Source organism: Panicum virgatum, chromosome 4N (genome assembly GCF_016808335.1).
Source record: "Panicum virgatum strain AP13 chromosome 4N, P.virgatum_v5, whole genome shotgun sequence".
Taxonomy (NCBI): domain Eukaryota; kingdom Viridiplantae; phylum Streptophyta; class Magnoliopsida; order Poales; family Poaceae; genus Panicum; species Panicum virgatum.
The window spans coordinates 46,624,814-46,685,761 of NC_053148.1; the positions used below are offsets into that span (position 1 = coordinate 46,624,814).

At 48.8% G+C, this 60,948-nt stretch overlaps 4 protein-coding genes, 12 non-coding genes and 1 pseudogene across 17 annotated transcripts; 16 read left to right on the top strand and 1 right to left on the bottom strand.

The window, feature by feature from the left end:
• The first annotated feature begins 26,676 nt into the window (after positions 1–26,676).
• Positions 26,677–29,274, top strand: LOC120668476 (polyubiquitin). The gene is made up of 2 exons (XM_039948201.1): positions 26,677–26,839; positions 28,089–29,274. Exon 2 carries the CDS (start codon positions 28,089–28,091, stop codon positions 29,004–29,006), a length of 918 nt encoding a protein of 305 aa, XP_039804135.1. The 5' UTR covers positions 26,677–26,839; the 3' UTR covers positions 29,007–29,274.
• Positions 29,275–30,365: 1,091 nt separating this feature from the next.
• On the bottom strand, positions 30,366–31,163 carry LOC120668478 (polyubiquitin 11-like). Its single transcript, XM_039948204.1, has one exon. It carries the CDS (start codon positions 31,161–31,163, stop codon positions 30,366–30,368), a length of 798 nt encoding a protein of 265 aa, XP_039804138.1.
• A 6,994-nt stretch (positions 31,164–38,157) lies between these two features.
• On the top strand, positions 38,158–41,796 carry LOC120668477 (peroxidase 3-like). 2 transcript variants are annotated; one of them, XM_039948203.1, is made up of 4 exons: positions 38,158–38,733; positions 38,870–39,061; positions 39,185–39,347; positions 41,088–41,796. In XM_039948203.1, exons 1-4 carry the CDS (start codon positions 38,518–38,520, stop codon positions 41,513–41,515), a joined length of 999 nt encoding a protein of 332 aa, XP_039804137.1. In that variant the 5' UTR covers positions 38,158–38,517; the 3' UTR covers positions 41,516–41,796. The 2 variants fall into 2 exon arrangements, with proteins under 2 accessions (XP_039804137.1, XP_039804136.1); XM_039948202.1 differs by having other exon boundaries at positions 38,331–38,733; positions 38,870–39,347.
• A 1,684-nt stretch (positions 41,797–43,480) lies between these two features.
• On the top strand, positions 43,481–46,366 carry LOC120668479 (uncharacterized vacuolar membrane protein YML018C-like). The gene is made up of 4 exons (XM_039948205.1): positions 43,481–43,915; positions 44,407–44,993; positions 45,159–45,579; positions 45,779–46,366. The coding sequence occupies exons 1-4, from the start codon at positions 43,876–43,878 to the stop codon at positions 46,072–46,074; spliced, it is 1,344 nt and encodes a 447-aa protein (XP_039804139.1). The 5' UTR covers positions 43,481–43,875; the 3' UTR covers positions 46,075–46,366.
• Positions 46,367–49,762: 3,396 nt separating this feature from the next.
• Positions 49,763–49,857, top strand: LOC120671709 (annotated as a pseudogene).
• A 1,173-nt stretch (positions 49,858–51,030) lies between these two features.
• LOC120671711 lies at positions 51,031–51,132 on the top strand. Its single transcript, XR_005673803.1, has one exon. It is a non-coding gene; the product is annotated as a small nucleolar RNA Z157/R69/R10 (small nucleolar RNA).
• Positions 51,133–51,215: 83 nt separating this feature from the next.
• Positions 51,216–51,344, top strand: LOC120671731. Its single transcript, XR_005673821.1, has one exon. It is a non-coding gene; the product is annotated as a small nucleolar RNA snoR80 (small nucleolar RNA).
• Positions 51,345–51,543: 199 nt separating this feature from the next.
• Positions 51,544–51,634, top strand: LOC120671698. Its single transcript, XR_005673796.1, has one exon. It is a non-coding gene; the product is annotated as a small nucleolar RNA R38 (small nucleolar RNA).
• A 56-nt stretch (positions 51,635–51,690) lies between these two features.
• LOC120671727 lies at positions 51,691–51,775 on the top strand. Its single transcript, XR_005673817.1, has one exon. It is a non-coding gene; the product is annotated as a small nucleolar RNA snoR20a (small nucleolar RNA).
• Positions 51,776–51,867: 92 nt separating this feature from the next.
• On the top strand, positions 51,868–51,974 carry LOC120671722. Its single transcript, XR_005673813.1, has one exon. It is a non-coding gene; the product is annotated as a small nucleolar RNA Z107/R87 (small nucleolar RNA).
• Positions 51,975–52,044: 70 nt separating this feature from the next.
• Positions 52,045–52,143, top strand: LOC120671717. The gene has a single exon (XR_005673808.1). It is a non-coding gene; the product is annotated as a small nucleolar RNA R30/Z108 (small nucleolar RNA).
• Positions 52,144–52,287: 144 nt separating this feature from the next.
• On the top strand, positions 52,288–52,382 carry LOC120671716. Its single transcript, XR_005673807.1, has one exon. It is a non-coding gene; the product is annotated as a small nucleolar RNA snoR31/Z110/Z27 (small nucleolar RNA).
• Positions 52,383–52,517: 135 nt separating this feature from the next.
• Positions 52,518–52,600, top strand: LOC120671724. The gene has a single exon (XR_005673814.1). It is a non-coding gene; the product is annotated as a small nucleolar RNA snoR77Y (small nucleolar RNA).
• A 189-nt stretch (positions 52,601–52,789) lies between these two features.
• On the top strand, positions 52,790–52,979 carry LOC120671714. Its single transcript, XR_005673805.1, has one exon. It is a non-coding gene; the product is annotated as a small nucleolar RNA Z112 (small nucleolar RNA).
• Positions 52,980–53,043: 64 nt separating this feature from the next.
• Positions 53,044–53,194, top strand: LOC120671734. Its single transcript, XR_005673824.1, has one exon. It is a non-coding gene; the product is annotated as a small nucleolar RNA snoR2/U65 (small nucleolar RNA).
• A 30-nt stretch (positions 53,195–53,224) lies between these two features.
• LOC120671778 lies at positions 53,225–53,343 on the top strand. Its single transcript, XR_005673867.1, has one exon. It is a non-coding gene; the product is annotated as a small nucleolar RNA SNORD14 (small nucleolar RNA).
• A 208-nt stretch (positions 53,344–53,551) lies between these two features.
• LOC120671766 lies at positions 53,552–53,670 on the top strand. The gene has a single exon (XR_005673855.1). It is a non-coding gene; the product is annotated as a small nucleolar RNA SNORD14 (small nucleolar RNA).
• Positions 53,671–60,948: the final 7,278 nt, after the last annotated feature.

The following is a 60,948-nucleotide window of genomic DNA, read 5'->3' on the forward strand; positions in this document are numbered from 1 at the left end:
ACCAAGTCGCCCTTGTTGAGGTCTCGGCGTCGAACTCTCTGTGCTTGATACCATCGCAAGGACTGCTGATAACATGCTGAGTGAAGGAGCGCCACGTCTCGAACCTCGTCCACTTGGTCTAGCGAGTCTTCGCAGGCATGCTGGTTCTGTTGCTCTTGGTAGGCCTTGTGCCTCGGTGACCCGTATTCCAAGTCTGTGGGGAGCATGGCCTTGGCGCCATAGACGAGGAAGAACGGGGTAAAGCCCGTGGCTCTACTTGGGGTCGTCCTCAGGCTCCAGATAACCGAGGGCAGCTCTGTGAGCCACCTCCGGCCAAACTTGTTCGGCTTGTTGAAGATCCTTGCTTTGTCTTGAGGCCTTGGAGGATCATGCCATTGGCACGCTCCACTTGCCCATTCGTCTGTGGGTGTGCCACAGCCGACCAGTCCATGCGTATGTGGTAGCTGTCGCAGAATGCCAAGAATTTCTTGCCCGTGAACTGGGTGCCATTGTCGGTGATGATCAAATTCGGGACCCCAAACCTGGAGACAATGTCAGTGAAGAACAGAACAGCTTGCTCAAACTTGATCTTGCTGATGGGTCGAGCCTCGATCCACTTGGAGAACTTGTCGATTGCCACCAACAAGTGGGTGTAGCCCCCGAGCGCCTTCTGCAGCGGCAACGAGGTCCAGTCCCTACACGGCGAACGGCCACGTGATGGGGATGGTCTGCAGAGCGTGAGCCGGGAGGTGTGTCTTCCGGGCATAGAACTGGCAGCCCTCGCAGGTCCGCACAACGTCAGTGACGTCGACGACTGCTGTTGGCGCTCCTTAAGTACCCATTTTACTATATGATTAGGAGTTATTTTGGTAAATTCTTCGGGATGATTCATGTACTAACCCGCCACTTGGCACCCGAACTTGACCGTTTTCGATTTTGTCCTGGATTTTGGAGCACGTTGCATTCTGACAGGAAATTGGACATTTTCGGAGATGTTTTGACGCATAGTTACAACTGGGCAAAGATGAGGAATAAGAAGAAGAGGCCACATGCGAAAGATGGGACCGAAAGTGGCCAGAAAGGGCCCAGGCCGGCCGGCCTGGAGCCCATTTCGGAGCCCAATCGGCCTCAATTTTCTTCAGCGCGAAGTATGCATCAACCCTAATCTATGTTTTACCAAAACCACCGACCATAACTGCCTATAAATACCCCGAAGCCGCCGTCAAAGGGAGAGGCATCTAGAGATCGCAGAGAGTCATCCAGAGAGCATCCAGAGATGGTTTCTAGAGATCCTTTCGAGTTAGACACAAGAGAAAGGCGACACCGGAGGCCTCATCGTCCCTCGGCGCCGCTGCAAGTGGAGGACAGCAAGGGATCCATCCCTTGCCGGAGATTTCGTCGAATCGACTACGCTTCACTTAACTTCATGGGGTAAAGTCCTCGTTTGTTCATGGGGTTGTAAAGAGATCTTGAGTTGTAATTGCCGAATCCTTTATGAGATTGATCTATCACGATTCTTGTTGATGATGCTTTGATGCCTAATAGTTCGCGACTTGGCTTTGGGTTTGCTTTGCTCTTGCATGGTTTACTTAGATTACATCAACTATCGTGTTCTTGTTGATTCGTTACCGATTATCCTCGTGTAGTGACAGTATGCAGGAGGGAAAGGTTTTGATCTTGGAACACACCCTTGGTAGATTAGATATGTTCTTCGTTGCTTGGCGATTACATCTCTAGTGATCCTAGACCCTATGGACAAATCCTCTTCACATCTTGTGCACACATCTATTATTGCTCACTAGTCTAGATTAGATTAGATTGGTTAGATTAGATCTATTTCACACTCAAACACTCAATATAGATGTTTTACCAACATTATTAGTGCTTAGTTAAGCATAGTAATACACTTGTTCCGTGGATTGATAAACCTTGGGGGAATACTCTAAGGGAAAAGCTACACGATCCGTGCGCTTGCGGTACGTAAATTGGCGCTCTAAGGAGCGTCAACAACTGTAGTGGGCCAGTAAAAGCCCTGTCGAAACGCGTTGCCCACGGGGGTACGCGGTGTGGCGTGGTGACCGCAGATGCCAGCGTGGATGTCACGAATCAGCTCCTTGCCCTCGGGAACGGGGATGCATCGTTGTAGAACGCCCGAGGGACTGCGCTTGTACAGCTCGTCGTCGATCAGAACGAAGGACTTGGCCCACCTAGCGATGCGTTATGCCTGAGCATGATCCGATGGTAGGACCCCTCGAATCATCCAGTCAAGGTACTGGGTGCGCCAATCTCGCGGAGACGGGGCCTCGTCGATCTCCATTGCTTCAGCCTCGTCCACAGAGGAGGTCTCGAAGTCAGTGTCCATGGCCTCGGGCTCCTCCGTCGAGGGGTCCTCGGCCGATGGCCCCGTGGTCGCAGCTCTCGAGGGTCCGGGCGCCGCCCCGACGGCTTCTGCAGGGTTCTTGAAGTCGACAGACGGCTTAGCGAGGTCGCGGGTGAAGATGTTCGGGGGAACGATGGTCCGCCCGGACACGATCTTGGCTAGCTGGTCCGCTTCCTCATTGTACTTGCCCGCGATGTGGTTGAGCTCGAGCCTGTCGAACTTGTCCTCGAGGCGACGCACTGCGTTGCAGTACGCCTCCATCTTCTCGTCGTGGCAGCTTGCCTCCTTCATCACCTGATCGGTGATGAGCTGGGAGTCCCCCCGGACGTCGAGACGCCTGATGCCGAGCTCGATGGCGATTCGGAGGCCGCTAAGGAGGGCCTCGTACTCCGCCATGTTTTTGGACGCCGGGAAGTGCAAATGCACCACGTAGCGCATGTGCTCTCTGAGGGGTGAGACGAAGAGCAGGCCCGTGCCTATGCCGGTCTTCATCACCGACCCGTCGAAGTACATGAGCCAACATTCCGCTTGAATCTGGGGTGGGGGCAGCTAAGTGTCGGTCCACTCGGCTATGAAGTCTGCCAAGATCTGGGATTTGACCGCCTTGCGAGGTGCATAGGTGAGGGTTTCTCCCATCAGCTCCACTGACCACTTGGCTATCCTACCCGTGACCTCTCGGTTGTGGACTATTTCCCCGAGGGGCAAGGATGAGACCACGGTGACGGGGTGGGCCTCGAAGTAGTGGCACAGTTTGCACCGAGCCAAGATCACTGCATAGAGCAGCTTTTGGATCTGTGGATATCGCGTCTTGGTTTCAGATAGCACTTCACTGATGAAGTACATCGGCCTCTGGACAGGCAAAGCATGTCCCTCCTCTTGCAGTTCCACAACAATGGTCGCGCTGACGACCTGAGTCGTGGCTGCCACGTATAGGTAGAGGGGCTCGCCGTCCACCGGTGGCGTTAGGATTGATGCGCTTGTAAGCGACGCCTTGAGTTTGTCGAGGGCCTCCTGGGCCTCGGGGGTCCACGAGAAGCGTTCGGACTTCCTCAGGAGTCAATACAGGGGCAAGCCTTTCTCGCCGAGGCGCGAGATGAATCGGCTAAGGGACGCCAGGCATCCCATGAACCTCTGTACCCCCTTTAGGTCTCGGATCGGTCCCATTCGAGTGATGGCCGAGACTTTCTCAGGGTTGGGTTCAATGCCCCGCTGGGAGACAATGAAGCCCAAGAGCATGCCTCGAGGGACTCCGATTTGCTGCTGAGCGTGACGCTGATCTTCAGCGTCTTGCCATCGGGGGTCTTCGGGTTGAGGGGAACGTCCTTGGTGCCCTCGGCAGGCTCGAAGGTGCCCGCGTGCCGCTGCTTGGAGTCCATGGTCTCCTCGGCCATTCCTTGCAGCTGCGCGACGAGGGCCTCTTCGAGCGCCAGAGCCTCGGCGTGCTCGACGCCCTCGTATGCATGCTCGAACGAGGAGCCGACGGTGATGACACCCTTTGGGCCTGGCATCTTCAGGTTGAGGTAGGTGTAGTTGGGGATGACCATAAACTTAGCATAGCAGGGACGGCCAAGGATGGCGTGGTAGGCTCCCCGGAACCCCACCACCTCGAAGGTGAGCACTTCCTTGCGGAAGTTGGCTGCCGTGCCGAAGCAGACGGGTAGGTCGATCTGGCCGTGGGGTTGGACTCGCTTCCCCGGTGCCACACTGTGGAACGACGACTTGCTGGGGTGGAGCTTGTCCAGTACGATCCCCATGAGCTCCAAGGTGTGGGCGTACATGATGTTGAGGCTGCTGCCTCCGTCCATGAGTACCTTGGAGAAGCGGGTGTTGCCGATGATGGGGTCGACAATGAGTGGATACCGTCCCGGGTGCGGGACGTAGTCGGGGTGGTCCTCGCGGCTGAAGGAAATGGTGTCCTCCGACAAGTCGAGGTAGGATGGCGTGGCCTTGGTGACGGAGAAGACTTCCCGGTGCTCACGCTTGCTCTGCCAAGAGGTCATGTTCGTCGTCGGCCCTCCAAAGATGAAGAAGGCGTTCTCCACCGGGGGGAACTCGTCGTCTCCACCTTTGTCGCCAGCATCCTTCTTCTTGTCCTCATCGCGATGCGCGATGCGATTGTAGTACTTGCTGTTGACGCTCCTTAGTGCCCCCGATTTATATACCGCAAGTGCACGGTTTCGTGTAGCTTTTCCCTTAGAGTATTCCCCCAAGGTTTATCAGTCCACGGAACCAAAGAAACAAGAAACAATCTACTAGCATAGAAATTCCTTTGTGTGAGATGGTGAAAATGAATCTAATCTATTAAAGTTACGACAAACACCGAAGGTAGCAAGAGAAAGTTAGAGATAACCAATCTAGATCACCTAGATCATGCATATGTTGTAGTTCCAGCTAGATAAAGTGAAGTAGGATAGATGTGAATCTCAATGAAAAGCCTCTTTAAACCCAAAATCTCCAATCCGATCCCTCGATACCCAACCTACTAAGTGGCAACGGCCTGTCACGATGCCACCCCTTTCAACGAGATACCCTGAAGCAAGTCGAACCCCCTTTGGTAGTTCCGCCATGAACCTCTAGCCACCATGACTACAAGATCATGCTAAGCGATCTATGTCGATAATAGATCTAGGATGAAGAGAACCCAAAGAAAAGAACGAAATCGAAAGAGGAGAACATGGTCGCTAAACATTCGGAAACACAAATAACTTCACCATGAATGATAGTACATCACAAGATCACAACCGGGGCCCTACCTTGATCTTGATGATCCTAGCTCCAGAACTCCGACGTGGTCTTCCTTGCAAGGTTCCCACGTCGGCTAGGGCGAACCCTAGACAACTAGCACGACCCTCGGCTCTCCGAGAGGTGTCCCTCTATCTTCTCTGCTCCTTGGCGTCGTCTCCCGAATTGATCTCTCCGTGAACCTTGGGGAGGGGTCTTTAAATAGCCTCAGGGAACCCTCGGTAAAAGGGGAGGTCGAACCGACCTAAAAAAGGCCTGGGCCGGCCGGCCTGGGACTTTCCTTCGCCGGCTTGTGCTCAACTTTCTCCCCAAGTCTCCTGGAGTCTTCTAGAGTTTATGTCTTTCACGATTGCACCCCTTTAGACGTCGTTATCTTCGAGATTTCTTCGAGGAGAAGGATAGGATGGAAAATCCTTCCTTAAATATCTCTTTGCTTTGCTTAGCCCCGAAGTATCTCGATCTTATCTTTTGGGCTTTGTCTTTTGGGCTTCATTGGAGGGTGGATGTGCATGAATGGGCCTCTAATCATCATGGCCTTCGATCCTTTGTTCGGGCTTTGGCCGTTGTCTTTCTTCGTGTCATCGCGTGATCGTGGGCCTCGCCATTTCATGCTCCAAAATTGGTCAAAAACCTGCAAAAACGAAGTACCTCCAAAATATATGTGCAAACGCGAAAACGACCAATAATTGGGCCGAGGTTAGGATGGTTAGTGATTCTGATATTAAATTCATGCCATTATCAAAGTTAAACAGGGGATAAAATGGATACTTAAGGAGCGCCAACATTCCCCCATGCTTAAACCTTGCTCGTCCTCGAGTAAGTCTTTGATAAAAAATCAGCGCTGCCTTTCAGTGTCCAATCCCTGCACTTGATCATACACGAGAAAACACAATGCTCCCAAAAAATATTTTGCAATTAATAATTCAAGTTGTAACCAGGTTTTTCAACGTGGAAGGTAGATACAAGTTAAATGCTTCCCCATAATTATTAAGTACATGCTCTCAAAATTAAACAAGTCTCAGAATTAAGAAAGTAAGTTCCATAAGTAATGCTAAACCAAGATCAATAATTCAAACCTCATTGTAATTTGCTCATGGAAACTCTCAGCTCATCTTGTCTCTCAATCTTGCTAGAACTCTCTCCTTTCTTTCTCTCATATGTATGTGTGAGGCTTTATCTGGAGCTCTGGAAAGGTTAGTCCTAACAATAGATATTATAATCAAGATATTATCAAACCAAGAAATACTTCTTATGGCTTTACCGAGACTCGTCAAAAAGACATTGGAAAATAATTTCTTTGCGGAGAGGGAGAGAATGGAACACACACTTTAGATGGTGGACATGTGCAAATGGCAACGGTTGATCCCAAGGCACGACTAAAGTCCTTGTTATCAGATTGCACATGGTTGGAATAATTGAGTATAGAATAATCTTCAAAGTACCTGGAGTTTAATGAAGCTAAAGGAACCGATGAGCTTTTCATCATCATTCATTTTTTTTCTTTTCTCTCTTCCTCTTTTTTTTTCTTTCTTTCTCTTTTTTTTTTCTTTCTTTTTGCTCCTCAGAAACATTGGCAACACAATGCACTTACTCCACCTCCCCCATGCTTGAACGTTTGCTTGTCCTCAAGCAATGAAGTGATGATAACTTGATGGAGTGAGTGCACAAAACCTTTATCAATTCTCTGGACTCAACTTTGGAATTTAATGGAGCATCTCCTCGTGAAAGATTGCAGCCAATAGAGGAGGAAACGGGGCAGGCCGGCCGGCCTAGGGGTGTTGAGCCGGCCGGCCTACTGCCTGTAGGCCTCCACTTCTTCGGATTTTTCTTCTGCGAACTCTTTGATGCTTCCCAAGCTTATGTTTTACTGAATTTTGCTCTTGATTCCACTGTTTTGCCGTCGAAATAAATATATATACTCAATATATAGGTTGTGGTCAAGGAGGTATTTCACAAAAAGATGTTTTTGGTTAGGGGTGGATATCCAGCGAGGTTTGTGATGTTCCCGGTATATAAACTCACAATGCATGGATAGAATGGCTAGCAAAAGAGAGGTACGCAAAAATACGGAATGGTCAGCTTCTTAATCTCGTACCAAAGAAGATAAATCCTGAATTAATTCACTTGAAAATAATTCTTGCTCTATGGTTTGTTATGATATATCATTTAGGCTTGTAGAAGGGTAGAGCAATTGCAAAAGGTATCATTGACAAGGTTAGCTCAAAATTAAATCCAAATTAAATTTTTCTTGACAAGCTTAAGTAAGAGAGCAAGAGTAAAAGATATGGGTCTTAATTTATCATAACATCCACAATTGAATTAGCCGGCATTTAATTAATTTTCAGATCATGTTAGAGAGAGTATTAGTTTAATCATGCATAAACCAAGCACAAGAAAGTAGACAAAGCGGCAACGATCATCATATTTTAACATGCCACAAACTTTCTATCATCATTACTACCCATAACATTAAAGCGTAGGTGATGCATTAATTTATCATGGTGATGAAGACAAAAGAAAACAAATTGCACACATGCTGAAATAAATAAAACAGAAAAATTGCTACGCACACACAAGCTTGCACACATGCTGAAAATAAATGAAAAGAAATAGAAAATCCAAACCACACGTGCGAGCATTTTATTCATGGTCATGCCATCGATCAATCTCCTTGATTGGCTCTTGCGTTGTATCCTTGATCATAATACTGCTGAAATGCTCCTCCATTAAATTGTTCCGGTGGCGCCAGGCCTAGAAGTCCCATTTGATATGCAATTCCTGCAGTTCCATCTTCTAGTTGGGTTGTATGCCTTCGGATGGCATCTATATCTTCCATGTTTCTTCTCGCATAAGCACCCATAATTCTCATTCCTTGTTCTGGTTGAGGGAGGTCAAAATATTATGCTCCAAATGACAGGTCGGGCATCTCTCATTGGTATGATGAGGGTGGGTAGCCGTAGTTGCTAAATGGTGGGGGTGCCGCCGCAGCGTGCCCCCATGCTTGTTCTTGGCCTCCTTCCCATTGACTCGTCCATCCTTGCGGGTATCCCTGTCCACTTGATGCATCTTGAAATTCATTCCTCCAATAAGCAGAACTTGGCGGTGGAAGGTTTACTTCCAAGTCTTCTTGTTGTGCCGATGCCGATGTCCCTTCAATTAACCTTTCTCTTTTTGATTTCCTCACCTTTTTTCCAATATTTTCAACTCATCAATCAGTCCTCCCTCTTGCAAATAATTTCAGACTTTGATCGGGGAGGGAAATATCCATCTCAGAAATAGTAAATCCCTTCTTTTCATCCCCTCCGATATAATGTCCTTGCCTCAAATGATCAATCCCAATATCTCTTCCCGGGACATTAAATTTTTGGATCACTCGTAACCTCAGATTCATGGCTTGGGCTATCATTGTGAGATAACATCTCGAACCAACTTCTCCCATGCCGGCTGATGCTTCACAAAGCCACCTTTCAACCATGATGTTGGTGGGATCAATTACTTGCTTCTTCACCAATGCAGCATACATCCAATTTAATTCTTGGTCGGTGACCTTCGATTCTCTCATCCTCCCGAGAATTCTCTTGCTCAACCAAGAGTGGAATATTTGGAGGGTCACATTACTTATATTTTTCCTTTGGCGGTTGACATCTTTTGCTATCTTTCTCCAAAATTCATCAAGCTCTCCATCTTCAACTTGCACCATTTTATATGCATTACTTTTAAATCCGAGCAAGCTTCCTATTTCACCATAGGTGATTACTTTCTCTTCATTCTTGAGCCTAAATTTCAAACATGGAACTTCTTCATCATCCACCACTTCCGTTGATTTTTCTAATGTCATGAACATCTCAAGAGCCACTTCTTCTTGCATATCAACCGTGACACCGTCGGAAAATAACTTCCAACCGGTGTTCTCCAATAGCTCATAGATGTCATGATGAAATCCCAGCTTCACCAATGCTTCATCATCAAAATCATAATTTGCTCGTAGTCTTCCCTTCATGAACTTGAGCCTTTCTTCTTCTTCCTTCAACAAGATAATAAACCCATATTCTGAATTCTTGGGCTTGTATGGCGGTGGTGCGGATGACCTTGTCGAACGCCGTGGAGGAGGTGGCATCCCTTCGGGGAATCTCATGGAGGAGCTTCTCGGGTCTCTCATCCCACCAAGGAGCAGCATGTCGCTCCTCGGTGCGGGGTTGTCTTCCTCCATGCTCCGCGGAGACTCGGAGACCGAGTGCCTCCGCGAAGAACTTGCCGATGCGTCGGATGTTGATGAACGCGTCCTTCTCCTCCCGGCGATGAACTTCATGAGGCCACTCATGGTGACTCCTTGCTGCACACACTCAAAAACAAACACACCGGGGGTTTCTTGCCGGTGGGAGAACAATATATCGAAGAGTGGAACAAACTAGGAATTGTGGTGAATTTTCTGATATTTTTGGAGTAGATTTTGGTGGACGAATTTTTCAGGGCTCTAACTGATGTTTCTGGGCAAAGAACTTGAAGAACATAAGCAAGGAAATGAGTGAGGAGTATACCTGCCAAAGGGGAGCACCAGAGGGCTTAAATAGGGGCTAGGCCGGCCGGCCTAGGGCCTTGGGGCCGGCCTAGGGCATTTCTGGCTCCTCTCCACTTCAATTTTCTCTGGTGGCTTCCTGGTGCAATTATTTGTTTCTATCCAGTACATCTTGTATGCTTTGCACCGCCCAAATCATGTGAACCACTCCTTCTTTGCCTTTGATGTCCACTTGCAACATTATTTCTCCACTTTGTGTCATTCACCTTGTTCTATGCTTAATCATTCATCACATGGTGCCATCTTTGCTGAAAATCACTTGTCCTTCCCATGCATGGCTGCTCCCTCCTTTGAATTATTTGCATGTGGTGGTAGGTAGAGAGCACTACTCTTTCCCATGAACTCACTTTGATCAATGGATGTTAATCAAGCACATAAACCCTTTCCAAATCATGCTTAGATGTTTAATCCTCCTCTAACTTCGAAATTTCAGAATTGACTCAAAGCATGCAATGAGTTTAAATGAATAATTAGAGGGGAATTGAAACATCTTTACATTTGTAAGTCGAAAATATTTCCCGACTATATTAATTTTGGTTGCATCGGAACCGTTCACTTTCATGAATTGATAGTGAACAATCTCGAATTCAACCGTGGGTATTGGGTTTAGGTTGCCAAAATGAGAGAGAGATTTTTGAAAAAGAGAATAATAAAGTTAGGAAAATTCTAATCCTATGGTGATGAAACTGAAAATTCTCTCTATGTTTGCACGAACCTACGCATCAAGAATTCAAATGATATAAACATAGCGTGGCTCTACTCGTGTGTTTTATCTCAACTTGGTCCGGCCATCATGGACAGGACGGTCGCCAAAAATAGGTATGGAATTTTGGATGTGGCTTTCTCAAGAAGAGGCAAATAAATCATAGGATGGCTCATGTCATTGGTTTAAAATAAGAAACAACATCGAAATGACTGAGCGAATAAAATTTTGCGGGTTGTCCTCTCGGTAGCTTATTCTTGACTCGACGAACGGGTTGAACTCCCGGCAGCTTTATTCTTGACTCGACGAACGGGTTGAACTCCCAGCAGCTTTATTCTTGACTCGACGAACGGGTTGCCTCCCGCAAAGCGCTTCGCTTATAGTCTATAGCTAGACTTTCTTCTTCTTCACTTCGGACCAATGCTCGGTGATGGCGCTGTAGTCTTGGGTACCCACTTCCGCACAATCCTTGGTGCGGGTTTGTCTTCTACGTTAGTCGTCTTTTTGGTCTTCACAGGCGGGCTTTTAGCTTTCTTCTTGACGGGTGCAACGATCTTCTTTGTCGCGATGGACGCGACGACTTCTATCTCCTTCTTCGCTTCCTTCTTGTTCGGCTCCTCTTCTTTCTTTGGCTTCTCCTCTGTGACATGGCGGTGAGGCGGAACATATTTGACGTTGATCATGTTGCATACCTCGAGGTGTGGATGAAACTTGAATTCACTTGTGGTGCCATTGATGTCGAACTTTATCTCCCCCTTGCCAACGTCGATGTTCGCCCTTGCGGTCTTGAGGAAAGGCCTCCCAAGTATGAGAGGCGCTTTGCTCCCTTCTCCCATATCGAGAATCACAAAGTCAACGGGGACTAAGTGTTCTCCAATCTTCATGGGCACGTCTTTGGAGATTCCCAAAGGATAGCGAACGGAATTGTCTGCTAACTCTAGGCACATGGCAGTGGGCTCCGGCTCCGGTAAGCGTAGCTTCTCGAACACATTCTTTGGCATGACGCTCACACTTGCACCGAGATCACAAAGTGCTCTTTCGAACATAAGAGACCCAATGGAACACGGGATGGTAGGACATCCGGGGTCCCTCTTCTTTTCAGGAGCTTCATTAGCGATTGCCGCACTACATTCCTCGGTTAGCTTGACAGTGCTTGGCGGTATCTCGCGCTTGTTTCACATTATGTCTTTGAAGTAGCGAGAATACATCGGAACTTGTAGAGCGTCCAAGAGCGGCATATTGATGCTCAACCTGCGTACCATGTCAACAAATTTGTTGAACTGCTCATCTTCATGTTTACCTTTGCGGTATCGTGGCCTTGGCAGTAGAATCTTGGTGTCTATATCATCTAGCTCAAACTCTGGCTCTTCGGTGACTATCTCTGGCATAGGAGTAGGTGTCTTCTCCTTGATGATGGTCTCCACTTCAACTCTTGGCTTAGGCTTCCTTGCTCCCGCTGCATGTTCGGGTTCTTCGGTCTCCTTTCCCGAGCGAGTTTGAATTGCCTTTGCCATCTCCGGACTTTGAGGTTGCCCGGGCAATTTTCCTTCGTTGCTAGGTAGGTGTCCGGCGAGCTGGGCTACTTGTGTTTCTAGAATCTTCATCATGTTGAGTACTTGAAGGTTAGAACTCCCGACCTCCGTCACCTTTGCCATCATTGTTCTCCAAAATCTTGTCCATAGCCTTGAACTTGGTGACGGTGTCCTTGTTGATCTTGCCTTGCTCCTCCATGAACTCCTTCAATTGTATACGAAGAGGCACCGAGTTTTGAATGGAAGAGCTTGCATTAAATTGGGGTCTACCTTGCCCGTAACGGAAGTTGGTTGGCGGAATCCATTCTCCCTTCTTCATGTAGTCGAGCATCTTGGCTTCCTCCGGGCAATTCTTTTGTACATGGCCGTACTCTCCACATTCTTCACATGTAGACCTTACTTCGGCCGCCTTCAAATCAATAGCTTGGGCTTCTCTCTTTTCCACTTCCATCTTCTCCAACTTTCTCATGAGCGAGTCGATCTTCCCTTCTAGCACTTCTTCGCATTCCACTTGTAATACACTCTTCGCGGCGCCCACGGCTTGGAGTGGTTGTAGGCACCCCGATAATGCCCATGCGTCATTGTCCGCCACCTTCTTGAATAGCTTGAAAACTTGAGTAGCCGTGAGCTCAATAATAGAACCTTCGGCCGATGCATCAATGATCCCCCTTGATGCAGTAGTGAGGCCTTGATAGAACTTCTAGACCACATCCTCCCTTGAGAACCTGCGATGAGGTACGGCGCGGATGTAGTCGTTGAAGCGCTCATAGGCTTCCGCAATAGTCTCCGTCGGGGCTTGCGCGAATGTTGCAATCTTGTTGCGCAGAATCTGGGTCTTGCCCGACGAGTAGAACTCCGTCATGAACTCTTTCATCAAGGACTCCCAATTTTGCACCGTGTGCGGTGGTAGAGAATGAAACCATTGCAGCGCTCTCCCAAGTAGAGAGAACGGAAAGAGCCTCGCTCTTATTTGATCTTGAGTCATCCCTTGCATGTCGAAGGTGCGGCATAGTTGGAGGAACGCTTGAAGATGTAGATTAGCGTCTTCTTTTCCAGTGAAGGGCGAGCTTTGCACCATCCTTATGATTGAAGTCTTGATCTCGAACGGAACTCCGATGTTGTCGAGATTTTGGATCGGCAAGTCCCGAACGTCCGGAGTGCATAGCTCTCCGATCGTACGCTCCGGCTCCAATAGCACCATCCCTTGGTGAAGTGACGCCTCCTTTGGACTTGTTGGTGGAGTTGCTTGAGGTGAAGACGATGAACCGTCGGCTTCAACTTTTGGATCTACTAGTTCCGGCTTCTTTGATCGTGCTTCTCGTCTCCTTTGCCTGTAATTTTTTTCTGGATCATCCACAAAATTTTCGGGTTTGTTGGAGAGGCTCCCGTCCATGTCCTGTTAGGGGTTAGTGAAAAAGAAAAATATATACGAGATCTAAAAGATGAATGTACAAGATCTAAAACATAAAAGAAAAATAAAGCAAAAATAAAGAAAACTCTAGATTGATTTTCGTGGAATAGATCCGTTTTTTTAGTTAGCTCAGAAAAATAAGAGATCTAAAAAGAAGTCAAAAAGAAAAATCAAGAAAAATAAATATTTACGAATGCAAGTAAGATTAGATCTTAAATCAATGATTCCCCGGCAACGGCGCCAGAAAAGCTTGTTGACGCTCCTTAGCGCCCCCGATTTATATACCACAAGTGCACGGTTTCATGTAGCTTTTCCCTTAGAGTATTCCCCCAAGGTTTATCAATCCACGGAACCAAATAAACAAGAAACAATCTACTAGCATAGAAATTCCTTTGTGTGAGATGGTGAAAACGAATCTAATCTATTAAAGTTACGACAAACACCGAAGGTAGCAAGAGAAAGTTAGAGATAACCAATCTAGATCACCTAGATCATGTATATGTTGTAGTTCCAGCTAGATAAACTGAAGTAAGATAGATGTGAATCTCAATGAAAAGCCTCTTTAAACCCAAAATCTCCAATCCGATCCCTCGATACCCAACCAACTAAGTGGCAACGGCCTGTCACGACGCCACCCCTTTCAACGAGATACCCTGAAGCCAGTCGAACCCCCTTTGGTAGTTCCGCCATGAACCTCTAGCCACCATGACTACAAGATCATGCTAAGTGATCTATCTCGATAATAGATCTAGGATGAAGCGAACCCAAAGAAAAGAACGAAATCGAAAGAGGAGAACATGGTCGCTACACATTCGGAAACACAAATAACTTCACAATGAATGATAGTACATCACAAGATCACAACCGTGGCCCTACCTTGATCTTGATGATCCTAGCTCCAGAACTCCGACGTGGTCTTTCTTGCAAGGTTCCCACGTCGGCTAGGGCGAACCCTAGACAACTAGCACGACCCTCGGCTCTCCGAGAGGTGTCCCTCTATCTTCTCTGCTCCTTGGCGTCGTCTCCCGAATTGATCTCTCCGTGAACCTTGGGGAGGGGTCTTTAAATAGCCTCAGGGAACCTTCGGTCAAAGGGGAGGTCGAACCGACCTAAAAAAGGCCTGGGCCGGCCGGCCTGGGACTTTCCTTCGCTGACTTATGCTCAACTTTCTCCCCAAGTCTCCTGGAGTCTTCTAGAGTTTATGTCTTTCACGATTGCACCCCTTTAGACGTCGTTATCTTCGATATTTCTTCGAGGAGAAGGATAGGTTGGAAAATCCTTCCTTAAATATCTCTTTGCTTTGCTTAGCCCCGAAGTATCTCGATCTTATCTTTTGGGCTTTGTCTTTTGGGCTTCATTGGAGGGTGGATGTGCATGAATGGGCCTCTAATCATCATGGCCTTCGATCCTTTATTCGGGCTTTGGCCTTTGTCTTTCTTCGTGTCATCGCGTGATCGTGGGCCTCGCCATTTCATGCTCCAAAATTGGTCAAAAACCTGCAAAAACGAAGTACCTCCAAAAATATATGTGCAAACGCGAAAACGACCAATAATTGGGCCGAGGTTAGGATGGTTAGTGATTCTGATATTAAATTCATGCCATTATCAAAGTTAAACAGGGGATAAAATGGATACTTAAGGAGCGCCAACACTTGCGCAGCATCTCGCACTGCTCAAGGGTGTGGCTGACCGAGCCCTTGTGGTAAGGGCACGGTTTCTTGAGCATATCGTCGAACAGGCCGCCACCGCCTCGAGGGGGGCCTCGAGGTCCTTTGTGGTCCGGGGCAGTGACGAGTCCTCCACTTGTCCTGGTCCGCACTAGTTCGGTTGGGCCGGCTTCTTTCCTTTCTTCCCCCGCTTTTGCTTCTTGGCGGAGGTGTTGGTCTTGGCACTGCTGCCCTCTGCGGGCGCATCTTCCTTGCGCTTGTTCGCCCTGCAGTCGAAGATGGCACCAACTGTCTCCTCGCCGGCAGCGTAGTTGGTGGCAGCATCGAACAACTCATTGGTACTGGCGGGACGACTTCGCGCAAGCTCGTGCACCAGGTTCCTTCACATCGTGCCTTCGAGGAAGGCGTTGATGACCTCGACGTGGGCGACGCTGGGGAGCTCGGTGCATTGCTTGGAGAAGCACCGCACGTAGTCGCGCAGGGGCTCATTGGGCTTCTACCAACATCCTTTGAGGTCCCAGGAGTTCCCAGGGCGCACGTAAGTGCCCTGAAAGCTGCCCACGAAGATCTTGACGAGGTCGGCCCAATCGTGGATTTGATCCGCGGGCAGATGCCCGAGCCACGTTCGTGTGGCGTCGGCAAGGTGAAGAGGAAGGTTGCGGATGATGACCGCGTCGTCCGTCGCACCGCCCAGCTAGCATGCTAGGCGGTAGTCATTAAGCCAGACCACGGGATCGGTCTCTCCCGAGTACTTGACGAGGGTGGTGGGCTGTCGAAAGCGTGGGGGAAAGGGAGCGGTACGAATCTCCCGGCTGAACACACGGGTGCCCGGAGGCTCCGGTGACTCGCCCTGTCGTGCTCGGGGTCGAAGCGACCACCCCGTCGAGGGGTGTACTTTCTGCCATTGATGATGTTGGGGGCGTCGCCGTCGCCGGCGTGTCCGCGCGTGTCGTGGAGTCGCTACCTTGCGGGAGCCCTTCCGATGTGGTCATGCACCGAGGGTGCCTTTGCACTGTCCGCTGTGGCTGCCTTTCCCTTCCCTCCTGGTGGAGTGTGCACCGAAGCCTCGCGGTCTTGCTGTGCAGTCCCATCGGCCTTTGCCGGTGCCGCTAAACGCATTCGAGACGCGGAGCTCTCAACCTGCTGCACCGCAACCTGCTCGATGAGCACCTGTGCCTCGCGGCGCAGGTTGCGACCCAAAGTCGTCGATGGCTCGGGCATTGCTTGGAGTAGGTAGGCCGCAGCGACGATTTTCTCGCCGGCTGTTTTCAGCTCCGGTGGTTTGTCGACGTTGTCGTCGGCTAGGATCCGCTCCCGGGCGACACGCCCCACTGCCTGGGCATGTGCGCCACGCGCGGTGTGCTGCTGCTCGAGCGCGGTGCGCAGCTCCTGTGTCTGCCGACACTGCTCGTCGAGCTTGACGAAGAAGAAGGGTTCACGGCAGGCACCACCACTTAGTTTGCTTGCGGGTCTGCCCCGCCTTTCCCGTCTTCACTTGGGGCATCGTCGATGCGCCCGTCCGCGAGCTCGACCATGAAGCACTCCCGAGTGGGATCGTAATCCCCCTCGCTGGAGTCCTCGGAGCAGGTGAGGCAGTACGCCGCCGCGAGCTGGAACGAGTGGAAAGCATCGAGGTCACGGACCTCGGAGTAGTCCTTGACCTCCTCGGCCGTGAAGTTGTCCATGAAGAAGTTGATGTCGTCGGCGATCGAGCCCGCCGTCTCGGGGTAGGAGTCGTCAGGAGATGATGCGATGAGATTGTGGATCGAGAAGAGGTGATGACCCGGCAGATCCTCGTACTCGGTGAAGTTGGTGCTGGATGAAGAGGCATAGATGGCAGTGTTGCGCATCCCGAAGGGAAAGGGCGACGGCACAGTCGCGCCCTCCCTGGGAGGCACAGGGACTGCAATCGATGGTGGTGCCGACGCAGATGGCGCCGGAGCACGTGATGACGAAGAGGTGGCTCCATCGACCGCGACGCTGAGCTGCGACATGCCAACCTCAACCCACGTGGGGGAGCTGAGGCGTGGCGCCCTGCGCCGCTCCATGCGCGCTTGTCGCGAGCGCTGGCCCGAGCGCCTGTTGCGCCGGGCTGGTGAAGTCGGAGTGTCGGGGTTGCGTCTAGGTGAGAGGAGCTCCATGAGGTAACCGTTGCCGGTTGCCCTGAACTCAAGACTCCCGAACCAAATCTCATATCCCGCTGGGACCAGATCCGAGGCGCCCATGGGAAATGGGTTGGATCTGCTCGCCATCCCTGAAGATCAAATGGGAACAAAAGAGAAATGTCACGCAGCGGCCCCTACCTGGCGCGCCAACTGTCGGTGTCCTGACCCGATGGTCCGGCACCAACTAGTGATGATGATGTGTGTCCCTCGTCCCAGATGGTTGATGCAAGAGGCAACACAGTAACGCACGGCTTTACCCTGGTTCCGGCGGTGGGGCCGTACGTCCAGCAAAGAGGTGTGCGAGTGCACTGTACTATCTTGCACCGGGGGTGCCTGTAGTAGGGGGTACAAGCGAGGCGAGAGAGGGAGGGAAGCTCCCAAGTCTCTGCTAAAAGAGGAGTTGATTGAGGCGAGTGCCAATATCGGGGCTCAAGAGCGCGTGTGCTCTGTGAGTGGTGCTGAGTGTAGTGTAGAACAGCCCAGATCGATAAGATAGAGCCCGCCTCCCCCTTTTATAGACACAAGGAGGGGCGGTGTACATACACGGAAGGAGATCGTGGAAGTCGTCGTCTTTTTCATGAATCGCGGGGGTGCAGTGGTCGAGCACTGTAAAAAGTACACTGTGGGGTATGGCGTCTGGCGTGGCAGTCGTCCTGGGCGTCGTCCTTGGCCTTGCGAGATCGCGCCGGCGTCCTGACAGCTCTAGTGGGCGGCATGGTGGTTCCTGTGGAGAGTACCATTCCCCGCGTTCGACGTGGCGGCGCTCCGAGAGTCCCGCAGGCGGGGGTCCTGCCCTGGTCAAGGTCAGGGCCGCTTTCGAGGGCCGTGCTCATGCCGTTCGAGGGTTCCGCGGTGTAACACCCTGGGTGTCTGCACAGTAATTAAAAAGGTGTCTGCACAGTAATTGTGTATGTTTTCTATGCATCATGTGCTTGAATTGCTTAAAAAGGATCTTTTTGTAATTACAAAAGGCTATATGTGTAATTATGATTTTATGCAAGGTCCTTTCTTTAGTTATTTCTGAATATAGCTTTTGTGGAGGGTGTTTTTGCAAAATTTCAGTGCATTTATTGCATGGCAGCAAAGTTTGCTTTTAAGTCTATGTTTGAAGTGAATTTGCTTTGAAAAAGACAAAATTCCTAGAATTCAAAATCCCTTCAATGTTTTTAATTTTAGCTCTTGAATCTTTGGTCAAATAAATTTTTGCACCACATCAAAGTTGTAGATCTTGAAAAGTTTAACAACTTTCATGTTGAGCACTTTTTCATTTGAGCCCTAGTTTAAAAGTTATCGCTGGTTTACAGAGTGGTCCCTAGAATTTTTAGAAATTGCAAAACGACCCTTATCCCCATCTCCCACCTCCCTGCTCTGTTCTCGCCGCCGCCCACCGACAGCGCCGCCCATCGGCGCCGGGGAGAGCCTTCCCGGCCATTACTCCGCCTCGCGCTGGCACCCACGCGTCGCACCGCTCCTCCTCCCCCGCCTGTTGCCTCGCGCTGGAGTTTCCCCGGCCGTGCCACGCACCCCCGCAGCTTCCAGAGCCGCCCCGACGGCCGCCACCGCGACGCCGCCGTGAATAGCCCCGGGCAGAGCCCGCTGCCCTCTCCTCACGCGCGCCCGAGCAATAAAGGAACCCCAGAAACCCATTCCCCTCGCTCTCTTGCCCTTTCCTCACTCCCACGCCTCGGAACGCCGCCGCCGCACCACCCTGAACCCCGGCGAGCTCACCTCCAGAAAACCCAGGGGGTTATTTGAATAGACCTAGACTCAGATGAATAGTGCCTTAGGGACTGCTTTGTAATGTTTTTCAGTGAACTTTGAAATTCAATATCAATTCGTAGAGAATTCGTAAAATAGCAAATCTTGATGTTTTGGAATCCTCTTGAAGAGCTCTATGCAGTAGAACCATAATATGTTAGGCTTTAGTTGCAAGTTTTTGCTGTAGAATTTGATTTGTGTTACTAGTGCATAAATATTGGTTGTTTTTATCTTTTTCTTAAATACTGTATAAAGCCATGTCTTGCAGTGAAACTTTTATGGTAGTTTAATCATGTGACACTAGCTTTGCTATAAAAATTTCATGATCAGTTCTCTTGTGTAGCTATTTCTTTGATTTAATCCTTGTTTCGTAGACTTTAATTATGGTAAATAGTTTCTGTTCATATTAAATCATGAAAATATTTCTGCATGTTCTTTTTGAGTAGCTTAGCTTGTCCAGGAAGTTTGAGCATCAGTTCATGACTAGAACAGGAGCTAAAAATGAATCTTGTTAATCTACTTTCTGTTTTGTTTATTTTCTCAGAGTTAATTCTGTGTAGATAAAATCATGAAAATTCACAGTTGCTAGATCATTTCTGTGTCAACCTTTTGTTAAATTTTGAGCTTCTGAATTGCTCTAGTTTGACCTGTATAATTCAAGCTTGTGCTAGGTGTTGTCTGAATGAATGAATTGTTGTGATTAAATGGTTACATGTCTTGGCATGATTTTTACAGGGTAGCTTAATCTATTCATGTTCTGCTTAGGGTAATTTTTGCTAAATTTATTACTGTTTGTATTTTGAGTTATTTATTTATTAGCAAACATGGAATTAATTGCTATAGGAATCAACCACCACTCATTTTATGAAGTTAGTCAACTTCTTTTGTGCTGTTGATCATGATGCCTTGTGTAGTTAAATTTGGTATTTAACTACTCTATAAACGATTGCCCATGTGTGTATTTATAATGTTGTTCTTGCATTACATATAGAGACGACTGCCTTATCGGACGGGACGTACGAGCTGATCCCGGAGTCTGACGGAGGTGATATTGAAGCTCAAGTAAACACTGCTGAACTAACTGAAGCCCCGGACCAAAGTTCGGAAGAGCCTAGGGCTGAAATAGTTAGCAACTATCGAGAAGGCAAGCCCCGGACATAACCTATATTTCAAATTATTATCACTTATTGTTTTATTTACTTGTGCATTTACAGTTCTTAGGATTTGAATTGAAACCCTAGATGCATGATCCTAGGAACCTAAGTACTGAACACTAGACCTGAGTTCGACTACTTGCTAAGCTTATAGGACTGGTAAAAGTCGAGTGATTGTCTGTCACTCGCGAGCTTTATAGGAATTGTTTGTTTACTTTCTGTTATCAATGTAAGGACGACAGACGGGGTTGTGTTCGATAACATGACCTTATGTGAGACCCCGTCTGTGTTGATGAACTTGTTAAGGTCGCGGGGTGTGGTAGCGGTGGTTAAGTTTTTGAAAGTACTAGCCACATGCCGTAAATATGGTACGCAGCAAGCCTAGTAGCCGATTGGACCGGGGAGTAGATATACCTCCCACTCTCTCTTAGAAATAGGTTTTATTTTATGTTGCGCAACACTACGACTTCTAGGGACAAGGTTCGGCCATGGAGCCCTGTAGTCGGGGAGAGTGGCACTATCCACAAGCCGGAAAGAAAGGTCAACGGTTGTTTGGAAACGACTCGATGGTGTTCCAGACGTGTGTGCTAGGTTTATCCTTGCAAGGTTGAATTTCGATTCAGAATCTTCCGCCTCTCACGATGAAATGAGACTGCTTGATCCCTTTTCCACACAGAGTAATAAGAGCAACAATATTATTTATCAATCTTCATGTTTGGTTAGTTTTCTACCATGATTGAATAGTAGTTGCTTACATAGAATGGTTAATCAACTAGAATCTTGAAAGCTAAAACTTGAAAGTAAGGACATACTCTTTATTGCTTTTCAGCAAAAGGAAAACTAGAGCCTCACAAAACCTTGCATAGTCTAGCTAAAGTGGGCTATTTATACCCGTTGGCGGTTAAGTCTTGCTGAGTATTAGAATACTCAGCCTTGCTGTTGAACTTTCTTTCAGGTATGAGTTTTGAGGATCAGATCGCTAGCTTGACCTACCCTTGCTCGTTGCCTCCTGGCTGGTCCGTAGAGTGGGAGACGTATGCGACCGGCAATGACTATGACGAGTGATACCATGCTTGGGCTAGCCTGGTGTCCTTTTGCGACGTGTTGTAGCCGTCGTGTTTTATCTTCCGCTGTTTTAAACTCTGAACTTAAATTGTGGTTTGTATAACTGTTTTACTTAAGTTGGCTTTGTAATAATGGTTTTAACTGGTTTGTAATCATTATTTTGCCTATGTTGAAAAATGGTGGTTGTAATATCTCTGGACTCGCCTTCGTGCGGGGTATGCTTGTTCGATCCGAGAACCGGTGGTTGTATCGGGACGTTACCCGACAGACCAAGAATTGTTCCGTTTGAAGTGCGTTTGAGCTAATGTTGCCTTTATGGTGATGGCCTGCGCACTTGAGCCGGGATAATTTAGGCAGTTCTGCCACACGCGGAGGGGAAAGCACGAGGGAAGTACGGGGATTTGGCAGCACAGTGGTTGGAGCAGTGCCGAGCACGTCTCGCACAACATCGCAGGTTCCCACAGTGGCGCCACAGTGTCCGGAATGGCGGAGCAGTGACCGGGATTGGCGGACGGGACTCCGGTCACAGCCACTGTGGGGAATGGAGGCCTGACGTCATCTGACTCGGGTGCTGCGGAGGAGTGGTTGTCATTTAATGCCTCCGTACGGCTGGCGGGTGAGCGGAAGGGTCGTTTGTCCTTTCCGTCGAGGGGTGGCCTCGAGCGAGGCGGAGATGCGGTGCGCCTTCGAGGGTCTCGGCGGGAGGCCCTCGAGCGAGGCGGAGATTGCCCCGCGGGTTCGAGGGGGGTGCGGATGGGCCGCACTGTGTACTTGGGCCGTGGATTGGGCTTCTTTGAGTCCTTTCCTTTCTTCTGGATTGGAAGGAGGCTGTAGGTCTTCATGGGCCCGATCGCCCAACATATATTTTGTGTTTTAGGGGTGATTTAGTCCCCGGATTAGGGTTCCCCTAATCATGGTACCCGACAGGTAGTTTGGACCATACGAAAATACGGAGACCTGCGAGTGGACCCAAGAGCATCAAATATGTAGAAAATGGCACAACGAATTGTAATGGCATATCTCCAAATAGGTGAATTGTAATGGCAAGTCGGTGAACTTGAGAAATTGTAATGGCATGGATCCAATTAATCTAAAAATAAGTCACTTTATAAAGTTTAGGACAGATTAAAAAAGTGGTAAAATGACCTTGCCCCTATTTATTAGCCATATTTGATACTAATTGATTCTTACATACGCATACAAAGAAGATGACATATTTTTACATATAAAATTTGAATTTTAGAATGACTTATTTTTTGGAACGTGGGGAGTAGCTTACTATCTGTAGTAAACATTGTGGGAGTCGAATAGAACAACTACCCAGGCATAAGCCTATTGCCTGCAGCAACGGATTAAAATACAATATGCCTATTGTCACTAGAGTTTTACTGGTTGGGCTTGTAGCCGTTGCTGCTCCTCTTTGTCTCAGCAGCTCCCACCTTGTTTACCGCTCCGTAACCATTGTTTTCTGCTCCAAAACATAACCATTGTGGAGTTTCAATTAACTATTTACTGCTTGGTTGGATCCCACTCTTGCTTACCACTTCAACGATATACATTGCTCATGCCCTTTATATACTCACCACAAAGAAGAAGCTTAGATCTTTGTCGCTATTCTTGGAGGGCTAGGGTAGTTGCTTTATTATCTTCAAATTCCGGATTGATTCAGGCTTGATGAAGGTTTAACTATAGCAGGTTTCAACTAGGAAAAAAAAGAAAAACTCAACCCCAAAGATATTATGATTAAGATAGAAGACAACCTTTTACGCAGATCAAAAAGAATCCCCAAACCCTCACTCCACCCATACACAGCGGCACCGTAACCCACGTGAGATTGAAGCGAGTGGGTGAGGGAATTTTTTTTCAACGCGCAGATAAACTGCGTCACTTTTGGAATTTTTTTCAACACGCAGATAAATTACGCCATCTTTGGAAACTTTTTCCAACACGCAGATAAACTGCACCACCTTTGGAATTTTTTTTCGACATGCAGATAAACTGCGCCACCTTTGACCAACAAATTTACCCCGTGGGGGGGGGGGTCGAACTCTGACCCATAGGATGCCAAATGCACAGCTAGACCAATTGGGCTAGCGTTAGACCATAATGTATGGTGGCCTTGTTGAATCAATCACGAGCCTCAACGAGGAAATCAGGCTTGATGAAGGTTCAACTATAGCAGGTTTAACTCGAGATCGGGAATGTGGCCTTTTATGGTTTCTTGTCTCAAAATCAGTAAGCAAAGCCAAATCGACTGAATAAACACCGCATCCAGCAACTTCAGGCCGCTGTAAATTCTGTTCTTGGGCTGGTGAAATCCTGAAAGCCTGCCTTCCTCGCAGCATTAGGCCCACCCAAATTTCAAGCACGCCATGGGCATCACCGCTGCACCCGTGGCTTGGGCTGGGCCTCTGGGCAATCCTGGTGGGATTTTGGAACAGAGTGATTTCTTCGAACAATTACTTTCGTGAGAAACTGTTGGGAAGTGACAAACTCATCTGTCGCTTCCTTTGCACGAGCTGCAGACTGTTGGGAAGTGAGAAACTCTTGTGCTCGAAGATCCTTCGATTACGCTCCTTCCATATGTTCCACATGGGACACGGCGGTATAGATGACAAGGCCATTGAACCAGCGCCTCCGGTCTTTGGTAATTGAGCGAGCTGCGGCCTCCCACCAATCCGCAATGCTGTTATGATGTGGCAGTTGCTGGAGGTTACTGAGACTCGATTGGATAAAAGGGCAGGTGAGGCACAAGTGTTTAGTGTTTAGTTTCCAAAAAATTTCATATCCTACGGTAACTTCGAATGTTTGACCACTAATTAGGAGTATTAAATGTGGATAACTGACAAAATCCATTTCATAACACCAGGATGAAAAATCACGAGCCGAATCTAATGAACTTAATTATGCAATGATTAAATAGTGTCGTGCTACATTAAATAATATCTAATGATAGATTAATTAGGCTTAATAGATTCGCCTCGCAATTTCCAGTCCATCTGTGTAATTAGTTTTAAAATTTTATCTATATTTAATATTTATAATTAGTGCTGTAAAAGAGGTCAAAAAAATTTGCCAACTAAACGTGCTCGTAATGTGTAAGCTAGTCTCACATATATAGGACGTAGGCTCTGATTGCTAAATTATCTTAGGTCAAAATCTTATTTTGTACTTAGATCCATGCAAATAGTACTTTGCATTGTTCTCAGCACGTGCTCGCCAAACTGTGGTCTCCATCGAGTTACATGCTTAAGGCCATTTGTTTGGGTATGCGGATGAGATTTCGCCTGCTTAAAATGGTGCATCGTCATCGTGCAATTCTCAGGCCTGCAGAACTCCGGGTGCTAAAAAAAGGTTGCGTCCTTCTGCAGCTGGCCTAACCTAAAATCAGTTCTTGCTGCTGGGTGGTTGGGTACATTATCTGACAACTAGGATCCACATCAAAAAAAAAAAGACTACTACGATCATCATGGAGTCCTTCGCAACGGCAGCTGGGCAAACACCTTCAGAGTCCACGCACACACTAATAAAAGGGGTCCATTTGCCTGCTTGGTTCCGGCTGAAATTTTTACGAACCGGTCATCCGTAACCACGATAATCGATATGGACCAAGAGAGACAAAAATAATCTCGGAACATCGTTATCAAGTCCAAATGGAACGCAACCAGAGACATGTTGTTTGGCTTCATCCTTCATACACAACCCACCTGGCCACCTCCATGTCCATGATTTTTTTTCCCAATCGACCTTGGACAACCACCAAGGAATTCCTTGTCAGTTGTTAGCATGGATGACAGTTCAAGCTGGGCAGCTGGCGTGTCCGTTCAGACATCATCGTCCTGCCAGAACTCCATCCACGCGAGCCCGCTGAACCAAGGGAGCCTTTGCGTTTGCCCTTTGGCCAAGGCATCGTTCAGCTCATTCCCTCAACAGATCAACTGAACCCAGCGCGCGAAGTTAGCACCGGAGCGCAAAGCGAGCCGTGCCCGTGTCTTCCTCCCAGCAGGGGAACTCCTCCAGCGCAAGCAAGACGACGACCGGAGGAGAGATTCTTTGCTTTGCTTGTGGCTGCGAAGGAGGAGGAGAAACCACGCCGCGGATAAGAAGGAAACCGCCTTTGCAAAACCAGAACATCTTTTCTGATGAAGAAATCCGCGTTGCCTCCTGTGAGAAGAATGCGACCCTTTTTTATACTCTATTCTATCTTTATTATTATTGTCAATTTGTCATGTCACTGAGAAATGACCCTGATACGAACGTTAAGATCCAATCATACACCTTTTATTTATTTATACATAAGTACGTAAATAAGATGAAAATAAAAAAATGTCATGGACGAAAGCAACGTCCACAAGGACGGCAAAGATGGAGGACCGCAGGAGCACAACGGATGGATGGATGTTCTTTTTTTGTTATCAAACAACGGATGGATGTTTCCCGAGCAGGTGCAGCGTCTCCTCCGTTTACTCGCCGTGCACATCACGGCGTCCAAACGGGCGTTTGCCGGCGAGGACACGGTAGATTTTGCCGACATGGTAGATTTTATAAGATATTCCGGTCGAGTTTGGAGTACTAGCTCCATCATGTATACCCACCAATGATTGAGTGGGGACCATATCATAATCGTTGGTCAGCTTTCCTTCCATTACTTTTTAATTCAGTAATAATAATCCCTAAAGCCTAATCAAGTAAATTCAACTTCCGAATTCAATAGGGATCATCAGGGCACGACCTGATTGTAAAGACATACAATAGCTTTCAAACAACATTTTCACTTATGGTAAAATCTTAATTAAGGTCTTAATATTATAATTATTATTTTTTTCACTGCCGTGAGGGAATGGAGATTTCAGAAAGGGACTTTTTGGTATCATCATTGTATATGATCCACGGTTTTTAGTTAGGGCGACTTTAATTTCTTATTTTTGATAATTCTTGTTTCTATTGTCTTGACGATTCTAATGCCATGTCCTTTTGTCTTGACAGCTCTAGTGCCATGTCTATTTGTCATGTTATCATTTGTTCTTTTTATTTCAAGGAAAATTATTACATCAAAAAATTGATTTTCGAAGTTCACGGTCATCTTCACCATCACTCTCTACCGCATTGGTGGCGAGAAGCATATCTAGTGGTTTCATTCTGGTAAGCCTCGCTCAAATGAAATTTGTAATAAAATACTATATTTCTTTATCAAGGTTATAAGATATCGAGAGAAATGGTCTGCTTCATAAATTTGACTTACATAGAGCCTTTAAAAAGGAATACCATGTAATCTAAACTCCATAACATAAAGAGCTTTGCGCTTTTAAAAATATGCTAACCTATATAAATCGCTTTTGCTAGAGACAGGTCATGTATGATTGAAGCGTCACCATAACGCCGTTAATCTCCGTCCAGCCATTAACGGCCACCTATCACCGGAAACAAACGGCGTCACCATCCTCGATATCTCCGCGGCGGCCGCTGGCTTTTTTCGGAGAAATTGCGCGGTGGGGACGGAGTCCACGAGAGCCTCTCGCCGCTGGGCCCCACAATCAATGGCGTGACCTCACGGGACGCCTCCCTCCCTCTGCCCTCCCCCCGTGTATAAATAGCACCCCTCCCTCGCCTCTTCCGCATCCAGTATTCCAGTCCTCAATCCGTCGAGAAATTCTCGCGAGCGATCGAAATCTAAGCGAAGCGAAGAGGCCTCCCCAGATCCTCTCAAGGTATGCGAGAGCATCGATCCCCTTCCGATCTATATCGCGTGTCCTCCCTGTTCTTGTTCTTCGTCGATCTAGTTTAGGGTTTGATTTGGTTCTGAATCGAACCCTTTTCCTGCTTGCGTTCGATTTGTACTCGATCCTCGGGTAGAGGTGTGGATCTGCGGGGCGTGATGAGGTAGTTTGGTGTAGATTTGTTCTGGGCGTTCGATTTGCCACTAGGGTTCGGCTGCTGTTGGCATTCCTGATCGAGCGGCCGGATAGGATTGTTTTTCCCTTTTTATATGTTGGATGCGTGATGGTTCCTGTGTGTTGGGTTAGATTGCTGGTACGATTCATCTAGGTGGTGATTTGCAGAGGAACAACTTTGCTGTTGAATATTGGTAGGTCTATCTAGATTTATTACTTTTGATTATCGCCTGATAAGGATCACCGATTCGTGTAGAATAAATTATTTCATTGTTGGGTCATGTAGATATAGCTGCACAATTTCTTACTTGGCTCCTTACTGTGTGAATTGTAGAATAAACTGTGTTACTCTATGAGTTTTTCTGGATTGCTGGATCCAGTTAGGCCAGTGCTGTCAATTTGTTATGGCTGTTAATGTAATAATTTTCTGGATTGTTGGCCTGCTTCTCTTCATGTTTAATCACGTGATGGTTCATGATGCCTGTTGGGTTAGATTGTTTGTTCAATTCATCTAGGCAGTGCTGTGCAGAGTACAACTCGATTGTTGTTTAATCTTGGTAGCTTCATCTAGATTTGTACAAATTTTGGTCACCTGATGATGATCACCGATTGTTGTGGAATTATTTCTTAACTGGTTCGTTGTTAGTCACCACCTTACTTGTAGAATAACCTGTGGTACTGCTTTTCTGTTCTGTTTTAGGCCACATCATATGATTGTCAAAAATTTACATGGTAGTTTAATGATAAAATTAGTTCAGCTTACTTCAGTTTGATTTGCTTCATATTTTGTTTTCTGTTCTATTAATGATACTTCATGAAATGTTTGTTTTTTCTCTGTTCAGATTTGACATGTTTCAGTATCATAATAATAATATTCTGTATCCTTTATAGTTTGTTGGCATGATTTGCTTTGAATTTAGTTAGCCTATTCTGTTAATATAGGATGATAAGCTGTGAGGCGTTCATTCTCTTCAGTCCAGAGTTATCATTTTCAGTGTTTTAATGTTGTTTATCAAGCTGGATGTATATGGTGGTTTAACTCTTTTCTGTTTCTTAATGTTTGCAGATGCAGATCTTTGTGAAGACCCTCACCGGCAAGACCATCACCTTGGAGGTGGAGTCATCTGACACCATTGACAATGTGAAGGCCAAGATCCAGGACAAGGAGGGCATCCCCCCGGACCAGCAGCGTCTGATCTTCGCTGGCAAGCAGCTGGAGGATGGCCGCACCCTGGCGGACTACAACATCCAGAAAGAGTCCACCCTCCACCTGGTGCTCCGCCTGCGTGGTGGTATGCAGATCTTTGTGAAGACCCTCACCGGCAAAACTATCACCTTGGAGGTGGAGTCTTCTGACACCATCGACAATGTGAAGGCGAAAATCCAGGACAAGGAGGGCATCCCCCCAGACCAGCAGCGTCTGATCTTCGCTGGCAAGCAGCTGGAGGATGGCCGCACCCTGGCGGACTACAACATCCAGAAGGAGTCCACCCTCCACTTGGTGCTCCGTCTGCGTGGTGGTATGCAGATCTTTGTGAAGACCCTCACCGGCAAGACCATCACCTTGGAGGTGGAGTCATCTGACACCATTGACAATGTTAAGGCCAAGATCCAGGACAAGGAGGGCATCCCCCCGGACCAGCAGCGTCTGATCTTCGCTGGCAAGCAGCTGGAGGATGGCCGCACCCTGGCGGACTACAACATCCAGAAGGAGTCCACCCTCCACCTGGTGCTCCGCCTGCGTGGTGGTATGCAGATCTTTGTGAAGACCCTCACCGGCAAGACCATCACCTTGGAGGTGGAGTCTTCTGACACCATCGACAACGTGAAGGCGAAGATCCAGGACAAGGAGGGCATCCCGCCGGACCAGCAGCGTCTGATCTTCGCCGGCAAGCAGCTGGAGGATGGCCGCACCCTGGCAGACTACAACATCCAGAAGGAGTCCACCCTCCACCTGGTGCTCCGTCTCCGTGGTGGACAGTAAGTCCATGGAGCTGCTGTTGTCCCTGGGTTCACAAGTCTGGTGCCTTGCCTTGTCTCTCCAATGGTGATTGCCTGCGTGTCCTTGTCATGCCTGTCTGATGTGAGTTTTATGTCATCTGGTTGTGTTTTGTGAACACTTAACTGCTGCTGTGCAGCAGTTTGGTTGAACTATGTAATGAATAAGTGAGCCCTGAAGTTACTATGGTAATCTTGCAAATCTGGAGTTATTATATGGTTTATTCATGATTGTGAAGTGGGAGCATTAATCTCTTCCTGGTGCTTTGCTTTTGCAGTTCTGCTTGTCTCGTGATGTTGAGTAGGTTTTGCAAGTTCGCAAGTTCTGCTTGTGCCCTTTATCACAACTTCATTTTGGGTCATTTTTCATTTGCTTATGCTGGAGCTCTGGTCTTAGATTCATCATATATTTCAGATTAATGTAGTGTTTGTAGGAACTATCATTTCAGATTTTCCCAGTATCATTTGTGCTGACTGGTGGTTGTCAAGGCAGGTTAAGATTGACCATCTCCATTTGATCTTTGCTATCGCAGATTATTTGGAAGATTTTTTGTTTCTGAACAAGTAGATTGGTTGCATCTATGAATTCATTCATTGAAGCTATGGTGCCCAAAATGTTATGTGCACCAAATTTTCTAGCCATTTTGCAGATGTAGCAACATGTTTTCAGATTATATAGTACTGCAACAAAATTTAATTGTTGGCGCAATAGTACATTACTATCACACTATCGCAGGATGGAGTATTCCACACATGGATAACATGTACGCAGAACCATGACAGAGGATGATCCCCTAACTCAAACATGTGCCGAAGTTGTCGACAGAAAGTCCAAACTCCAATATGATGACATGAACATTATCAGCAAGAGATGGGATTGTTGTTTGCCAAAAATTTCAATTTTCCATACAGTCGGAGTCGGTTGCATAGAACTGTATACAATTGCATGCCTACAACGCAGTTCATTACACTCTTCTCCGAGACAACAACATACCATCGTTCCATCACCGTCAGGCAGCCATCCACTGAATACTGGCCAAAACGAAACTGAATGACAAAACTTCTGAAACGCTGAAATTCCCAATGCATTATTGTTGAACACCATTTAACAGATATGGTGCAGGGCACGGTTACATGCTTTATGTGCATTATTACATTCTTTTCTGAGATAAAAAAAATACTATTATACTGCATTGTTCCATCACTCTGTCAGCAATGCACTGAAGACGAGCCAAAACGGAACTGAAGACAGGCCACCCTGAAGCCCTGAAACCACAATGCAGGATTGCAGACCAAGCAAAACCCTAAACCCTTTGTTAAACGTCCACGATCTGATCGCATCCCGTCAGGCGCCGCCGGTGACGGTGCCGTTGAAGATCTCGATCGTGTCGCCGTTCTTGACCTCATGCCACCGCAGGGTGCGGTCCTCATCCATGACGTTCTGCTTGTACACGAAGAAGTATCCGCCGCCGTCGCGCACGGGAAGACGCAGCCTCTCCACCTCCTTGCGCAGGTCCCGGACCACGTCCGTAGCGCCCACCTCCAGCGCCACCGCCCTCGCGCCGAACTTCACCTTCACGGCGATCCGCTGCTGGTTGTTCCTGGCCCCATTGCCGCCGCCCGCCGCCGCCGCTGCGGGGGGCTGGCGCACGACGGCGCAAACCTCCATCGTACCGTCCGCCGGAGGGTCGTAGTCCGCCAGCGCCTTGGCGTCCTCCATCTCCGCCTTGCCGAGGAAGAGCGCCGTCCTCGCCGCGGGCAGCGCGCCGTCGGTGCGGTCCTGGAGGAGCTCCTTGAGGCGCGCCACGGTGTCGGACGCGCGGAGGTCGAGCGCGACGCCGCGGCCGATCGCGGGGGCCGAGACGGCGACGCGGACGGCCGCGGGTGCGGAGGCTTCCGAGGTCGGCGGCGGCACCGCGTCGTCGGGGAGGAGGAGGAGGAGGCAGGAGCCCTCGAGGACGCCGTAGTGCGCGGCGTCGCGCGCGTCGTCGTCGAGCTCCCGCCCGGCGAGGAAGAGGCGCTGGGAGGCCACGGGGACGCCCTCGCGCGCGCGGACCGCCTCCTTCACCTCCCGCACCGTCGCGAAGTACCACACCTCGAGGGTGAACTTCCGGCCCCGCGGCGTCTCGAACTCCACGTCCATTCCCCCCGGCGGCGGCGGCGGCGTCGTCGTCGCAACGCGCCCTGTGGCGATCGTCGCGACCCGTATCGTGGCGCGATTCCCCACGCGACGACACGGCCAGAGCGCTGCCGCAATGCACAAGAGGAAGGGTCTTGACGCGCCCCCCTGCGGCCGCGAGCGATGGGATGGCGGTGAGCTGTGCACGCGGGTCAACCGGCCGGGCGGCGGCGGGGTGCGGCCGCGCGGCGCGCACGGGCGTGGCGCTCCGCGCGCGCGGGGCTTGGACTGGATCGCAGGCGTAATCTCTGCTTCAGCGCGGCCAACGGGCCGCACGCCACCGGCCGACGCGCCGAGTTGGGCTGGGCTGACATTCTTCCTTGGGCCGCTCAGGGTAGCTTTGCTTGAGCTGGGCTCATTTTAAACGGGCCGCCGGAGGGAAGCTGCGACGGGCTGGCTTTTGTCAGCCCGTAGCTATACATGGCCAAACCGGCCACCCGGACACAGCACCGCGAGTCACGGCACGCCGGGGCACGGCGGCGGCATCCCGGCCCAGGTACGACCCTACGAGGGTGCCGGCGTGCTGTGCCGTGGCAGCACGATAGGCCGGAGGGGCGGCGGCGGTCTGCGCTGGGAGGCGAGGACGACGCGTGCACGTGGATGCGTAGCGCGTTGCTGTCGCGGCCGATGAGCGCGGCGAGGTAGGAGGTCCAGAAGCGGCCGAGGCCACGACGGCCTCGAGCAGGATGTTCCCGGCGGCGAGGAACGCCACCAAGTCCCCGAGCTCGAGACGGAGGTAGGAGAAGGAGCCCCCTGCCGAGGGGATCTCGGTTGTGAGCTCGGCGTAGTAGGAGGAGAGTAGCGTGGAGAAGCCGGCGGCAGCCAGGGGAGCGTGCTGCGACAGCGCCGGCGCGAGAGAGAGGAGCTGCGCAAGAGAAAGGAGAGAGTGGAGATTAGGATTTCTAATTTTATATGGTTTTTGGGCTGCTAAATGGGCTGCTCTCGTGCCGGCCCATTAAGCGGGCCGTGCGTGTGCTCGGGCCGTGTGTCGCAGATGCGGCCCAGGCACGGCACTAGCGCGAATGGCCACGGACCAAACTATTCTCGGATCGTGTTTTTCCGGACCGTGCAAGTACCGGCCCAACGCACCTCACCCATATGGCCAACTATACCTGTAGCCGAGGCCGCCGCGGAGACATGCGTACGCGGTACGCCGCCGTGCCTTGAATACGCACCAACCCCCCCCCCCCCCCCCCGCCCCCCCCTTCCACGCCATGCTTTGCAGTTTGCAACCAACAGCGAGGTCCGGCCGGCAGGTTCGTCGTCGTTAGGGCTGTCACAGCCCACGGGCTGATGGGCCGCACGGGTTACTGTCAAGGGCGGAGACAAGGGGGGCGGGTAGGGGCCATGGCCCCTCTAACGTTGGTGCAATTATACATAAAATCTCCTAATCTCATTGCTAATATTGTTCATTAATAAAATGTGGCCCTTTTTATTGTCGGCATTAATAAATTGGCCCTCTCTATATTTCAATGCTAGCTCCGCCTGGTACTGTAGCAATGCTACTGTAGTGTCGCGGCCTAGAACCTTTAATTCCAAACTAGAAATGGTGAGGGAGTTGAACCAGCTTAAATAGCCGGTCTCTGGGAAGCTAATAACTCCGGTTCGAACTTTTTGAGCGAAACGAGGACGAAAGCGCAAGAGAGTTATTTAGCAGGTGTGTTTTACCCAACGTGCAGAATAGATCTTAGTCGTTATTCCGGGACGGGTCGTTAAATGAGTATCAGAGCCAAACTCTCGTGGTTTCACGCCACATACGGGCAGAAGTGCGCGTACATGAGCACGTGCGCGCGTGGGGACACGGATGCCACCGGCATGTGGACAGATACACATGGGCTGCTGGCAGTGAACCCACGGACGTGGCATGGGATCGTTAGCACTAGACGTATGGGACGTGGCCAAGAGAGGAGATCCTGCTCCTTTGTCCCGTATGGGTAAGCTGATTCGACGGGGACGTCGAATCCTAACGGGGGAGAGTGTCAAAGCTCACGGGCTGTGATGGGCCGCGCGGGGGGGGGGGGTACTGTAGCAATGCTACTGTAGCACCACGGCACATAACCTTTAGTTCCAAATTGGAAACGGTGAGGGAGTTGAATCAGCTTAAATAGCCGGTCTCTGGGAAGCTAGTAACTCCGGTTCGAACTTTTTGCGCGAAGCGAGGACGAAAGCACAAAAAAATTATTTAACAGGTATGTTTTACTCAACGTGTAAAATAGATCTTAGCTATTATTCCGGACCCGGTGTTACAGGGGCCAGGTCCGGCAGTGTGCTCGGCGACGGCGGACAGCAACGTCGCAACCGATCGACTGATGAAAGTCTCAAAGCTTGCATTGATCAGTGCGTGTCTTCGTTCTCAACGTTCCTCTTCTGGTCAGAGGTATGATGCCGTATGCACAGCTCGAATACCCTGCGGCAAACAGTGCCAACTCATGGGCGTCACATGTACAACCAATCCACCACTTACCCCCCATGTGATGACAGATTATTAACAATGGATGTGGCGGCGGCAGGTACTGGAGCCGCGCTATTCTTTGAGAAAGAGATTATTATTAACTTGCTTCATATGGATAGAGATTATCGTCTGGGAAGACAATAATGGCTAGAGCTCAAGAACACCTGTCGTGGTCAGGTGGTCTAATGGCTGGCAGGCACTGCAACTGCAAGGCTTGGCTGTCATCATCGACAGCTTTCAATGGAATGAATCATCGTTTGCTTTTTATTATCCCTTTTTGTTCGCTTCTTCTTCGTAAGCCCCTTGCAGTCTCTCGGTGAAGCTGCTAGTTGTTACTGGATGGAATGGGTCTCTTCCCTGGTTACAACTTTTTATCTTTTGGATGGAGAAAACATCTTCACCAATCATTTAACCTAGCTTCACAAGGAATCTCTGAACTCGTAAAAAAAAACAGGGAGAATCTTTGAATGAATCGGAAGGCTAAATTTGAATGAAAAAAATGTTTTTATCCGCAGCTACTAGAGGATCGATTAACAAACTGCTGAATGCTGATTTGCTGAAGTCTGAACATGGCTCTATTACCACCTATCATTACGGTTGGGCCCACACACAGCCTGAAAGCGAGGGGTGTTGACATCCTACCTCTGACAGTGATGCAAAGGTCTAGGTCATTTCCAAGGGCATGATTTGCCCATGAAAAGGGCATGTGTCTCAGACGCTAACCCTTCCTAGCTGGTCATCTTTGCAGGGACAGTTACTCTGAAGCTGTGCTATCGATTAGAGATATTGCAAATTGTTTGCCCTTGCGTGATGAAAAGAGCCGAGCGATGTGCCTGTCCCTGAGCTCTCGTGAGCGTGAGCTTGTTTGCCCTTGCAAGTGATCCTCATGTAGTACCAGTCAAGAAAGGTAGGGATGACATTGACACAGTGTTTGGCTCACTGGCTGATTGCATCTACAATATTCTGCAAATGTTTAAGAGGTCTCACAGCCTGCAAGGTCGTGATGAGCTAGCTTGTCGATCAATTAGCTGTCACTAAGAGGGGATGCATCGAGGTGAGCTCAGTTAGGTAACTGGTTCTAGTCGTGTGCTCATCTCATAACCCCATTTACTTTTGTTATTTAAAATGATGTGGCTGACAGAGCAAAACTATACTTGTGCTTAACCTCTCTGAATAGACGGCACAACGACCTTACGGTATGCAGTCAGTTGTATGTATTGGATGGAGTTGAGAAAACATGAGTGGGGCGTGATATTGCAAATTGGCTGCATTAAAAAACCCAACTCGCTTTGTACTCCCAAATTCAAATATTTGAAGATTTTTTTTTGCGGGAAAGATCAGAGTTGTTCGTGGATGATCACAACTTGTTTATCTGGTGTCCGGCAAGCTAGCATTTCCGTGTGGTCCAAGTGATGGAAGAGTCAGATGCTTCTGAAAAAAAAAAGATTGCCATTTTATTGACCACAAAGTACACATAGAAACATACGGCAGTTGCAACAGTGTCCTTAAAACAAGGGACATGGCAAAATGGTATCTCACTTACGAACGTAAGAACAAAAAGAGTAGGTCGATTAGCGCACATTTTTTAGGGCGTCGTTGGTGTATTATACCCATGCACCTCAATAATTCTCTCGTTCAGGGCCTCTGTATGCTAACATCTTGAGCTGGAATCTGGTAGCATGGAGACATCTTGAGCAATAACACATGCCAGTTAATTCGCTAGTCTTGATTATGGCTCCATGACAGAGTGTCATGGACTCAAAACTGTATGATCAGCCATTGCCTAGAAAGATGCTGCACTAGCTAGTATGAGCGATGAGCATATGCTTGCACACTGTTCCCATCATGGTCCATGTGGAGTACTAATCATCTGATTCTGTTCTTGAGAGCAATCAGGGTTTTGTAGACTGGTCCTGTACTAACATGTCCAGCTGCTGAGAGGCATTGCAAAATGAACTTGCAACTTGTAGCTAGGCTGTTCATCAGGGAAACAATAGCCTACACTTCCTAGGGTGGCATTGCTTGCACCCCACAACATTCACACCATCTGATGGTACTGGTCACAAGTTATTCCAAAAGATCTTCATACGGGCAAAGTTGAAAGAAGTAAATCTGCAGGCTGTACTAGCTAGGGACTGCTAGCACTCTAGCAGGGAGGCAGAAGATATGAGGAAGAGGAATGCGTGCGAGGCGAGACCTCTGCAGCTTTTGATGGGCTTCGCTCTGACCTTTTCCCTCTGCGACTAAAGCCCTCGGTTCACCTACCTTGTCTCACATCAGCCATGGAGCCCCTGAAAACTGCAATGTGATGCCGAATTTCGGGCGCAAATTAAAAGAGAAAATGTCAGATATGGTCGGCGCTTGTCCGCTCGCATTTATTCAATTTGTCGCCAAGAATAGGGATGAAAATGTCGCAGCAGAATACGATGCTGTGATGTTGCTGAACCTGCTGCTCTCTGTGAATTACGTTTGGGGGGGGGGGGGGTGACCGGTTTGTCGAAATTTTTTTTGTCATTTTGAATTTGTGCCCACCCCTTCCTCGTAGTATGTTTTTTCATTTCTATGTATTGTGATGTCTTATTTCCCATGTTTGATTGTTTGGTCAAGGATGCTAGACTAGCTGGTCGAAACACTCCGACATCACTACAGGGTTCGGACCCCTGCATGGAGCGAATTTTCACCTGTGGGTAAAAAAATTCTCCTTGCTGGCGCAACCAGAGTTCGGGGGATTTTCTCGATGGAAAGCCGGTTGTTTTTTCTTAATGAAAAACTTAAAAACAGTTGGGGTCGGCCTACCCTACCGAGTCGAGTTTTATGTTTGATTGTTTGGAGATAATCTAGATTAATTTGTGTAAAATTTGAGCAATTTTTTTTTAAAATTAGATAAACACGTTTATGGGTGACCTCCGGTTTTTTTTCCCTTATTACCGGTGAGGTTAACCCTGATCAGGACTGGTAGGCACCAGCGGCATCAACCTAGGCCGTCGGTGAGCGCGACGAGAGAGAGCCAAGGACGAGGAACCGAGTGTTGCCAGGGACCCACCCAAGAGCTAGAAACACGGGGGTTCGGTGAGAGGTGGCACGCGCTAACCACCCTGCGTCTTTTGGAGCCGATCGGGATTGTTCGTTCATTCAGTAGTCCGGGAGCATGGGCAAGAACAGTGTCATCTGTAACAGAAAGGAAAGTTAAAGGAGCTGAAGCTAGCTTCATGGACACTGGACAGGAACAGCAGCACGCAGCACGCAGCACGGGCCCTTGGAAGGAGTTACGTACGTGTGCCTCTCCGATCCTCTCTTCTCCTGCAACCGATCCGATTCCTGGCAGCATGCATGCCCTACACTGCTAGTCTGCTACCAGGCTACCGTCACCGGAAATCATCGTCTCGTCCTTTGCGAACCCAAGCTGCTCAAGCTGAAATGGTGGTCACTGATCACTGATGCATGCGTGCCATACCAAATCACAGTTGCTGCTGACAAGTAACCTGACGTTTCCTCCGTGATCTGACGAAGAATGTGCCGTAGCATCAGCCGGTACGACGATGCAGTACGCGCAGCACGATGCGGCAGGCTGAAGGTATGACGAGAGGGTAACAGAAGGTACGGTTCAAATGAGACGTGCAGCGGGATGTTCAGTGAGTCCAGTGTATGCAGAGAAAGGAGCAGGAGCTCGAAAACATCAAGGAAAGATGACCCCGTTTGCTTTTTTCTAGAAAATCCTAAAAAACACTTTGACAGCTATTTGAGATAAATAAAAGCAGTTTACAAAACCAACTCTAGAATCCCTGCGCTAGGAACCCTGAAGAATCTAATAAAACCTTTGATCGCGTGATTAGAGGATGGTTACTATAGCATCACTGTAACCAATCATCAATTAATTACCGTCATAGATTCATCACGGAAAATTACGTCCATCCGTGTAGAAATTTTGTAAATAGACTTCATTTAATTCAACGGTCTATGCATACAAGATTCCCTCCTATAAGAGTTTTAGAAGAGGGAAACCAAACAAGCGTGCCACCCTGACCAATCAGCACAGTAACTCGCCTAGGTTGTCTTTGTCTCAAGCGGGAGCTAGCAGTAAACTAGGGGGTTGGCCCGGCTCGGGCGTGTTCTCCTTCCTTGCACCATGGTGCTTGTGTCTTGGCGTGAGCTGTGTCTCCGCGTTGTGTGTAATTTAAATTCTTTTTCTTCTTAATATGAAGATGCGTAGCTCTCCTACGTTTCCGAAAAAAAATTAAATCAGAACAGTGAGATACGGAGGGCACAAGACATTTTGGACACGGGTCTACTGAACTTCTGAATTTTTCAGACGACGAGGACCAAGTTGGCGTATAGTACGCAGTCGGTAGGGACGGCAGTTGCAGAAGCCCAAAAACTATCGGCGGGCAGCGGTGCTCTGACGCGCACGCCACCTACGCTTGACGGCTGACACTTGGAGCGCGCCGCCCCGGCGACCGACCGACGTCGCTGACGCCGACGTGCCCCCAGTCCTCCATTTGCGCAGCAGCGGCAGCGCGCACCGGACCAGCCGCGACCGAGCGAGCGAGCACGTCGTCTGCGTCCAGCCGGGGCTCGCTTGCCTCTACCGACCCGCACGCCGGTGGTTGGGCCCAGCGCTGTCCGGCGACCGCGTCGTCGTCCTCCTCGCTACCGGCTCGCTACCGGCAGCGGCAACCAAACCCCACTTGCCACTTGTGCCTGCCAGTGCCAGCCGCGGCGCATGCCTCGCTGTTACGTGTGCATATATAGCCCGGGACCCGGCTCGGAATCGTGTACCAGCAGCTCGAGGCGCGAGTCAGAGACCAGCAGGCAGCTGCCACAGCCACTAGAGCCTCGAGAGCAGAGGAGCGCGGCGCTTGGAGCGGGATGGCGAGAATGGCGCTGGCGGCGGCGCTGGTGGTGGTGGCGGTGGCCGGCGTCCTCGCCGGCGGCGCGCGGGCGCAGCTGGTTGAGGGGTTCTACGCGCAAAGCTGCCCGCAGGCGGAGAAGATCATCAAGGAGTACGTGGCAGAGCACGTCCCCCGCGTGCCCACCATCGCCGCCACCCTCCTCCGCACCCACTTCCACGACTGCTTCGTCAGGGTGCGTAGCCGTAGCGTGCTTTCCGCCGCCGGCGAGCTCTGCCTCTGCTTCTTCTTCTTCCTTCCTTCCCTTCCTGCCTGGCGTGTCAGGTGATCATGGCGGCCACCGGCCAATGCGCCTCGATCCATCCCTGCAGGGCTGCGACGCGTCGCTGCTGCTCAACGCGACGGGCGGGAAGGAGGCGGAGAAGGACGCGGCGCCCAACAAGACGCTGCGCGGCTTCGGCTTCATCGACCGCATCAAGGAGATCCTCGAGAAGGAGTGCCCCGGCGTCGTCTCCTGCGCCGACGTCCTCGCGCTCGCCGCCCGCGACTCCGTCGTCGTCACTGTGAGCACCCGCCCCACCCATCCACCGTCCACCGAAGCATGCACTCGCCGCCGCCCGACGTGGACATGGCCACGCCGCCGCGCGCCAGCTCGCTCGATCGCTGACACGCTGAGGGTGCTGCAGGGCGGGCCGTCCTGGAGCGTGCCGACGGGGCGGCGCGACGGCACGGTGTCCCTCAAGCAGGAGGCGCTGGACAATATCCCCGCGCCCACCATGAACTTCACCGAGCTCCTCCAGAACTTCCAGAACAAGAGCCTCAACCTCGCCGACCTCGTCTGGCTCTCAGGTAACTGAAAACCTCTGCCCCTCCTCGCTCATGCCTCCATTGCCACCGCCATTCAGAGCTCAGTTACACTGATTTTTTTCACCTGACAACTTCAACAACTTGGTAAAAAAAAACAATCAAACAAACAAGAAGATCATTTAACAGTGACAGGGCTGATTAGAATGTACTATGTAGATTACTTTGTAGCGATCCTTTTGAACGTTTTGATCCCAACGGCACCGACACAGAGTGATGCTACGTTTGCCGAGTGAATCATCATTTGTTTGGAGAATACGTTTGCTCAGGCTGGCAGAAGCTGTGAGATTGTACTAGGTGACTACACTAGAAACAGTAGAGGTAGCTTGGGCGAATTGATAATGTGTTGAGCCGGCAGCTAGCACACGCAGAGACGCTCCTAACCACCCATTCTCGGCACTTCAGCAGGAACCAGCACTTCTTTAGCCTGTCATGTGTACGGCTGATCAAACAGTAGGAGCCTAGAACATTTTAGCAGCAGTTCGTTCCGTGTCATGGCCGGATTGGACAGACACCTGAACATGCACAGACATCATGCCTTGATTACCTACTACTAGTCTACTATACCACTAGATGACTGAATGGCATCATCATTTGCCAGCCAGATCTATCTACCCACAACAGACCAAAGGTTCTGTCAGTCTAATTTAAACATTGTTAAAAAGCCAAAGCCCAGCATGCACAAACCATTGTTAAGGGACTTAACTTTTGTCTTTCTAGAATGAATCTAGCCAACAGAAAAGGAGGCTTTTAAAGTGAACAACGACCAGTCTGTTCATCTCCCGTCTTCGTCGGGAAGAGACATGGTAGTTAACATCTAAATGATGCATGGTTTTGTCCTGTCTATGTAGCTGGAGTTTGGTAGTAGCCGGAAAATGACTCAGTATCACAGTGATGGGTATGGAACGCATACAGACAACTCCCCAGATTAAAAGCACTATGATTAGCATGCTATACTGAATTACAAGAATAAATTTGACTAAAAACTACTAGGATAACTGAAAGAGATGAAACTGAGTAACTGACCGCCTAAACCCCAGGCTTACCTTACATGATTACATATAATAGCTAGCATTCTTCAGAGCATGCATGTCATCTTGCTAAACAGGATGGATGGCATGTGTTAGAAGTTGGAATCTGCATGTGTTAGAAGTTGGAATCTGAATATATGCACACTCCTCATCGTGTGATGAGGACATCTGGCCATCTAGGACTACAGTGTCGCTTTGACTGGTCTGTGCCCCTGACGGGCATATTAGATTAGATTTTTTCATACGTGCTAACGTTCATGATATCAACGGGCAACCTGTCCTGATGCCGACATGCACGCTGCTTCTAACTACCACAAAAACAGTCTGTGGCAAACAATAATTACCCCCAATTCTTTTAGTGTGAAAACTTCCAACATGATTGTTCTAAAGGTTTCCTAGGACAGAAACTTCTGAATGTGAAGTAGGTGTAGGTTGATGCTGCATTCATAGCATCATGTGCATACTTGGCATTCCTAGCTAAGTTGACAACCGCAGAGTAGTTCTGAACATATTATATTTGTATCAGTGCGTTGAATGATTTCCTCCAAATTCTTAGTCATCTTGTAACTGCCACTGATTTACTACTGTTACGTGCTAAGAATAATCCATGCTTGCTGTCTGAATATTGTGGCTGGCTTCAACTCGATCACCTGCTGGCTGCTGCTGATCGATCACCTATGCTGATGCTACGCAGGGGCTCACACCATCGGCATCGGGCACTGCAACACCTTCAGCGAGCGCCTCTACAACTTCACCGGCCGCGGCGGCCCCAGCGACGCCGACCCGTCGCTGGACCCGGCGTACGCGGACAACCTGCGGCGGACCAAGTGCAAGACGCTGACGGACAACACCACCATCGTCGAGATGGACCCGGGCAGCTTCCGGACCTTCGACCTGAGCTACTACCGGGGCGTGCTCAAGCACCGGGGCCTGTTCCAGTCGGACGCGGCGCTGCTCAACGACGCCACGGCCAAGGCCGACATCCTCTTCGTGGTGAACTCGCCGCCCGAGGTGTTCTTCCAGGTGTTCGCGGCGTCCATGGTGAAGCTGGGCGCCGTCGAGGTCAAGACAGGCTCCGAGGGCGAGATCAGGAAGCACTGCGCCGTCGTCAACAAGCACTAGGCGCCATTGGGGGACCCGGACAAACGGTTCCATTTCTTCAGAGATCCTTGGGACACTGGTGGTGGATACCTGGATTGTGGTGTCTCTACGTTCGTTTTTTTTCTTGGTTGTTGTATTCTTTTGTTACCTTTGTGCTGATCATTGGGGTGATCTTTTTTTGGTTTCTCTGTAACTATGTGATTTACGCATTTTGTTCTTATTATTCCTGCAACTGTAAGTTAATTCAGTGATCGATGATTGATATACATGAAGGTGAAATAAAAAGGTGGGTCATTCTGTCATTTCTACCGTGTCTTTTGGCATTTTTGCCACGATTTTTGGGACAGGGGCACAGGGCTGACTGACGCTGCTCTTGACAAGCAGCGGTCTTTGCTCTTGCATGCGTAATGCCGTTGCTCGAGGAGAAGAACAATACGAGTTGCAAATGCGTGGAGCTGACGACGGACAAATACGAGCAGAGCGTGTAGCCGACCTTTGGCAAAATCTGAAACTGCACAACATTTTCCAAATTTAAGGATCTCGTTGCATGTTCATATCCAAACTGACAAGTTGATGGGCCAAAAATTACTCTTTTAGAGTTTGTAGACCTAAATGACATCTCTTACAAGTTGGTGAAACTCTAGTGCATTTTACTTTTTTTTAGTACTAATAGGGTGTGCTAAACTTTAATCAAGATTAGCATTCAATATAAATGACACCTCTTATAAGTTGGTGGACTTCTTGAAAATTTTAACAAGAATATAAATGCTAATAGACGTTAAAATTTAGCACTCAATTTATCCCATCAAAATCGAAATCTCTGGTACACATCTTGGCGACATTGAGGGTCTGTTTGGTTGGCGCCCGCAACAGCCCCTGCATCGACTCCATCGGGCAGCTTCTACACTGGAGCTGAGGAACCGCACCAAAAATACTGAGAGGTGAAGCGGCTCCATTCGAAGGTTGTGAGAGCCGCTCCTACAGCTTTACCTACAAGAAGGTAGAGCAGATAGAGTAAAATATTAGATCCGTCTGCTTTAGCTCCTTAGCCGGGAGCGCTTCAAAGAGGGGCCAAGCTCTAGTGTGTACTTGCCGTACTTTTTATGTTTTAATTCTTTTTACAAAATATTTTCATATTTAGACCTTTAGAGAAATAAATTGTGTTTTTGGATCTAGAGGGTTGGAGCCATAGATCATGACGCCGAGGTAACACGTCTCGACGTCATGAGTCATGACACTAAAATATTTGCCACTACGCTGAGGTGGCGCCGATGTGGCAACTACCATCTCGGTGCCATGACTTATGACGCCGACCTTCTGAGTTCAAAAGCGCAATTTATTTATTTAGAAATCTAAATATAAATTTTTTTGGCAAAATAGACATATTAGTCCCTCAACTTTGCTTTGAGGCTCAAGTTGGTTTCTCAACTTTTAGATTGGTCAATCTAGTCCCTCAACTTTTATTTTTGAGTCAAACTCATCCTTGTGCTCATGTGGCTCTTCCTACTAATGAGTAATGAGACTGATGTGAAAAGTCAATTTTACTCTTAGCTCATTCTTCTCATTCTCAATTTCCATTATTATATTGTTGTAATTTACCAATGATATGACATAATAGGTTCGCTAATGTTTCACCTAGATTGTTGTCTCTCATATTTATTAAGGTGCCCTTTCATATTCAATTTAATGTAAATCATATAAGAACAGCATGCACATGTTTTATCAACTTTCTGCAACAGTGCTCAACTTGCAAATTGTGGAGAGGAAATAGCCAAGGTAAAGAGGACTCGTCGTATTAGTCTCATGGTATTATGAAGCATTATATTAATATAAGAATAAATTTGACATAAAAATAAAATTTGAGGGATTAAATTGATCTTTTTAAAAGTTGAGGGATGAACTTGACCAATTGAAGGACTAAGAGGCTGTTCGATTGGTAGAATGAACAGTGCCCGGTTGGTAGAATAAATAGTATTATGTGAGACGGACGCCCACGGCCACCCGCACGGCCCACCTCCCTCCCAACCCGCGTGCGACTGCGAGTTCCCCGAACTCGCCGGCCACCCGCCACCGCCGCTCCCGACCGCACCAACGCCAGGCTGCTGTGCTTCCGCCGCCGCCGAGCCTCCCCCGCGAACTGCAGCGTCCCCGTGGAAGCGGGCGCGGGGTCGTCTCTCCTTCACGCGCGCCCCGTCGGCCAGCGGCTAGCTGAGGCCCCGGCGGCGACACGCCGGCCAGGGGGGCGTTGGCTGGCGCGTGCGCCCCCCGTCGCTGCCACGCGGATGTCGCGGTGCGTGGCTCGCTGAGGAGGGGCGGGCGGGAGGAACCGGGAGATCCGGGGTTTGGCCGACGACGTGGCGGTATCCATTGAGATCGGATCCATGGGCTCGTCCGCCCAGCACGACCCGGCCTCCGCGCCAGGTGACTCGCCTCTCGTCGTATCCTTTCTTACAAATTCCGTGTTCCTCTTATTCCCAGCGAGTTCGTCCAACGAATTTTCTGATTCCGATGCTAGAAAGAGGGGGGGGGGGGGGGGGGGGGGGGGGTTGCGTGCCTCGTTCGTCCGCTCATTCGTAATCGCTGTTGGATGATAGTTGTGCTTGGGGTTCTAAAGACCGTGGGTTGGGTTTCCTAGTTAGGAACCGTTCCTTGGTTTGCAATGGGTGAATTGGGCACACCACTTGCCGCAAAACAAGCAAACTGTTACCGCCGTCAGAAAAGAAAAGGAAAAGCAAACTGTTACTGGTATTGAGACATAAGCGGGAATATGCAAAACTTATAGAGTACAGTAGTTTGTTTGTGCTTAACTGTCCGAACGGAAAATATATATGTTCCTTCTTCCTCCAAGTGTCCGTTTTCTCTATATGACAGAAATCCCAAGCTCTTACCAAACTATTACTTATGGTTAGCAGGAAGTTTGGAGGGTGTTGATGGCAGCAGAAGCAGCATCAGCAGGTGGACAAAAATGACGAGCACAGATACATGGAGATGGTACCTCGGGTTGATTTACATTGTTGCTGTTGCGAGCATATGGATTGCTGCTAGCTACATTGTGCAGTCTGTTGTTGATGGTGGTGTTTCGCCATTCTTGATCACCTACATATGTAACTCGCTATTTGTTGTCTACATTCCCATAATTGAGGTTGCCCGGTACTTTGAGGATTCTGTCAGCAACTTTTGGACAAAGTTGAAATGTAAGAATGCTGAAAGCCTGCAGCAGCCTGCTGATCTGGAGAGTGTGAATCTTCTCCAAAGTGGTGGACATGAGATCAATGCAGCCTCGGATCAGTCACAAACAAGGTCGCCTGAAGACACTTCAATTCCAGATGCAAGCTTCCCTTCCCAGACAGAACTTAGTGTTGCAGATTGCAGCAAAGGATTGGATGCAAAAGGACGCTGGACGCGTGCTCGTGTAGCCAAAGTCAGCATGGTAGTCTGCCCTTTTTGGTTCATTGCCCAGCTAACATTCAACCTGTCTCTAAGATACACCACTGTTACCGTAAGTGTTTCTAGGAATAATTGTGTGCTACTTCCATGTTGACATATAATTTTGAGTTTAGGTGTGTAAGTTGGTGCCCCTAAGGGTACCCACCAAGTCACACCCTTACTTTTGTCCTGTCATTAGTCAGGTCTATAATATACTCTTGTTTCTCTGAATTTGCAGTCAAACACGATCCTGAGCACCACGTCAAGCCTCTTCACTTTCTTGGTTGCATTAGTATTTCTTGGAGAAACATTCACATGGTTGAAGCTAGTCAGTGTGCTTCTCTGCATGGGAGGGACAATAATTGTTAGCCTGGCTGATTCAAGTAGCACAGTTAATGCTATTGCCACAAACCCTCTTCTCGGAGATTTCCTTTCTATTTTTTCTGCTGGTTGTTATGCTATATATATCACTTTGATACGGAAAAAATTGCCTGATGAGAAGGAGGGTGAAGGCCAAGTGAGTATGGCTCAGTTCCTGGGGTTCCTTGGACTGTTTAATATGTTGTTTTTCCTCCCTGTTGCGTTGGTGTTGAATTTTGCCAAGCTGGAGCCGTTCCACAGGCTGACATGGGAGCAAGTTGGTCTTATTATCGGAAAAGGTAGGTTTGCTCTTTATTCATGAAGCTTCTTTTTCTTTTTTACTGTCACATGCATCAGGTGCTCATTCTTAACATGAGTGATAATAGTACACCATGTTTGTATGCTGTTGCAACAATATATGGGAATAGCTAAAGGAAAGTGATATGTAGAGTGAGAAATGCATTGCTGTTAACTTATGATCTGTGACATTCTTTGCAGGTTTGTTAGACAATGTTTTGAGCGACTACCTGTGGGCGAAAGCGGTCCTTCTCACAACAACTACAGTCGCTACGGCTGGCCTCACAATTCAAGTCCCAATTGCTGCCATTGTGGACACACTCACTGGTCATGCTCCGCATCTACTGAGCTATGTCGGAGCTGCTGCTGTACTGGTCGGTTTTGCTGGGATCAACATCCCAGCTGGAGAGTCTCCACAGCCTGCTCAACAAGAGCAGGAAACTCCAATTGTTACCATGGTTGATGACCCGCTTCATGTTCCCAGCAGGCAGCAGTAGGAATGCTACTGATGCTATCTCATAGTCGCAGCATGGTTTATTGTTTAGCGTTCATGCGACACACACCGTGTAATTATCAAGCAATGTATTTGATTTTCCCTTTGATCCGTGACACCAGAACAGAAGAGATGGGCATGGATTGAAGTTAGGAGAACCCTGTATTTGTCTATAAGAGTCTTGTAATTCTTTAGATCTACACAACTGAGTCTCATATGGGGACATAAAACCCACGTGTAAGATCCTCTGTACATGGTGAAATAATGTTATTTGTTTACGTCAGTGGAACTGAAAATTCTCAGGTTTTTATTTTACAGCATTTTTTTATTACTCGCAACATAACATACTTCCACGGTTACAAAAGTTCCAAAAAGGGTGATCACTTACCTTTGTTCCAGGTCGAATTACCTCAAATTTGACAAAAATGGACTAGTACATAATTTATGGAACAACGTGCAGTTATTTTTTTACACAAACCTTGGGATTCGAATTTACGAAAAGGACCCCGCTAACGCCCGACTGGTCGCACTGAGTGAAGCGCGCGACCCCTCCCTTCTCTCGGTACACAACCCTTCACCTTGCACGTCCATTCCAAGCCTTAATTGATTGCATTCCAAGCCTTAATTGATTGCACATCTATTCCAAGCATTAATTGATTGCTCTCTTTTCTAGCCATATCCAGCATATTGGTAGAGCTTTTTTAACATGCAATGTGTTCATAAAAAATATTTTATCTCTTTCATATGATCTCCATTTTGAATACCGATTGCACCGTTGTGTTTTACGTGATGAGACGAATAAAGCTAGATCTCACTTGAATATATTTTAAAGACATTTTACACTAGCATCAACTTATGTGTAGTTTGAGTTTGATATTATTGAAGAATTTGCTAGAATACACTTATATAAGTTGCTGGTGTATATATAACTATTAATATATTTTGGATATAAATTAATCAAATATGTCTACCTTATAAGTTGCTACTATAGTTGTATCAGTTACTATAGTACTTTCTCAAATTGTTAATAGACAAAAGTTTATATAATGCAAGATGCCACATTATGCATATATATATATATATATATATATATATATAAGTTGCTATTTGTTATACACTTATGTAAGGATCACCGGGGTGTCCGACCCTAGAGGGGGAGGGGGTGAATAGGGTCGCTAATCGCTTTTTAACCTAGGGCTCAATCTAGTTGCATAAGATAAACCTAACACGTCCTACACATGCTAGTTATGACTAAGGTTTATCTATGCTCCTCTCTACTTACCCCTAAAAGACTTGCAATCTAGCCAAACCTAACCAAACTAACTAGGAAAGTAAAGGAATGCAAGATAGAGTAAATGCGGAAACGTAATACGATAAGTAAAGAGATAAGTGCGAGAGAGATGCAAACTCCCGAGTAGACACGGTCATGTAACGTGGTTCGGCACAAACGCCTACGTCCACGGGACACCGAGGCTCTTCCGATCACCGTCTTGCACTACGCCACTAAGGCGATGCCGGCAAGCAAAGGCAAGTGCCCCTAAGACACCAAGTCTCGTGCACCGCCACCGTCTCTCTCGGTCACCGGCCGAAGTCCACTACGGAGCTTCTCCACCAAGGAGGGGGTCTCCTCTTCCCCCGCACAAAGTGTCGTTGCCACTCCACACCAAGTCGGAGGGTCACACGACGGATAATAAGGATTGCTTGCCGCAGCAAGACTTCTCTCAAGGGAGCTCTCGCAAGAACTAATCCCTATTACAAGCACTAAGCACTCTCACAAGTGTGCTTAAGCCTATATGATGTACAATGAAGCTCTATGGTGGTTGGAGGTGTTCTTCAAATGTCTTATGCTTCCTTAGTCTCCAGCACTCTCAAATGAGCCGTGGGGTGGCATATATATAGCCCACATACCCCAAACTAGCCGTTGGAAAAAAGCTGACAAAAAGTGCTATTACCGGTTAAACCGATGCTCCCATTTTTGTCATCACCGGTTTAACCGGTGAGTGCAATTTCCAACTAGCCAACGGCTACTTCCATCGACCGACGTAATTAACCGATGCAGCGTCGGTTTAACCGGTGAGTGTAGTTGCTGAAAAACTAACTCTCTGGACAACTGCACCGACGTTCACCAATATCTATCGTCGGTTTAACCGGTGTATAGAATTTTCTCTGTCTTCATCTGTCAATGCACCGACGTATGCAATTTCTTTAACGTCGGTTCAACCGGTGTAAAACCCTAGCCTGGTGTACTCCAAGTCAATGCACCGATGAGTGCAATAGTGCAATTTGCTCATCATCGGTTTAACCGGTGATAACAAATTATCTGCGTCTTGATCTTTTTGACTTGGATTTCTTCACGGTCTCTTCGATTCTTGTCCTTCGGGTCTAGGTACGCCTATCTTCTCTTTGTCATCACTTGAACCTAAAAGTCTGGGAATGTTCATCTTAACAATCATATTAGTCCAAGTGTAGTGTGTGTCATCAATCGCCAAAACATTATATTGAAATATGGCATGAGAGGCCATTTTCGCTACAACTTAAGTTGCAACAAAAGAGAAGATTTTCATACGCATGAGTTGCTACACATATAAGACAAAAATTGCCACAAAAAATATTTATAAGTTGTCATAAAATAAAGTTGTCACAAAAACATAATCTATTATAAACATAAGTTGTCACAAACAAAATTTACCATATACATAAATTGTCACAAACATAAGATGTCATACACATAAGTAGTAAAAAAAAAGTAAGTTTTCGTACCCATAAGTTTATATACAAACTTTTATGGAAAAAAAAGTGGTAACACATTTAAACAAAAGTTGCAAAGAAATAGAATCTATTATACATATGAGTAGCTACACATATAAAATATAAGTTACAACAAACAAAATCTATCATACACTCATACAAATAAGTTGATAAGAAAGAAAAATTATTATGCACATAAGTTGTTACTACAGTAGTCCGATGTACACATAAGTTGCTACAAATCATTACATAAGTTACAACTAGTTCCCAAACATTAACAAAACATATGCAAGTTGGGATCTAGAACATTACTGTGTAATCGGTTCTCGAAACGGAGATAATATAAAGAAGATAAAGTATTTTTATGAACAAGCATCATTCAATAAAAGACATGTAAAGGGAGTAAGAGGAGGGATGATGCGAGGGAGGCAGCATCTGCATGCATGGCAGGCTGCCCGATTGCTATTGCTGGGCTGATGTGTTTGGACGAGAGGAGTAACACGTGGGCCGCTCTCCAATAGTGGGCCGTCGGGGAGGAAGTCGAGGACACGATGCTGGGCTTTTTAGTCGCGCGGTTATGCACGAGCGCGACGCTAGTTAGAATTTTCCTTACGAAAAGTTTGTTTTTTAGTCAACACATAGCCGAGGTCCAGTCCACCAAGTAAAGCCCAAATCCCAGCATTCTCTCCTTCAGTGCATAAAGGTCCAGAAAGCCCATGGTTTCTAGGTTTTCTTCCTTTCTCCGGCGGCTATAAACAATCGCTGGCCCAACCTCTCTATCTCATTCTTACCCTAGGTTGCCAGCACGTGCCGCCGCCTTCTCCTCCTCGTCGTAGTTGCTGCTGCTCCGCATCCGATCCGCGACATGCTCAATTTCCTCATCGATTCAAGCTGTATTGTAGGTTAATTTTTACCTTTTTTGTGGCCGCAGCGGTTGATTTGATATTGGAGCGGCGATGAGCAACTTTTGTGGACTAGAGTTTCCGATATTACCTCGTTAGTATTTGACGACCAAACCCTTGGCTGTCTGAGCTCCTAGATCTCTTTTGTCAACCGTTTTGCTGTTTTGTTTGGGTCGTTTTACTCCCTGTTGCAATGGTTGATGCGAGGTTTCCAGTTGTGATGAGGGTGCGACTCCCAGCTAAGGCTGGACAAAAAACTCGTGGCTCGCTCGGCTCGGCTCGGCTCGTTGAAAAATATTAACGAGCCAAGCCAAAGTTTTAGCTCGGTATTTTATTGAGCCAGCTCGAGCCGGCTCGTGAGCCGCTTGCGAGCCGAAACGAGCCAGGCTAAAGCCTAAACTAGTAGTCAGCCTAGCCCAAATACTATACCCGGCCCAGCAGCCCAACAAACGCTAACTCACATCTCCGACAGCCCTCTTCCTTTCCTCCTGAACTCCCGATTCCCAGAATCCCCTAGTCCCCTGTAGCCCGCCGCCACAGCACCGTCGCCGTCCCGGTCCTCAGCAGTCAACACCTCCAGTCCCACTTACCGGCCGCCCAGCAGGCAGGTTCGCTGCGGGGCGTCGGCCCTGCGCATGCGCGACGCGCGCGGCCGCATCGCCACCCTTGCCTCTATGCCCGGCGCTTGCTACACCTCGCCGGCCATGCACAGGCGCGCCGCAGTGCTTGCCCCTGCACGGCTGCACACCTCGCGGCCGCGGGCCTCACCCTGATCTGCTTGACGCTACAGCTCTGAGCCCCTCTCCCTGCGGCCGCGCTGGGGAGTTGACGCCGACACAGCGCTGGGCGAGCATGGCAGATGGCGAGGTCAGGGGCGAACGCTCGGCGCCGTTGTCAGGGAGAAGGATGAGGAGCTCATGGTTTTCCTCCAGATGCGCCGCCACGAGAAGGAGCGTGGAGCCGCCGTGGATAGCTGCTACTCTCCGGTGGTGCCGCGGGGGCACGGGATGTAGCAATTTCGAGCTGGCTCACAAGCTAAAAAGCCAGCTCGAGCTGCCAAACGAGCCGAGCCGAGCCGAGCCTAACTTCTAGCTCGCTCTAATATCAAGCCGAGCCGAGCCAGCTCGTTACCATAACGAGCCAGCTCGAGCTGAGCCGAGCCGAGCCGAGCTGGCTTGATATCCAGCCTTACTCCCAGCTGGGGAGCGCACCCGCCCGGGTTCGAGCCCGGGCGCCTGCACGCTGGGGCGCGGCCCCTCTGTGGCGCGTTCCCAGGCCGCCTCTGGTGGCACCGGCTGGCCCCTCTGTGGTCTTGCCTAGTGAAAAAAAACTGTGTTTTGGACTAGAGTTTCTGATACTGCTACATCGTGGTAGTAGTTGAAGACCAAACCCTTGGCTGTCTGAACTCAAATCTCGCAAATCAGCTGTAGCGTTGTCACCTTTAGAGTTTAGATCAGGTATGTCTTTCTAATTCTTTTAGTTAGATGCGTCCATTACCAATTCTGGAGGATTATTTCGTTTCTCTCGGTATAATGGCTCGGACGCGACATGCAATCCTTGTGGTTATATCCTGATTGGTGGCGTTTTTGGTGCCATTCCGATCCTGGAAAGGCCACGTAAATTCAATCACATGTGAATTTGATTTTTATTTCTTAAGTTTGTGGGATCCATAGGATGTCAAATTTTGAAAGGAACAATATCTTATCTGTTAGTTTGTGGCGTACCATGACAAGTCTTTCCTATTGAATAGGAAGATCTGATGGATCACTGAAACTTGTTTTTTTTTCTTCTTCTTTTTTATTTGGTTTCCGGAGTCCGATTTGAGGTGTGGATGATGACAACACAAGTAAAATACAGTTATCCCTGTCTTATTCCTTCAAAAGGGTGCTTAGAATACTTAAATCTGACACGTTGTGTTTGCCCTTTCATCCGGTCTTTATATTAGTACAAAGTTCTTTTGTTGAATCTTGGCCTTTGATGACCTGATGGTTGCAGAACAGGTAAATATTTGCCTGATACTGTTGATATTTTTCATGAACTAGGACGGTCTGAGGTTGTATGTACAGATCATGCATGTACTTTGCTGCACATTTGTTTGTTGGTACCTTTATTGTTGTTTTTGTGGTTGGATGAACAAATTTTAATGAGATGGCTGTGACTCCGAAATATTCAAGCTCAACAGACCAAATCACATATCTATCTCTGAAAATCGAGATTGATCTGTATGCCGATTATCCCGCTGAACCGAGCCATCTGAAATCTCTTTAATTTGTCTTCAGTTTATTTGCCAGTTTAGATTCATGTTGTTTGTATTGGATGGAAGAGTTTGTTGCAATGAGGACAAACAAACTCCCTCTTCTGAAGACATTGAGGACGCTTGCTGGCAGAATCGAACCAATAAACCTATTGCCACCACTGAGTAACTAGATATCACATCCAGTGTATTATTGTTTTGAAGTAACTTGTTTGATTTGAGGCAGGCTTCTGCTGTGTGAGTGAAGCAGCCATTGTTTGCATCTGACCCCATTATATGTTTTAGTTTATTGAAAAGTTTCTACCTGTTCCTGTGTATCAGAGGATGAAATCTCGAAACAATCTTAGGACACCTTCTGACACAGCAATTGTGCTGTGAATGAGAAGTCAATTCTTTTCTGATGATACTAAATGACTTAATTTGTTATTGCTGTTTGAAATCTCTTCTTTTCCCAGTTATCTTTTTAACCTGTTTAAGCAATTTTATAAGATTCCATTTATCATTCCTACAATTACATATCAGTTGACATGAATATGGCAACAGAGGCCTATGAAGATTAGCTATACATATGGAATTACCGTCAGATTTACTTGTGACGACAAATGCCTGGCTTCCTGAGGCTTAACCATTACTTAGATTAGATCATAGTGTTTTAGTTATATGTTTCTGTAATGCTAGGTCATATGTTTTCCTTGTTTCTGTAATGCTAGGTCATCTTGTTTCCAGTTTTAGTTATGCTGTATTTATCATGGTGTTGCATTTTATTTAATACCCATAATTATTTTTTATTATACATGTACAGCTCTGCTATCCTAGTCCCAGTGAAGATCTCAAGGCCTACCGATAGGAAGTGCCGTTTGACACTGTTACCAGCAGCTGCTTCTCCCATCTGCAGGTGACCATCCTTAGACCATAACCTTTGTGGTTTGGTCTTGGGGTGTAGTTCCCAACTGCTGATGTTTGATTCAGATGTGGTGTGTGATTTAAATCGGGTCTCTGAGGGATTGTATGAAAGTTGAAACTATCTTTTATGTTATTGTAGCTTTTTGCATTGTTTGCCAGTCTCATGGGCCTGATGCCACGTCAATGGTAGCTATGAGCATTAACCGTAGATGCTATGATTAGGCCTAAAAAGAATTGTTTCAATATTTAACATGTTGATAGGAACCTGGGGACTGCCTCTCTATCTGTCCACAGAGCTGGTTTCTGTGATTGCATTTATACTTTTACACTACCCTTTTGTTTTTATGTGGTGATGATGACACAGCTAAGGCTTGTTTCTCAACATTCGCAGTATCCGCCTAAGAGCTTTCGCCCTGCCAGGCTTGAGAGCTTGTGCTGTTAGTTTCTTCCTTGGATGTCTGAGCCTTTATTTCCCACCTTGAATTTTGTTGTTTAGAGCATGCTTCAAATTGTCTTACATCTGTTCTTGTCTGCTATTTGTGCATTGCAAACGATGATAAAATCAAGGCTTGTTTCTCTACATTCGCAGTTGCCACCTAAGAGCTTTCGCCCTGCCAGGCTTGAGAGCATGCTTCAAATTGTCTTACATCTGTCCTTGTTTGCTATTTGTGCACTGCAAATGATGATAAAATCAAGGCTTGTTTCTCTACATTCGCAGTTGCCACCTAAGAGCTTTCGCCCTGCCAGGCTTGAGAGCTAGTGCTGCTAAATCCTTCCTTGGATGTCTGATGCAATCATGCAAATTCAATATTTTCTCCTGTGGTATTTTCCTATCTTGTTTCACTTGTGTCTTCTAGTGTTGTCTTTATGTATTAGTAATCTTTGCCCTATGAGGCAATGATGGTAGAATCTAGGCTTGTTTTTCTACATTACAGTTGCAGTCGCCCTGCCAGGCTTGTTTCTTTCTGCTCCTCCTTTTGTTTGCATTTTTGGTGACTGTCAATCATCATTTATGTTGGTGTATATGTGAGTCCGAGAGGCCCATGTATAGGATCTATATATACCCACACTTTTAGGGTTTGGAGGAATACATCCATTATTCTCTCCTACATGGTATCATTAGCCTAGGGTTAGGGATCTCTCTCTCCTCCCTCCTCCCCTCCCAGCCGTCGCCGCCGCCGGCAGCCATGGCCGGCCGCCGGTGCCTCCTCCTTCCTCAACCTTCCCTCCCCTTCCCTCCTCCTCCTCTCCTGCGCCGCGCGCCGCCTCTGCCTGGGCCGCTGCCGGCACCTGGCCGCAGATCCGGCCCGCCGTCGCCCTTGCCCTGCTCGAGCCCGCGCCCGACGGCGCCGCCGCCACCGCCGCTGGCGCGGCCGCCGGGGCTGCGGGCGCAGGGGCTGGCAGGAGCGCAGGGCCCTGGCTGCCACCGCCTCTCCAGGCGCCGCCCCCGCCCCTGCTGCAGCTCGATCCGGCAAGGGCCGCGCGCGCCAGGGGTGCAGGGGCCTCGGGGGCCTCTGGCGCCGCCGCCAAGGCCCTGCAGGAGCCGCCGCCGCCCCTGCAGGTGCTGCCGCCGCCCCTGCAGGTGCTGCCGCCGCCCCTGCAGGCGCCGCTGCTGCCCCTGCAGCACGACCCGGCCACCGCCGCAGGCGCTGGGGGCGCGGGGCCTGCCTCCGGACGCCGATCCCGTCGTCGCTGCTGCTGCCGCTGCGGCCGCTGCGGTCGTTGCGGGCAAGCGGGCCGTCACCGCCGCCACCGATCCAGCGTGGTCTGGCCTCGGGATGGCCCCCGCAGATGCGTTGCTCGCCGCCACCGCACTCCGTGTGCAGCAGGCCGACGCCGCTCTCGCTGCGGCCCTTCTTGCCGCCAAGTCGGAGGCTTCGGCGGCCCAGGAGCGGGTCTGCGTGGCTGCCCTCGCCTGGGAGCGCTAGCGCACCACGGTCGACGCCCTCGCTCTCCGGGTCGCCGAGGCGGAGCACTTCCTCCGCATCTCCTCCGGCCAGCCCGGCGCCTTTTCCTCCCGCCAGGCCCCTCCCGCTGGATCTGGAGCCCAGCACGACCCGACCTACTCCATGGTCACCCAGCTCCACCTCCAGGCCGCCGGCGTCCAGAACATCAGAGCTCTAGTCACCGTCCTCCTCGACCCGACGTCCTCCTCCTACGGACGCTGGCGGGACCAGGTTGTGCTCACCCTCCGCCGCTAAGCCCTCGACGACCACGTTCTCCTCAACACGCCGATCGAGGCACGGGATGCGGTGTGACTACGTCTCGACAGTGTCGCCGTGTCCTGGATCTTCGGGACCATCTCTCTGGATCTTCAGGACCTCGTTAGGACCCACGGCGGCACCGCTCGACTGGCCTGGGTGGCGCTCGAGGGGCAGTTCCTCGGCAACGCCACCTTCCGCACCTTCGAGTAGGGAGACCTCTCGTTGGTGAGTTCTGCCGGAGGATGAAGGGCATGGCCGATGCTCTTCACGACCTCGGGTGTCCCGTCTCCGATCGGGTTTTGGTGCTCAATGTCCTGCGGGGCCTGAGCAGCACCTACGACCACCTGAAGAGCTGGATCGCCCGCCAGAGGCCCTTCCCCTTCTCCCTGCAGGTCCGGGACGACCTCGCCCTCGAGGAGATCACCAGGGGTCTCGCGCCCGGATCGTCTTCGCCCACCCCCGCCGCGCTCGTTGCTGCTCCACCGGCCTCCTCCACCGCTCCTGCCACCTCCCTCCTTGGTGCTGCTCCCGCCGGGCAGACCGGAGGTGGGGGGCATGGACGTCGCCGGCGGGGGGGGGGGGGGGGGATGGGGGGACGGGGTGGTGGTGGCACTGGTGGCCCTGCTTCTGGGGGTACCGGTACCGGCGGGGATGCGGTGTGGCTGCTCCACTCTTCGCGCCTTCCTGGACCCCGCCCGCTCAGCCCAGCCAGCAGCCGACCTAGCCTGGGGGTGGGACCAGGCCGCTCTGGTGCAGTCCTTCAGCACCATGGGACTGACGCCGCCGGTCAGCACCGAGTGGATCGCCGACTCGGGTGCCTCGTTTCACACTACTCCTGATGTCAGTATCCTCTCTTCTGTCCGACCCCCACACTCCTCTTATCCTTCTTCCATCATGGTTGGTGATGGGTCTTGCCTTCCTGTCACCGCCGTGGGTTCTGCTCTTCATCTTTCTAATGTTCTTGTTGCTCCTCAGATGGTTCACAACCTTCTTTCCATTCGCCAGTTTACTACTGACAACTCATGTTCTATCGAATTTGACTCTTCTGATCTTACTGTGAAGGATTCGGCTTCCCGGCGTCCGCTCCTCCGATGTGACTGCTCGGGGCCCCTTTACACTCTTTGGCTTCCTGCTTTCGCTGCTCCGCCTTCGGCTTCTGCTTCGTCTGCTGCTTTTGCCGTGACGTCTTCTTCCACCACCTGGCACCGCCGGCTTGGACACCCCGACCGCGACGTTTTGGCTCATCTTAGTCATAGTACAGATGTTCCATGTACTAGGGCTCCTGCTGAGCACCTCTGTCATGCGTGCCAGTTAGGTCGTCATGTTCGACTTTCTTTTTCTTCTTCTTCTTCGCATGCTGCGCATGCTTTTGATCTTATTCACTGTGACCTATTGACATCTCCTGTACTCAGCATGTCTGTCTATAAATATTATCTGGTCGTGGTGGATGATTTCTCTCATTATTCTTGGACTTTCCCTTTGCGTGCCAAGTCTGAGACTTTTCCCACCCTCCTCCACTTCTTTGCCTGGGTGTCCACTCAGTTCGGCCTCACCGTTAAGGCCGTCCAGTGCGACAACGGGCGTGAGTTCGATAACTCCACCTCCCGTTCCTTCTTCCTCTCTCGGGGTGTTCAGCTGTGTATGTCTTGTCCGTATACCTCTGCTCAGAACGGCAAGGCTAAGCGGATGATTCGCACGACGAACGACGTCGTGCACACCCTTCTGATCCAGGCCTCTCTGCCCCCGCGCTTCTGGGCTGAGAGCCTCCACACCGCCACCTACTTGCTCAACCGTCTTCCGTCCACTGCTTCTCCTGCTCCCACTCCACACCACGCTCTCTTCGGTACCCCTCCTCTCTACGACCACCTTCGGGTCTTTGGGTGTGCGTGTTACCCTAACACCTCCACCACCGCTTCTCACAAGCTGGTGCCCCGCTCGACTCGTTGTGTGTTCTTTGGGTAGTACTCCCCTGACCACAAGGGGTGCCGATGCTTTGACCTCACCTCTCGCCGCGTTCTGATCTCCCGACACGTCATCTTTAACGAGTCAGATTTCCCCTACTCCACATCCACACCTTCTCCTGACCCCGAGTTGGAGTCTCTGTTTTCGACTGACCCGGTGGTTCAGCCACCGTTACCTATCTGTCCTTTCCCTGCAGGTTTTCCTGGTACACCGGCACCGTTTCCGGTGATCCATGCTGCGCCGAGCGCGGCCCCGGTGCCCGCAGTCGCGCCACGCGCGGTCCCCGGACCTCCGATCGTGCTGCGCGCGGACCCGGTGTCTCCTGTTGCGCCACGTGCGGCCCCGGTGTCTCCTGCTATGCCACGCACGGCCCCGGTGCCTTCCCCTGCACCTGCGTGGTATGCTCAGCCGGTGCAGGTGTACCGACGTCTTTCGGCGCCGACACCGGCGCCGCCGCGGTACGCTGAGCCGGTGCAGGTGTACCGGCGTCGTTCGGTGCCGACATCGGCGCCGCCTCCTGCTCCGGCGACTCCTGCGACGCCTACACCGGAGCCGTCACCGCCGCTGCCTCCACCGGCTCCCTCTCGAGCCGAGCCGGCGGTGTACCACCCGCCCGTCGTCCATCGGGATCCTTGGCATATCCATCCCATGGTGACTCGGCGGATGGCGTCTCAGGCCGCGACTCTCTCCGCCACCGAGGGAGAGCCGCTGGTCTCTCTGGTACCCTCCTCTGTTCGCGACGCCTTGGCATTTAAGGCCAAAACTTGTTGAATTCAATTCAATGCACATGTTGAGGGGGAGCTCTAACTAAATCTGAACTTTTAAAAGCCTTATTGATATATCTTTTGTAAGCTTTAATCGTTGTTGTCATCAATCACCAAAAAGGGGGAGATTGAAAGAACATCTAGGCCCCTAGTGGGTTTTGGTGGATTGATTGACACCACGATTAAAGGACTAATCATCTTGTTGAGTATATGAGCAGGAATTAATTATCATATCAGTCATCTATGTGAATAGATAGATTAATATTTAATAACAAAAGGCTCATACATCAAGATGTGTGCTATGCTATAATCAAATGAGAATTATTGAAAAGCCAAGCATGAAAAGTAAAAAGGAATTTGGTTTTAATTCATATGTGAGGACTCAAAGTCGAAGGCTTGCGGATGATCAAAATAAATTGAATAAACAAGAGGGCTCTTGTGAATAAATGGATGAGATCGAGAGGCGAGTTTCAAGGGGTTACGCAAGCGACGGCTTGGCGTGAGCAATGAAACCGATAATGATCAAGTCCAAGAATTCTAAAGAGACAAGGAGAATTTCATATTGAAAGGTGTCATTCATTTGAGAAGAAAATGACTAGTGAATCAAAGATTGGATTTCATTATTGATTTAAATGTGATACAAGCGTATATGAGGCTCTATGTGATGCAAGGATGAAGAGTTGGAATCCGGAATAGTGTTTTGAGGGACTAAGCTTGGAGAAGGGCAATTGGGTTGCGCCGAAGGACCAATGCTAGGGTGAAGAAATATTCTTTGGATTCAACTTGAGGAATCTTGGTCATGTATGGTGTTCATATTGGCAAAGTATCAAATCTTTCTAGAATCGTATTGTGAAGATGGTGATTTGAACAAGAAGTGAATTTCATTCAAAGACAAAGATTCAAGTCACTAGCTCAAGGTTGATGTGCTCATTTCAAAGAGACAAAGATGGATATACTCTCAGATGGACATATTGACAAAGTATGGCATGGTTAATATTATTGAAACTCAAGTGGTTGATAATACATTTAAATTTGATCTTGAGTTTAGGAATGCCGTACTATCAAGAGGGATGCATCACAAGGTGTTTTGACTATGTCTCAGTGCTCAAGTAACTCATGTGAGTTGTTGAGAGACACAAAAGCCACACGTACACATTTCTTGGGTTTGTCAGAGCAAACCCGGTGGCACCGGTTTTTGGAAACCGGTGGGAACGGTTTTGTGTCAGCAGTCTCAACGGCTAGCTGTTTGAATTTCGGTGGCACCGGTTTTGGAAACCGGTGGCACCGGTTTTACTGGATCTGTAACGGCTAGTTTTTGGGAAGTCGGGTATTTATACCCCACGACCCCCTCCGTGGCATGCTGCTATTTCTGAGGATGCTGGTGTGCTTCCTTGCTATTCCTTACTAAGCCAAAGCCTTTCTTGCTCTCCCCAACCCCTCTTTGTGAGGTTGCTTGATCTTGTGAGATCTTTGAGTTGGGTAGGAGAGAGAAGCCAAAGTGAGCAGTTTGAGAGCACTCAAAACCCTTGAGCACTGTTGGACATCATCAAGCCCGTGTGAAGTGTTTGTTACTTTTGGAGGTGTGCCTCCTATACGGCTAGGTGTCGCTCGTGAGCTACCAAGGTGTGTTGAGTCGCGGGACAGTTTGTGAAGGCCGTGCTTCACCTTCGAAAGGGAAGAAGCAAAACTAGTGGAAGTGGGGAAGTGGTCCGGTGAGACCCGACTCGGTGGAACGAGTTTTGAAAAGACTCGTATCCTAAAGAGTTCCTCAACGGAGAGTAGGACTCACACGTGGTGAACGTGGTGAATCCGAATTTCGGTGAAACAAATCTTGTGTCTCCTTGCTGGTTTGAGCTTCTTATGCATTCACTTGTAAATTTGGTGAAGTTGCTCGTTTGTGTTGTATATGCTTTTTGAGTGCAGGCACTTGGAGATATAGGCGATAAAGACACTCTGATCATCATCTCCACGTTTGGTTTGCAACTAAGTTCATTATCCTCTCTTTTGGTTCAGAGGGATTCACTGCTTAGAGTAAAATCGGTTGCACCGGTTTGGCACCGGTTTTGACTGGCAGTGAGTTTTAATCTGCTGCTTTAGTTGTAGTTTTTCAGGTCACACCTATTCACCCCTCTCTAGGCGATATCAAGATCCTTTCATTTGGTATTAGAGCTTTAGTCTCCGGATTGAAGCTTAACCGCTTGGGAATCATGATGTCGACTTCATGTGAGGTAAAGTTTGAGCGTCTTGTAAGTAATGGCTCAAACTACTCTTCTTAGTCAGCTTACGTACTTAATGTTTTAAGAACATGGGGTCGTTCTTTTGAGCGTGTTGTGGTTGCTAGCATTCTTCCTAAGGATTTTGATGGAGTGGACGAGTCCAACCTATCAAATGAAGAAAAGGAGTGTGTGCACCATAATCGCTTGGTTATTGACCTCTTGTCTAAAAATGTGAGCAAGTTGATTTGGAGCTTCATCCTCAAGAAGCAAAGAATCTCTCGAGACGCTCATCACATTTAGCGTGTGCTAGAAGACATATGCACAAACCAAAGTGATGATGAAGATAGTGACGATGAAGATAGTGACGATGAAGATAGTGACGATGAAGATCAAGAAGAAGAGGATGAGCCAGTGGAGGATTGCTCTACATCAGAAACTTGCATACCTTCTCCACTGACTTCATCCAAGGAGCCGCTGAACAACAAGATTACACTCACTGACTCTGCCCAGAAAAACTCGATGGTACCGGTTTATAAAACCGGTGGTACCGGTTTTGACAGAGGGAATGCTGACGACCACTCTTCTATCAAAAGTTCAACATCTCATCAGCCTAGTGAGGTATCTACTGCTCCTAGTCATTCCTTTCTAACTAATAACAATTCCAAGTGTGTTGTGACTAGAGGCAAAAAGAAGAAAGGAAGTAAGATTGAAAAGTTTGATTTTGAGCTTGACAAGATGACTAAGAAAGACAAGAAAAATGTGCTGGAGTTCATCAAGAGAGTAAGAAAGCAAAGTGATGAGATCACACGATAGCAATCATCTCATGAGTCATTCAAGAAAGAATTGGAGAAACTCAAGGAAGAATATGTTTGTGTCACAAACACTCTTTCTTGTGTGACATCATTGAAGGAAGAAGACCAACAAC

Coding starts and splice junctions, on each gene's coding strand:
- LOC120668476 (XM_039948201.1), top strand. CDS start 28,089: ATGCAGATCTTTGTGAAGACCCTCACCGGCAAGACCATCACCTTGGAG.
- LOC120668478 (XM_039948204.1), bottom strand. CDS start 31,163: ATGGACGTGGAGTTCGAGACGCCGCGGGGCCGGAAGTTCACCCTCGAG.
- LOC120668477 (XM_039948202.1), top strand. CDS start 38,518: ATGGCGAGAATGGCGCTGGCGGCGGCGCTGGTGGTGGTGGCGGTGGCC. Junction 38,734..38,869: donor TCCACGACTGCTTCGTCAGG/GTGCGTAGCCGT, acceptor CCATCCCTGCAG/GGCTGCGACGCGTCGCTGCT. Junction 39,348..41,087: donor CGACCTCGTCTGGCTCTCAG/GTAACTGAAAAC, acceptor GATGCTACGCAG/GGGCTCACACCATCGGCATC.
- LOC120668479 (XM_039948205.1), top strand. CDS start 43,876: ATGGGCTCGTCCGCCCAGCACGACCCGGCCTCCGCGCCAG. Junction 44,994..45,158: donor TAAGATACACCACTGTTACC/GTAAGTGTTTCT, acceptor CTGAATTTGCAG/TCAAACACGATCCTGAGCAC. Junction 45,580..45,778: donor TGGTCTTATTATCGGAAAAG/GTAGGTTTGCTC, acceptor CATTCTTTGCAG/GTTTGTTAGACAATGTTTTG.